The sequence below is a fragment of the Pristis pectinata genome, chromosome 31, assembly GCF_009764475.1.
Source record: "Pristis pectinata isolate sPriPec2 chromosome 31, sPriPec2.1.pri, whole genome shotgun sequence".
Classification (NCBI taxonomy): Eukaryota; Metazoa; Chordata; class Chondrichthyes; order Rhinopristiformes; family Pristidae; genus Pristis; species Pristis pectinata.
This window is the reverse complement of record NC_067435.1, coordinates 6,828,039-6,900,127: the sequence shown is the minus strand read 5'-3', so window position 1 is coordinate 6,900,127 and position 72,089 is coordinate 6,828,039. Positions and strand designations below refer to the sequence as shown.

Genomic DNA, 72,089 nt, shown 5'->3' with positions numbered 1-72,089 from the left:
TGTTGATATTTCTGGTGACTTTGTTCCACAGTGTCTCAAGGAATTACATGTTTTATTTTAACTTAGCGAACAAGCAGAAACAGGATCAAAATTTCATCTGACCAGGGCAATGTCCAGTGTCCACCATAACTTATACTTAACATGGCATATAGTTAGTACCATTAATTCTGTGGATAAACTCTTGCAGTCAATGCTCCTATGAATATTGTCAAAGTCTGGCAGTGCAGCAGTGCCCAGAGACTTGCAATCTGGCAATTCTTTTCCTGTCTTAACAGCCAGTGCTGGTTTAGTTATTCTACTACATTTAAAAGTGGGACAGCAGGAACGAGAGAGAGATTTGCAGAGGTAGAAGAGTACATGAGAGGCATGACAGAAACTGCAGATGCTGGAATCTGGAGCAACACACAAAATGTTGGAGGAACTCAGTGGGTCAGGCAGCATCTATGGAGGGAAATGGACAGTTGACATTTTGGGTCGAGACCCTTCATCAGCCAGTTCTGATGAAGGACTAGAGTACAGAAGCAAAAGAGTTACAAGGTATCTCCATGGAAGCAGACACGATATTGAGCTAAACACTGATAAAGAGGAACAGAGGCCTTCGTTGGGCTGGAGAGGTACTGAAGTGTTTTACTGGGGCAAAAGGGGCATAGGGAGACCTTCATAAGGGGCAGGACAGGTAGAGAGGAACCTTCACAGGGACAGAGTAGAGACCTTAACAGGGTCATATGAGGCACCAGAAACCTTCATGGGGAAGCATTTTAGTGAAACAGACAGACAGGTGCTTACTAAGATAGCGAGCAGTAATGACACCACTATGTAACTTCGCAAGATAGTAAATATTGTAACGTTGCTTATTGTGCATTTGGTCATCAGTCACAGTAGTATCACGTCAGCAGTTTCTGGCACACTGAAGCCAGCACGGTTTGACTGAAGGAAAGCAGAATGGAATTCGAATAATATCATCCTTGTCAGGGTTAACATGTAGCCTCTCCAGTCTACCCCAATTCCACCCTAGAATGCAAGGTGTGCTGAGCTCCTGACATGGTCATTGAGCACACCATTTACATTGTAGAGACACAGGCCTCATTTGCAAATGGATGTTTAATGAGCGTTAATATGCAGTCCCCTACACTTTGGCATTTTCTAGTCACTATCCCTTGTGGTAAACTCAGGGCTCAAAGAGGCCAATAATATGAAGTCCTGTTGCCCTGGGCATATGTGAGTGCCAATCATTAACTGCTTACTGCAATAAAATGTGCAAAATGTGAAGTTATCCACATTGGTGCACAAACAGAAAAGCAGAGTCGCTTTTAAGTGGTGAGAAATTGGGTGATGCCCAAAGATATCTAGTTATCCTTGCATACAAATCTCTGAAAGACAATACATAGGTGTAGCAAGCAATTACAAAGGCAAATGGTATGTTGGCCATTATTACAAGGGTATTTGAGTGCAGGAGTAAGTCCTTCTTATTGCATATATATGGAGCCTTGATGAGACTGCACCTGAAGTATTGTGCACAGTTCTGGTCTCCTTAGATAAAAAAGGAAATACTTGAAATAGAGGGAATACAACAAAGATTCACTGGACTGGTTCTAGAGATGGTGGGTTTGCTGTATGAGGAGAGATTGAGTAGTCTAGGCATGTATTCTTTAGAGTTTAGAAAAATGAGAGGAGATCACATTGAAGTTTTCCAAATCCTTACAAAGCTTGACAGGCTAGATGCAGGAAGGATGTTTCTCTAGCTGAGAAGTCTAAAATCAGGGGTCACAGTCTCAGAATAACAGGAAGGCAGTTTAGGGGAAAGATGAGAAGAAATTTCTTCATTGCAAGGGTGGTGAATCTTTGGAATTCTCAAAAGCAGTGGGTGCGGAGGCTCCGTCATTGAAATGATTCAGAGTGATCAAAAGCTTTCTGGATATTAAAGGAATCAACCGATATGGGGCTAAAGCAGGAAAATGGTACTGTGGTAGATCAGTCATGATTTTAATGAGTGTCAAAGCACTACTCCTGCTCCTATTTCTTATATTCTTACATAAGGTTTCACTCACTGAGTGACTTGTAATGCTTCATCCACTGGGTGGAGTGCATTGCAGGAGATCTACAGAACCTCCAGATGAACAGCTAATAACGGCTATTAATGCTGTTCCTCTGGGATATCTGCTGATATCCTGCCAAATTAACAGAAGGAGACAAGGAGCATGACACAGAATTTCATCCCTCTTGAAAGTTACTCTTGATGACAAGCTAGGCAATTTTTCCTTTTATGTGCAAGGTCAAGCAGTGTGCACTGGCAGACCACTCAATAATGTGAGATGTCACAAATGATTTTGTCCTTAGCCCACATCTAAAAACGTGCACATTTCAGCATGTATCATGAGATACAGATCAGGAATAAGAACCATGGTTTAAAATTCCCTTCCCTAGGCCAGGAATATAAAGCTAATTGTATCCAGAGTCGCCCAAGTTGAGGTCAGTAACTCAGCTCGGACTGGGAATTAAACCTGGGATCTAATCTGCCATACTGATAAAATCTATAATTGGTGACATCTCGATTAAAGAATGAATGAAGCCTCTGCTGAATTATTTTTTTCCATCCTGCTTAAAGAAACCGGCCTAGAGCTTCATCTGTGCAAGGCACAAAAAACAGAACAATTTTACTCACACTTGCAAGTGAGTTAATACCAGTTGCTAAAAAGATAAACATTTTGGTGCAAAAATTTCACATACCTTAATACTTTTTTTTGCCTCCAGTGATACCAATTGTATGCAATACCCAAAATTTGATTCTGTTGAGATTTTAAAAAATCATTGGTCTGAATCACGACTGGTGTTATTGATTTCTGGAAGAACCAGCTTTTAATAATACTTGTCATTGGGAGAATGTTGCACAACACTTCACTGGACAAATCTCAAGCAGACTGACCAAAACTGTATAACTCTTTGAACTCTAAATGCCAAAAGAAATTCTTTTCAAAGAGAAGTGAATCCATGTTCATCAAATGAGAAGTAAGTTAAAAAAACAGGAGAGACACATCTGACAAGAGATGGCATCAAAACTTACTTCACCTTCCTCACTGCCCTAACCTCAGAAACTAGACCTCAAGGAGTCCCATGACAAGATACCCAGCAATCATTCAGCTGTAATAGGTTTCTGAAGAACAGTGTATGCAGGAGGCAGCTTTCTTGTGCAAAGTGCACATGGTAGAAAATTGCCACAGAGGTATCTGGAAGGGCACAAGTACACTCAGCCAGAGATCGCATTCAGCAAAATTCAAACACTCCGCACTTTGCCAGTACAGTTTTATTTGCCTTCTGCAACACCGCAGTGACAAATGTGGCAAAACTCAGCAGAGGTTCTGAGGCAAGTTTCTGAAAAGGTATTCCTGACTTTGACTTTAAGAGTAGTGTAGACACCTATATTTATTTGCTGCATGAAAATTGTATGTGATCTTTGAGAACCATGAGTGGAAGTTCACACAAGTTCCAGGTTTTAGATCTGGCAACAAAGAAGGAACAATATTTATCCTTGTCAGGATGGTGTTTGATTTGGTGAGTAATAGGTGGTGGTTTCCCACGTACCTGCTGTCCTCTTACTTGTACCAAAGTAGCCTTGACAAGCAATTTCAGAGCATTTTATAAATGGCACAGACTGCAACCACAGTGCACGGATGAGGAAGGGAGTGGATGTTTAGTGAAGTGCATGGGGGTGCCAATCAAGCGGGCTGCATCAAATTTCTTGAGTATTGTGGTAATTGCACGCATCCATGCAACTAGAGAGTATTCCATTACGCCTACGATCCCAATGACCTCCTTACCACCTAATTAATGATGAAATGTTTGGGAAGCCAAGAGATTGATGATTTGCCACAGCATACCCAGCAGATCTGTAGCCACTGTATTTGTAGGATTGGTCCAGTTAAGTTTCTGGTTACAGTGACCCCAGGATTTTGATGGTAGAGTATTCAGTGGTAGTAATGCTGTTGAATATCACAATGAGGTTCTTGGACTCTAAAATTCACATTATGGTTTTGTTGGTAACTACAGTGAGAACCCAAGACAGAAGGCCCAAAGACTGATGCTGATCTACGTTGAGTGAGCTGACTTAAGCCAGTCAGAGAAGGGGATACTGCAACTCTCCATATCAGGCTGGAGGAGACAGAAAACAACATACTGATCCCTACTGATAATGATGGGTGTAAAGATGGAATTGGCTTTTGCTTCAGTGACTTGCTTTCCCCACATTCTTAAATAGTTCAGTGGGGACTGACTGATGTGAGAAAGCTTCAAAGAGTTTGGAGAAAGTACATCTGAGCCAAGGATTGGGGCCATGACTGTGTCCCTCTCCTTTCTAATTCATCCAAATCTCCAGGCTTTGTCCCTCCCTCCTTTTCCCAACTCATTTAGACCTTCAACCATGCCCTTGCCTCACCAGTCTACAACTCGAGCCACACCATTTCTCCCGATTGGTCTGAACCTCCACCAAAACCCTTCCTATTGTTTCAGAGCTAACATTATATAAAAAACATAGGAAGCTATTTGACCCATTGTGTCTGTGTTGGTCAAAAACAGAAATATTTAGATCAGTTCCACTTCCCAGTTCCAGTCTGTGGCTGATGGGTTATATCACTTCTAATGCTCTTCCAGTACAGAGGAGGAATTGAGCTTTTACCATCCCTTCCAATGATTAGTTCCACACCCAAACTCTCATTGGATAAAAGCAATTTTCCTCAGTTTCTATCTGCTAATTACCTTAAATCTCTGCCCTACAATTATTGACATTTCTGCTAGGCCTCATGCTGTGACGGCAGTGACTTGCTCCACTGAACACATGCTCCTGTGCATGAATCTCTCCCAATCTAACTCCAGAAACTCTACAGGTCTGCATTTCCCTACCATACTCTCACCTCACTTTGAATCTCAGATCACACAAAGTTCACTTTCCACTGCTGAATCCCATTCACAAACTCGGTTCCACACCAGCCAAGCCCACTGCACAGGTTTGTTTTTTAAGTACCCAAGCAGCAAACTAGTGCATAAGGAAATCCAATGAAATGTTGAGGTTCCATTTAATGGCCTCCCAACAATTGGGTCACACATAAAGAATTGACACTTGATACAGAAAGTTCTGCAGTCCCGTTGAGGCCACAGTCAATACTTGCTTTAGAAGGTGGAGATATAGCTGTTAAAATAAAATGATAAAGGATACTTTAAGAAATGGATTTTAAAATTTGCACCTTACACACCCAACCTACTGCTAGCCTACGTCAATCCCCTCGACCGTCAATGGGCTCCATTTGGGTTGCCCTGGACTCTCCTGGAAGGGAAGATTAAATTCTTGTACATCTGCTAGCAAACCTTTAAAGAGGGCATATTAGAGTCAGAGTGTACAGCACAGAAACTGGCCCTTCTGCCCAACTTGTCCATGCCGACCGTGACACCTACCTGCACTAATCCCATTTGACATCATTAGGCCCATATCCTCCATAACTTTCTTATCCAAGTACCTGTCCAAATGCCTTTTAAAAGCCAGAATTGTATCTGCCTCTACCACTTCCTCTGGCAATTCATTCCGCATCACCAACCACCCTGTGTGAAAAAACTTGTCCCTCAGATCTCCTTTATATTTCTCCTCTCTCACCTTAAACCTATGCCCTCTAGTTTTAGACTCCCTCACCCTAGGAAAAAGATTCTATTTACCTATCTATACCCTTCAATAAAGTCACCCCGAGCCTTCTACTTTCCAATAAGAATAAACCCAGCCTATCCAATCTCTCCTTATAAGCAAGCCCTCCATTCCAGGCAACATCCTGGTGAACCTCTTCTGCATCTTTCTAATGCTACCACATCCTTCCTGTGGCGTGGCAACAGAACTGTACACAATACTCCAGGTGTGGCCTGACCAATGTCTTGTACAGCTGCAGCATGACTTCCCAATTCTTATGTTCAATACCTCATCCTATGCAGGCAAACAAGCCAAATGCCTTTCTCACTACCCCATCAACCTGTGTCGCCATTATTAGGGAGCAATGAATTTGCACGCCCAGGTCCCTCTGTACATCAACACTCCCGAGGTCACTGCCATTTGCTGTATGTGTCCTGTTAGTACTCGACATCCCAAAGTGTATTACCTCACACTTGCCTGAATTAAATACCACCTGCTGTTATTATAGTTAATTTTATTATATTATTACAGTATTTTTTAAAGATGCAAAGATATCTATTTTACATATGTGAAGTGATGGGGAAGAGGGCAGGTATGGATCCCTATGTTCATGTGATGAAATTTCCAGGAATACTTTTAACCAGTGTTGGTAATACACATAAAAACACAAGGGAATAGGAGCAGGAGTAGGCCACTCGGCCCCTCAAGTCCACCCTGCCATTCAATATGATCATGGCTGATCTGCCCCAGGCCTCATCTTCTGTCTCAGTTCCCCATAGCCCTCAATTTTCCCAATCTTTCAAAAATGTATCTATCTCTTCCTTTCATTCCTGTAATAATTTAGCAAATCTCCAGGATAGAGGATTCCAGAGAATCACCACCTTCTGCAAGAAGAAATTCCTATGCACCTCAGTTTTAAATGACCACACCCTTTGTCTTCCAATGGAAGACACAGTCCTGTGAAGATCTTGAACATTAACCGCCATGTTCATTTTGACAGTGTTCGGTCAGATACTTAAAGCTGCCTGAGAACTTACGGAAGCTGCAAGACTGTTCAAGAATTACTCACATGATCATCATGTGGAAGAAAGTGCCATCCTCTGAGACAGGTCTGCAACTCCCCCTGGTGGTTTGATTAAAAAAGACAACTGGATTTAATCATTCAAATTTAACACACTTACCTTAAGTTTATTTTTCCTTTGCTTTCCTGAGGGGCAAAGGCCAAACGGCAGGATAATACCAAGGTTAGAAAAATTAGAGGAGATAAATTAGCATAATAATTTATTCCTTAGCATAGATTAATAATTAATTTCTATAGATGTACCGTGGAAAGCATTCTGACTGGTTGAATCACAGCCTGGTATGGAGGCTCCAATGAGCCAGCTCCATCATCAGCAGAACCCTCCCCACCATAAAGGACATCTTCAAGAGGCGGTGCCTCAAGGAGCCGGCATCCATCACTAAGGACCCTCACCATCCAGGACATGCCCTCTCCTCGTTACTACCATCGGGGAGGAGGCACAGAAGCCAGAAAGACTCACGCTCATTGATTTAGAAACAGCTTCTTCCCCTCAGCCATCAGATTTCTGAACAGTCCATGAACCCATGAACACTACCTCGTTATTCCTATTTTTTGCACTATTTATTTCTGTAATTTATGGTAATTTTATGTCTGCACTGTACTGCTGCTGCAAAACAACAAATTTCACGTCATATAAGTCAGTGATAATAAACCTGATTTTGATAATATGATTAGGAAGCAGTAAGTTGTCCTTTAATTCATTCATTAAAGAATAAATGTCCACATATTTTTCTAGTTATTGCTAATTCATTCTCACATGGATTACTTTTGGAATACAATTACTTGTATTCTAAAAGTTATTCATGTGAGAATGACCTCCAAGTGACATTACCTCACCAAATGAGAATAACCATTGCTAATAATTAGCAAATTATTCTTTTATGAGCATAAAGGGACTCATTTTAGAGATGAGGTAAAAACTCTGATTTATTGATTCACTACTCAATAAATCTATGTAGAAAAAAAACTCTTCCAAAGAACATTGGTTAATCTGTTTTACCTCAGTCCTTAATATTATGATGGAGCAGAGTCAACTTTCATTTATATTCACACCATTCATGGGACCCTATAGTACTTTTCAGATAATGACATACTTTGGAAATGTACTCACTAGGATGGGTAACACAGAAGCCATTTTGTGCACAGCAATGCTCACAGATGGCACAGTGATCACGACTAGGTACCTGCTTCTGTAAAGTTGGTTGAGTGATAAATATTAGCCAGGACCCAGAGATAAACTCTGCTGGTCTTCTTTGAGATAGGTCCTTTTATACCTACCCAAGAAAGCAGATGGAGCCTCAGTGTAACTTCTCATCCAAATATAAGCACCTTGAACAGTGCAGCACTCACTCACTTACAGCAATGGAATGTTAGTCTAGATGTTTGTGCACAAGCCTTTACAGCAGGAATTGAATTGTCAGCCTTTTGAGTTAGTGGTGGGAGTGCTATCCACAATCACAGCTGACAACACTAAAACATTAGTTGCCTGTGAGTTGCTACAGTTCATTCATGAGCAACACTACTGCTACATAGATCTTTGTTCCTCAGCACAGACTGATGGGCCAAATGGCTTTCTTATGTGCCAAAGTTCTATAATTCTCTGATGTGATTCAGCTGCTTCCTTTTCTCTGTATTTCTCCATTTTGCAAATCCCCACAGCCTTGCCTGTCTATCAGAAACAACCTTGTGCTTACCTCATTATAGGAGGCTGTGTATTTCTATCAGAAGACAAAATACTGCCAATGCTGGAAACATGGAACAAAAACTAAAATTCATGGAATTACTCATTGTGTACGGTTTTGGTCATCTTGTTATAGGAAAGAAGTTATTAAACTAGAAAGAGTGCCCAAAAGGCTTACCAGGATGTTACTTGGGCTTGGGATCCTGAGTTACAAGGAGAGGTTGCATAGACAAGGACTTTATTCCCTGGAACGCAGGAGATTGAGGGATGACCTGACAGAGGTATATAAGATCATGAGGGTCATTGATAGGGTGAAAGAACATAGACTTTATCCCAGGAAGAGGGAATAGGTTTAAGATCAGAGGTGAGAGATTTAAAAGGGACATCAAGGGCAGCTTCTTCACGCAAAGGGTGGTGCGTATTTGGAATGAGCTACCAGAAATAGTGGTCGATGCAGGCACATTAGCAACATTTAAAAGCCATCTAGATAAGTACATGGATAGGAGAGGTTCAGAGGGCTATGGGCCAAATGCAGGCAGATGGGATTAGCTCCTGGGCAACACAGTCAGCATGGATGAGTTGGGCCAAAAGGCCTGTTTCCATGCTGTATGACTCTATGACTCTACTCAGCAGCACAGGCAGTATCTGTGGAATATGAAACAGCATTAAATTTTCAAATCACTGCTCCCTTCTGAAGAAAGATCTTTGACTTGAAATGTTGACTCTGCTTCCCTCTCCACAGATGTTGCCTGACACACTGCACATTTGCAGCATTTTGTTTTCATAGTAACATACTTGCAGGCCATTCAGCCCCTCAAATCTGCTCCACCATTCAATCTGATCATAGTTGATCTGTGTTGCAATTCCATTTATCCAGCTTAGATTCATATCCCTTAATAATTTTATCTAACAAAAAAGATCCACAGACTTTCCAGATTTCTATTACCTTTTGTGTGAAAAAGCACTTCCTGGGGTTCCTTCTTCCAAGCTCCGCCAATGTGTGGCTCTGCATCTACCCTATGAAACTCTTCAATGATATCCAACACCTTTATCAGATCAACAAACAACCTGCTAGGGGAATTCAGTGGGTTGAGCAGCATCCGTGGAAGGGAAGGAATTGTCGATGTTGAGTCAAAACCGTGCGTCAGGACCCAGGTTTTGACCCAAGACGTCAACAATTCTCTTCCTCCCAGATGCTGCTCCACTCATGGAGTTCCTCCAGCAGATTGCTTGTTGCTCCAGATTCCAGCATCTGCAGTCTCTTGTGTCACCTCAATCAAATCGCTTCTAATCTCTCAAGATTATGCAGCCCACCCTCATAAATTATCACTCATAAACAGAACTGCTTCTACACAGCTCTTTTTCACCTAGCACAGAAATGGTCGGTTAGATCAATGGCTTTCTTTGTGCCTCATGATAATTCTAGTGATCCTGTGATCCACACTCTCCAAGACCAACATACCTTGAGGTGACACAAGAGACTGCAGATGCTGGAACCTGGAGTCTGATTCAGTCCTGGTGCTGGATTTTGACCTGAAATGTCGACAATTCCTTTCGTCCCACAGCTGCTGTTTGATCCAGAGTTCTTCCAGCAGATTATATCTTGAGGTGAGATGCCCAAAGTTGAATACCGACCTCCAAAAGCAATCTGAAACAAAAATCTTGACGTAACTGCCACACAACTCTTCTGTATCTCTCAGCCAACAATCTATTCACCCTTTTGATAGCTTTTTGTGCATGTACTTACTTTTATCTGTGGACTTCCAAATCCCTTTTCCCTCAACATAATTTAGAAAACTATCTTAGGTCCAAAGAAGGTAAGCTCATGTTTGCCCTTGTTAACATCTGCTGCAGTTTTCCACACTTGCTTGATCTGTCAAGATCCTGGCCCTAACTGCACTTCTTGAAGTCCCTGCTGATTTATTGTCATCTGTAGACATGGACCCACAACCCTGTATTCCACTACATACTGCTAATATGAGATCATCCTATTATTCCTCTCAACTCAGTCCCAACCCAGTCTGGTCCAATTCTGTACAGTCTAATTTGTTGCCTATAATCCTATATAGGGAGCCGTAGAAATGGAGACACAAGAGACTGGAGATGCTGGAATCCTAGAAATGCTTCTGCAAAGGCAAAGTACCATGGAAGTTGCAAACCTGAAATAAGCCGGAAAATCCTGCAAATAGAGGAATGATATACACATATCGTACCTTTCATGATCCTATTTCAAAGTTAATTACACCCAATTAAGAACTCTTGATCTACTATTTAAATGTATATTTTATGCAATAGCAATTTCCTACAAACAGCATTGTGGTCATGGCAAAAGCCTCTTTTATAGCAGTATTGATTGAGGAGTAAATATTGGCTAGAACAGCAGTGATCACTCTCCTACCCTACTTTAAAATAATGCCATGGAATCTTTTATATCCACCTGAGACAATTTATGGAACCTGGACTGACATCCAAGAGATGGCAATCCCAACAATCCAATATTCCCTCAGTGTTATGGAAGCTCAAGAGACTGCAGATTCTGGAATAAGGAGCAACAGTCACAACGCTGGAGGAATTCAGGGGGGTCAGGCAACATCTATGAAAGGAAATGGGCAGTTGACGTTTTGGGTCAATCCCCTTCATCTGGACTGAATGAAGGGTCCAGATGAAGTCCTGCTGAACGTCATCTGTTCTGATGCAGGGTCACCTTCAGTCCAGATGAAGCGTCTCGACCCAAAATGTCAACTATCCATTTCCCCTCCATAGATGCTGCCTGACCCTGTTCATCCTGACTTATATGAAGTGAAATTCATTGCTTTCCATCAGCACTACAGTGCAAAGACATAAGATTACTATAAATTACAAAAATAAATAAATAGTGTAAAAAAAAGGAATAACAAGGTAGTGTTCATGGGTTCATGGACTGTTCAAAAATCTGATGGCAGAGGGGAAGAAGTTGTTACTGAATCGTTGAGTGTGGGTCTTCAAGCTCCTGTACCTCCTCCCCAATTGTAGTAACTAGAAGGGGGCATGTCCCGAATGGCAAGGGTCCTTAGTGATGGATGCCGCCTTCTTGAAACACTGCCTCTTGAAAATGACTTCATCCATTGTTTTGTGTGATGCCTTCAGTGTTACACTGGAATGCCAACCTACATTTTCTTCTCAAATGATTTATTGGTTCTCAAACCTACAACCTTCTGAGTCAGAGGCTGAGGTACCCCCCCCCCCATCTGAGTCATAGCTGACGGTGAGTAAAAAAAAACTTGTGGAGAGACAAACAAAGTTTATGTTTTAGGTCAATTAGCTTTCAACAAACTAGAGAAAAGTTGCGGATAAGCATGTTTTGTAGTGGAAGGCAGGAGGGAGGAAAGAACAAAAGTTGGTGAGGGGTGGAAGATAGGAGAGCTCAAATGATGGTGCAGGGCAAAAAGAGTAGTAGAACATAAAACATAGAACAGTACAGCATAGGAACAGTCCCTTCAGCCCACAATGTTGTGCTGAACAAATTACATGAGTAATAAAATGGCCAACTAAACTAATCCCTTCTGCCTACACAATGTCCATATCCTACCATTTCCCTCACATTCATGTGCCTATCTAAGAGGTTCTTGAACGCCCCTATCGTATTTGCTTCCACCACCACCCCAGGGACTGCATTTCAGGCACCCACCACTCTCTGTGTAAAAAAACTTGCCCGCACATCTCCTTTGAACTTACTCCCTATCACCTTAAATGCATGCCCTCTGGTATTAGACATTTCAACCCCTGGGAAAAGATACTGGCTGTCTACTCTATCTATGCCTCCATGTATCAATGGAACTAAAACAAGAAAGGTCTGGAGCAGATGTGAATGGGAAAAGCAAATTCATTGTCGAAAATATCGAGTCTGGAAGTGTATTCAAAGAGTGAGATCCTTTTCCACAAGCTTACAACGTGTTTTCGTCGAACCGTTCAGGAGATCAAGGATGGAGAAGTCAGAGTGGGAGTGAGATGGAGAATTAAGGGGATGACTGACTGAAAGTTCAAGGTCCCACTTCTAAACTCAGCATAAGGTGATATTCAGAGTGGTTACCTAATCTTTGTTTCTTCTCCCAGGGTAGAGGAGCAACAATCATGAAACTGATGGTCGTAGGAACTCAGTGGTTCTAAGGGCCTGTTTCTGTGCTGTAAGATTTATCTTCCAAGTAGACAGATTACACTACCTTCTTGAGTTCAACAATGTCAGATAACAATTCTCCTGTTCCTGTTCACTCCTCCTCCAGATCGTCTTTTTGTTTAATTACTCCTCTCTTTTGTCTTGTGTCATCGCCTCTTTTGCTCTTTTCACCCCTGCCTTCCTCTGCATCTTAAAAATTATTTAATCAACTTTGATCTCATTGTGACGAAGATTCATTGAGGTGAAACATTACTTTTGTTTCCCTGTCTCCAGGCTGACATCAGGTTTTGGTGAGTATTGCCAGCTCAATTCTGCCTTCATATGCCTGAGCTTTCCACAGGCAGCAGCTATTTTATCACCAGATTTAGAAAAATAAAAACAGTGTATATTTTGAAAAAAAACACATTTAAAACTTACTTTTTGAAAAATGGACCTTAACTTGACACTGATTTTCTGCATCAATGCCAAATGGCATTAAAATGTTCAAATTTTTAATATATAAGTTATATTATTCAACCCTCATTTTTGGGAGATTTATAAAGGAACACAGTCAGAGATGGGGAAAAAAAACCCGGAGAAAAAAATAAATTTATATTTTAAAAGGTATTATTTATCACCTGTTTCACATCCCCTTCCCAGTGGTGCTGCCACGTTCTAGTACTATTCTACCTCTTTCGATTATATTCCATTACTGTCACTTTAGCATTTCTTTCTGCACGACTTCAGATTGCACTACAATCTTTGCACCATGCTGCTGCTTTTGCGCAGGTCGCTGTATTTATTGTTGTATTTATCATTACCGTGTACACTATTTACTCTGAGCTTCAGACGAACAAGGAATTTCATTGCACCCTGGTGTATATGACAATAAAAACTAATCTAATCTATCTAATAAATATAATTCAATAAAAAAAATTTGCTTTTCCTTTTTTTAATCAAAGCAGGCTATAAAATACGTTTTTTTAAAAATATTCCTGTAAAATTAAATGACTATTTTGAATGTTTATACATTTTTAAAATTATTAATGCTTTGCATAGTCAGGGGGATGCAAAAAGAATTCGACTCCGCCGGGACTCGAACCCGGAACCTTTGAATCACTTCAACCGCTAGAAGTCCAATGCGCTATCCATTGCGCCACGGAGCCACCTGTTGGATCCAGGCTGGAAATAGACTATTCATTCTCACATCAGACCAGTATAACAATTAGCTTTCACTACCTTTCGTTTGCCATCACCTTGCTGGGCCGACAGCTTGCCGCTTCGACCCCCCGGAGGCTCCGATTTGTACCTCCGCGTCCACTTCGCCGATCAGGCAACGTGTAGTTAGTTTTTGTTTTGTGTGGGTGCGTGAAGCTTGGCGAGTGATGGAACCGCCGCCCATACTGGCTGCTGCCGCTAGGAGCTGCCCGGGTCCCGCTTCGTCGAGAGGGGTGGGGGGGGGGGGGGGGTCGTCCGCGAGCCGTTGCCACTGGCAACGCGTCTGCTGGGGCCAACGGCCGCGGCCGTTCGAATGGAGGCGCGTGCGGCGACCGTTATATTCAAAATGGCGGCCGCAATGGCTCGCCCTGCAAGGTGAGCCCCGAGTGAGTTAAAACATTCACATGACCGCAGCATATCGAAAATACTGTTCATTTCCTTTGAAAACCCAGAGTTATGATGATAAGCATTGTTATGCAAGGTTGTTATTTCGGGAGTGAGCCTTCCGGAACATGTCTTCCGGAATGGGAAACTATTATTACGTTATTTCATATAATCTAAAGGAATAGGGTTTTAAAGAGGCTGCGTTCATGTTCCACGCTACCATTATGTACAAGCCTGTGGACCAACTGCTGGGGAATCAGATTAATACAAGATGTTAAGTTTTAGCAAGTGTAGAGACGATGGGCCAAATGGCCTCCTTCCATGTTGCACATGTCTCTGATTCCAAAGAATTAAATTGTGCAAGTTTTTTTCTCTCCAAGTGGTTTTTGTGTTGGAATGCATTGGCTGTACATATCTGACAATGCAGTTATATGAGGGATTATTACATTACCAATGGTAGCACGCATGTCTGAGTCAGAATGATGAGGGTCCAGTTCCCACTCTTCACTCTCAGTGCACAAGGTAACAAGGACGTCCTTTATTGTCAGAGGTGTTATAACACCATGGAAGTGGCCCTTTCAGCCCACCTTGTCATGCCAGCCATGAAGCTTATCTATGCTAATCCTATTTGCCTGCATCAGACCCAAATCCCTCCATGCATACCTATCTAAGTACTTGTCCAAATGCCTTTTAAATGTTGTAATTGTATCTGCTTCTGGCAGCTTGTCCCAGATATTCATCACCCCTCAAATCTGCTTAAAATTTCTCCCCTCTCACCTTAAACCTGTGCCCTTCAGTTCTAGACTCCCCTGCCCTGGGAAAAAGTTTCTATGACTAAAAGTTTCTAGTACCTGGTACTAGGCAATGAAACTGATCAGGTTTCAGATCTCTCGGTGGGAGAGCATTTTGGAGACAGTGACCATAACTCCTTGATCTTTACCATAGCCTTGGAGAGGGATAGGAGCAGACGATATGGGAAATTATTTAACTGGGGGAGGGGGCATCATGCAATTGGGCAGGAACTTGGGAGTGTAAATTGGGAACAGATGTTCTTGGGGAAGTGCACAACGGAAATGTGGAGGTTGTTCAGTGTGTAACTTGTGTGGTGTTCTGGATAGGTTTATCCCATTGAGGCAGGGTAAGGATGGTAGAGTGAAGGAACCATGGCTGACAAGAGATGTAGAATAACTTGTCAAGAGGAAGAAAGAAGCTTGCCTAAAGTTCAGAAAGCATGGATCGGACAGGGCTCTTGAGAGTTACAAGGTAGCCGGGAGGAAGCTTAAGAATGGACTTAGGAGAGCTAGAAGTGGGCATGAGAAGGCCTTGGCGAGTAGGATTAAGGAAAACCCCAAGGCGTTCTACATGTATGTGAAGAATAGGAGGATGACTAGAGTGAGGGTAGGACCGATCAGGGATAAAAGAGGAAACGTGCCTAGAGTCAGAAGAAGTAGGGGAAGACCTTAATATATACTTTGCTTCAGTATTCACAAGTGAGAGAGATGACGTTTGTGAGGATGGCGTACAACAGGCTGATACACTACAGCATGTCGACATGAGGAAAGGGGATGTGCTGGAACTTCTGAAAAACATTAGGATAGATAAGTCACCGGGGCTGGATGGGATATATCCAAGGTATTAAGGGAAGCGTGGGAAGAGATTGCTGTGCCTTTGGCTATGATCTTTGTGTCCTCACTGGCCACAGGAGTAGTACCTGATGATGGGAGGGTGGCAAGTGTTGTTCCTTTGTTCATAAAAGGAAATAGGGATAACCCTGGGAATTACAGACCAGTGAGTCTTACTTCAGTGTACATGGATTTTAGTAAGGTGTTTGATAAGGTTCCTTATGGAAGCCTCATTCAGAAAGTCAGGAGGCATGGGATCCAGGGAAACCTGGCTGTGTGGATTCAGAATTGGCTCGCCCATAGACAGAGCGTGGTTGCAGATGGAGCATATTCTGCCTGGAGGTCAGTGACCAGTGGTGTTCCACAGGGATCTGTTCTGGGACCCTTGCTCTTTGTGATTTTTATAAATGACTTGGATGAGGATGTGGAAGGGTGGGTTAGTAAGTCTGTAGATGACATGAAGGTTGGTGGCATTGTGGATAGTGTAGAAGGTTGCTGTAGGTTACAACAGGACATTGATTAGATGCAGAGCTGGGCTGAGAAGTGGCAGATGGAGTTCAACCCAGAAAAGTGTGAAGTGATACACTTTGGAAGATCAAATTTGAAGCCAGAATACAAGATTAATGGCAGGACTCTTAGCTGTGTGGAGGAACAGAGGGATCTTGGGATCCACATCCATAGATCCCTCAAGGTTGCCACGCAGTTTGATAGGGTTTTTAAGAAGGCATATGGCGTATTGGCTTTCATTATTCGGGGTATTGAGTTCAAGAGCCACAAGGTAATGTTGCAGCTCTATAGAACTCTGATTAGACCACATTTGGAGTATTGTGTTCATTTCTGGTCACCTCATTATAGGAAGGATGTGGAAGCTTTAGAGAGGGTGCAGAGGAGATTTATCAGGATGCTGCCTGGATTGGAGAGCATGTCTTATGAGGAAAGGTTGAGCGAGCTAGGGCTTTTCTCTTTGGGGCAAAGGAGGATGAGAGGTGACTTGATAGAGGTGTACAGGATGATAAGAGGCATAGATCGAGTGGACAGTCAGAGACTTTTTCCCAGGGAGGAAATGGCTAACACGAGGGGGCATAATTTTGTGACTGGAGGAAGGTACAAGGGGGATGTCAGAGGTAAGTTTTTTTTACACAGAGGGTGGTGGGTGAGTGGAATGCACTGCCAGCAGAGGTGGTGGAGGCAGATATGTTAAAGACATTTAAGAGACTCTTAGATAGCCACATGAATGATAGAAAAATAGAGGGCTATGTGGGAGGGAAGGGTGAGATAGATCTTAGAGCAGGATAAAATGTCAGCACAACATCGTGGGCCGAAGGGCCTGTACTGTGCTGTAGTGTTCTATGTTCTATCTCTCCTATCTATGCCCCTCATAATTTTATAAACCTCTATAAGGGCACCTCCTGGCCTCTTACGTTCCAGTGAGAATGAACCCAGCCTATCCAATTTCTCCTTATAACCACAGCCTTCTATTCCAGGCAACATCCTGCTGGATCTCTTCTTCACTCCCTCTATTGCTACCACATTCAATATCTTATTTATAAAATTACAAGCACAAACAAGTCCTCTCTCAGTTGGATGAAGCAAGGGAGTTATTCCTGGTGTCCTGCTCAATACTTATTCCTCAATCAATATCACTGTAACTGATTGTCTGGTCATGATCTTATTGCTGCTTGTGGAAGCTTGCTATATGTAAATTGACCTGTTTCTTTCATTATAATAATGCCTTCAGTTCAAAAGTATCTTTGTTGGTTTGCAATACTTTGCATTATCCTGGAGTCATGAAGGAAAGACTACAAATTCAAATCTTTCTTGCTTCAGCTAACACATGGTGTAGTGCCAAGGGCTGTGAACAGACACGAAGGAAGAACATAACAATAATAAAAACAAAATCATATGGCATACAGATAAATTGGGGAGGGAGTGTTCATGCTTGACAAAAGCCTACGAGGCTGTGAAGTCTTCTGGAGTCATCGCCCAATTCACGTAAGAATGCAGTCTCAACCTTTGTCTAAGGATGTCAATCTGATTTCCTGGTGGACTTTTTTTTAAATATAGTCCCACTACACTAAACATGCTACGTGCTCCACACTGTGGTGAAGCATAGATTTCAGAATGCAGGTGAAATGCTTCCAGCAGAGGGTGCACGTAACCAAAAGAACTTTCCAGAAGCTTCAGCATTGCAGTCACTCATTGGAAGCCAATGCTTAGAACAAAATCCCATTGCAAGGGGGCAGAGTTCCCAGGGAGGAAGGAAATGGATTTCAGTTGGCATAGTAACAATCACATTACCTGATTAATCTTGCCAGGAAAGCAGGTATAGACCTACATGATTTATGACTGGTGATCAAACTCCAGTTGTTAGTTGAAAGAGCTTAAACCTTTGCGAGTCATAAGCCATAGAATAGTTAACATGCGTAGGCCGTTTGGCCCATTGTACTTTCTTATATCCATATGCCACTTCTTAGAAAGGACTATCTAATGAACCCCACTGTCCCTAATCCTTCCCACAACCCTGCAAATTGTCCTTCTTCATGTATGCAAAAAATGGATCAAACTGAAGAAATTAGCACGATGGCCTAAGTCAAAGAGGCCCTGGAAGGGAGAAGCTAGTCTGCACTAACCATAGATCCCCCTCTTCCTTCCAGTTGCCCATGGGGAAATGAGTAAGTGTTAGCAGTGACCTGATTAATGCAAACAGGAACTGCAGCCTGACTGGTTATACCTCTTTGCAGTTTGGAATTTGCTAGAGGCAATGAAGTACATGGCTACTGACTATTTGAGGGTAGGAGGAAAGAGCAATATGGAAGGACTAATTGAATAGCTCTGTTAAAGAGCTGGCACAGGCACAACGGATCAGATGGATTCCTTCTCCACTGTTTCATTTTTATGATTCACTATATGCCCCTTACATTCAATTAATTTGCTAATATAAACTGCTCATAAAATGTCTCTCAAACCATTACAGTATTTTAAACTGTACGTGAGGATTCATTTAACTGATGTTGTAAATGGCCAATTGCCAACCTGTACCTCACCACTGTTTGTGGATGTATTGAGGAAGTGGTATATTGAAGTGAAAATCATACTTGGGACTTAACTTGCATCATCTGACACTCGATTTCAGTATTCTAATGGACACACTATTTCTAGCAGGAGTCGTGGTTGTTTTAAAACATACAATTGCCTCAGGTCAATAGATGATACCTCCAGAAAGGGATCAATTGTTGTGTGGAGTATCTTCATCTTAGGCAGTCTTTCAGGGTCAAGGATGATTTGCTTCTGCTCTAGTTTTGGATATTTTGAAGAGGCTAAGGTTTCTATGCAGGATCTGCAGATTCTACCACAAGTGGAGCAGAAGATGAGTGGGTAGTTTGGGATGTTGTTCGCTTCTGCTGTTTGCACACAGCTTCTGTGACCTCCCATCATTCAAACTGAGAGTTCTCAGTGCCATCCCAAATGTTCCTCCATTTTGAGCAAGGATTCCTGTTAGTCAGAGAGAAGATTACATTTTTTCAAGTGAATTTGAGAACACATTTGAGGCACTTTCTCTGCCTTCCTGGAAATGTCTGCCTGTGACATGGAGCTCCATGTAGAATAATTATGTTGGGATCTGGTGCCAGGCATACCAACAATCCACCTCATCCAATGGAGGTGGCTGCAAGTGACCAGAGCCTTGCTGCTGAGGGTATTGGCCTGGGAAAGTTCATCAACATTGCTTCACCTCTCCTGCCAAATGTTTTGTAGGATTTTGTGGACATAATATTGGCAGTAATTCTCCAAAACTTGAGGTGTCTACTGTAGGTTGTGATTGACTCCAAAGCAACAATGATCACTATGGATCCATAGACTAGGTGCTTCAGGTTTTGACTTTTGTTCATCCTTAGCCAAAGGCAGGCTGCCGCAATGGAGGAGGTAAATTTCGTTGTCAATATCTGCCTTCATTCAAAGATGTTTTCAAGTTGCCTTGAAAAAATGCAGGGGCATTTGGGATGACAATGAGAACCTTGAGCTTCGATGATGGTCCTGAGATAAGAAAAATAATTGATGGTTTCAAGTTCTGGAGAATTACTGCCAATATTATGTCCACATGATCCTTAAAAACATTTGGCAGGAGAGGTGAAACAATGTTGATGAACTTTTCCAGGCCAATACCCTCAGCAGCAAGGCTCTGGTCACTTGTGGTTATTGATTATCATAGGGAGCAGTGCTCTGTAGCAAAAGAAGGTTGATAGAGGACCTTTGTCTTCTGGATGTTTTATGTGAAGACCATTCTTTCATATACTTTAGTGAAGAAATCAATAACGTGGAGCTTGTTTTCTAAGGTTGGGGTTATATTGATTCTGAAGTAGAGGCAATAAAAATTGAAGAGTTTCCCAGTCCAACTTTAGACCAACTCCACTCCAGTTGGAAGCTTGTTGGAGGTGAGGTGCAGCATTTCAGACAGGAAGTTAATGTGTTGATGTGATGATCCAGGTTTGCTTGATCCTTGTCTACACTAGTATTGAGTATGTGATGGACCGGTTTGTTAGGATCACAGCTTGATTGTGTAGCAGATGTAGAATGGTAATGAATTTTAGGACGATTCTCCATCATCCATCTTTGGGACAGTGTCAGTTGCTTATATGATAAAGATAATGTACTATGTATTTTTGGAGCTGCCCTATGCATTTTTCATTGATCTTTCACATGCAGCAACATGTTCATAGTATCTCTTGATGGAAATCGCATTATGACTCTAGGAGGAACTTTTCAGCCACTGAGAGAAGGCAGTTGAGGATGATCCTTGTGAGGACTTTCACACGGCAGATACCGGGAGACCCCACTAAAATGACCATAATCAGACATTTAATTTCCTGAAGATGGTTATAATTATGACATCTCTAAGGTTCTCTTGCATGCTCTAGTATTCTCATATGAGGGAAATGAGATCATGAATTGGTGCCAGAAATACTTTTCCGTCATGTTTTAATATCTTGGATGGAATTTCTTCTGCTCCTGGGGCTTTGTACAGAACAAAGGTTCCCACATTTGGCATTCAGGGGTAAGGAATGACTTCCCCAGACTGCATTGTTTGCTTGGGAAAGGCAAAGGCAAAGTGAATTGAAAGTATCTAAAGTAATCAGTGAATTTGTAACACTTTAAATGACCGATAAAGTAACTGACAGAGGTATTTCATTCATTGCCCTTCATTCTGCTACTAGTATCAACTACAGATGATGCAAGATCAAGTACTTTTGGACTCAAGATTAAGTACCTCATCCTGGATTTGATAATATTCTTGGTTAATGAGCCTACAATCAAACCAAAATAGTGCCCTGGGTTACCCATTCAAGTTCCACTCTGTACTTTGAAGTTACATCTCTGTGGCTTACAGGAATTGCTCTAAAGATATTCTTAGTTCTATTTATTATAGCTATACCACCAATTGTAATTTTCTCAGAATCAATCAGGAAACAATGCTAATGTTCATTAATGTTAAATAAAGCATCTTATAATTCATATAATAGGCATGCATGGCTCTGTTAAGCCAAATGATGTTTTTGTATTGCTGAGACTTTGCAATAATGTGAAAATTAGGCCTCAGGCTTGGGAAACCATCCTCTAATTCAAGAAGCACTCATGCCAGATAGAGCTCCCCGTGTGCTGCTAACTTCAGTCAAATCAGAGATTGAACCTTCTATTTCTGTTCATTTGTTATAGTTCTGTTATTTTCTGTTTCTTGAGCCATTGTCTAGTGAAGTAAAGAGATTTGAAAAGGCTTTAATTGCCTGTTGACATTTTGTTTGAAACAACCAAGTACAAATGCAAGTTGTTACACCAAATGAAACAGTGAAATCTTTTTTCCTTTCTATTTTCAGTACCTCAACTTCCTTGATGATTCAATGCATTAGAGTGAAATATTGATAATACTTACTTTATGACTTTCTTATTTTGTACTCACATTTACTGGCCTCTGGCGTTCAATCTTGTTCAAATAACTTTTCATGGTCCAGGCTGCCACCTTTCCCTTAGTAATTAGTGAAGAAGTGAAAAAGTTAAACAATCCCTAATAAAGGCTTAATGTCCGGAATACAGTACATCCAGGAAGTCTTGCCAGCTACAATCAGACCCTTTAACTATATTAAGGCACATTTTAACCATGTCTGGTTTATTCTTACCTAGTTTAGACTTGCCTGTTTGATCATTTGGCTGTTTTCATGGAATTCCTTTGAGCCAGCTATGAATGGTATGTGGGGTAATGTATTGACACGTCTACTCTGAACAGATGCTAAAACCTAACTCAGTTATGTTGTTGGACAGCAAAGCAACTGATTTCAGCCCCAAACTATCATGAAAGTAACTCACTGAGAAATAGTATGTTTGCTAAAGCATGGTGCAGTCATCAGTATTGCTGCTTACAACAAAATAAAAATGAAATGAGAGTTATTTTACTAGATGGGAAAGTGCCTGCATATCCTCTCTATGATATTTAAAACCTTGGTGCCATCTTTCAGGGGATATGATAGTATCATAGTTAAGGTTCTAGGCTAGCATCCAGCAACAGAAGGTCTAGACATAAAAGTTCAAACCTCACCATTGAAGGTGGTGTATTTAAATTCAGTTAACTAAATTTGGAATTGCAAACATAGAATTACCAGATTATCATTAAAGCCCACTTGACTTACAAATGTTCTAGTGAAGAAGTATGTTGTTCTTACTTTGTTTGGCCTGTATTTGATCCACATCAATGTGGTTAACTATAAACTGTCCTCTAAAATGGGCTAGTAAAGCATTTGACTGAGGCGTAATTATAGTTGACGCAATAATTCTTAAAAATGAGATGTCATTTCAATGCCCATCTGAGGCATCAGTTGGTGAAAAAAATCCTATGGAATTAATTTTTCTTTGTTTTCCAAACCTGTATTTCCCCCTCAATCAATATAGAATATCTTAAAAAAACCATATGTATCATATTGCTGTCTGTGGGAGCTTGCTGTGCACAAATTGGCTATACCAAGTTTCCCTAATTACTTAATTGACTATTTTTCAAAAATACTTTGTTACCTATTACATTTTTTGGGGTGATATGACAGGTGCTGTATAAATGCAGATTGTTCTCTTTTTTGCAATTCCTTAAGACGTTGATAAGCTTTCCTCAAATAGTTTCTTTTATGTTACTAGATTGTTTTGAAAACCTAAGGTTATAAATTCAATGCTGATTTTTCAAAATACATTATTGCGTAACTGTTGCCTTTCCAAAGCCAAAACCCAGTTGTTCAGGCATCCATGATAGCATCACTGTTTCAACAGTAGAGATGGGGGGGGGGGGGGGGGGGGGGGGGGGGGGGCGTTAGGACTACATTGACACATACTCCACAGAGACATCTCTGGTGTACACTTTCCCACACTCCTGCCTAACTGGGAGATGTATGCTTGGCTTTGCTTCAAACACATTAACAGCAGAATGGAAATAAAATCGGTAACAAACAAAATCCTGCTATATTCTATTAATTACGTGGTGGATCACAACAATATTGATTATAGTAAGTTGAAGGAAGACTTGTATTACAGGGACAGGAGCATTATACCATCCAATGTACCCTTAATCTTCAAAGGAATGCAAGCACAGATTCCATAATTTCTCCTTAGCACTTAACCCTTGCAGCCCTGATAATATTCTGGGTTGCACTCTGTCCAAGGTTAACATATCCTTCATTTGGTTGGAAACTCAGCACAGTATACAGTATTCCAGTAAAGGCTAGATCTGTGCCAGCTCACTGGGGCACAATAAGCAGTCACATGTTGGGCAGGTGGAAAATATTGAAAAAAAAACTGCTTATGGGAGGGGAGGTTTTAGCAGTGTGGACTTCTGTGAATATTTCATCGGCTTCACTGGAGTCAGTTGTTTCCAATAAGCAGCTTGAGCTATCAATATATAAAACTCAAAAAACTGCAGATGCACGACATCTGAAATTAAAAAATTAGAAAATATTGGAAATACTCAGCAGGTCAGATGGGCATCTGTGGAAAGAGAAACAAAGTTAATGTTTCAGGTCAAAGACCTTTTGTGAGAACGAAGAGAGAGAGAATACAAGTTAACTTTAATTTGCAGAGAGGGTAAGGGAGGGATGGATAGGACAAAGGGATTATCTCTGATATGGTGAGGCCTGGGTATAAACTGTAGATGAAGTCATCTGGTTGATACCTAATGTGGGAAGTTAATGAGTGAGGACATGAAGAAAGAGACAAAAAAAATCTATGAAATGAAGGTTGTTAGAGAGAGAGAGAGAGAGAACAAAGGAAAGTAAAAGCTGTGAAAAGCAGAGATGTAGGAAATGCTCAGCAGGTCAGGCAGCACTAGTGAAGAGAGAAAAACTAAGCTAATGTTACAGATAGATGACCTACAGCAGAACTGGCCAATTCTGATACAGAGAAAGTGAGAAAATAAATTGTAGGATTTGATAATGAATCCAGAAGGCTGCAATGTACTCACACAGAAGATGAGGTATTGTTCCTCAAGTTTACATTGGGTCTTTACAACAGTGCAGGAGGCCACAGATAGATCAGAGTGGGAGTGGGGTAGAGAACAGAAGTGGCAGGGAACAGGAAGCTCAGAGTCACCCCTGTGAAATGAATGCAGGTGCTCTGCAAAGCAATCACCAAATCTGTTTTTGGTATAGAAGAAACCACATTGTGAGCACTGAATGCAGTACATTAAGCTTGGAAGAAGTTCAATTAGATCACTGCTTCATCTGGAAGGAATGTTTGAATGGTGGGAAGGAAAGAAATAAAAGAACAGATGTTGCACCTGCTGCAGTTGCATGGGAAAGTGCCATGAGAAGGGAAGTGGTTAGTGGTGACAGGGCAGCAAACCAGGGAGTTGCAAAGGGAACGGCCCCTTTGAAATGCTGAGAGTGGAGGGGGATTTGTCTCATAGTGGAAATGCATTGAAGGTGGAGGAAATTGCAATGGATGATCTGTTGAATGTAGCGACTGGTGGGATAGAAAGTGAAGACCATGGGAACTCTGTCCTTGCTCTGTTGAGAAGAGAGAGAGGCTGAGAGCAGAGGTGCAGGAAATAGATGAGATGTGGCCAAGGCCTATTTCAACTCTGGTTGAGGGGAAACCACACAATAAGATGAAGAAAGGTGTCTCAGAGATAACTGTGTGGAAATTCTCATTGTTGGAGTAGAAACAATAGAGATGGAGGAACTGGGAGAATGGATTGGAGACCTTACAGAAGGCAAGGCAGGAGGAAATATAGTCGAGATAAGTGTGAGAGTTAGTACATTTGTAATTGATGTTTGTCTCTAACCTATCCCTTGAGATGGAGATGGGGATTCAGAAAGGGGAGGGAAGATTCAGTGATGGTCTATGTTAAAATGAAAGCAGAGTGGAAACTTGCAGCAAAAGTCATTACATTTTTGACTTCTGTATGAATGCCCAGACAGTGCCAATGCAGTTGTTAATGCACCAGATAAACAGGTGAGAGAGGGATTATAAGTAGGATTGAAATTATGATGCATTGAAAGAAAGGCAATAGCTTGGACCCATGTGAGTTCCCATAGCTTTCATCTGGAAAAAGTGAGTGGAGTTGAAGGAGAAGTTGATCAATGTGAAGATGAGTTCAGCCAGGCAAATGAGTGTGTTGGTGGAGGGAAACTGGTTGGGTCTCTGTTTAAAGATGTAGAGGGCCCTCAGAATGCCCTGGTGTGCGTATGAAGTGTAGAGAGATTGCACATACATGGTAAAGATGAGCCGTTTGGGACCAGGGAAACTGTCGAAGTGTCAGAGGGCATCAGAGGTGTTGTGAATATAAGTGAGAAGGGACTGGACTATGGCCTAAAAGAAGAGTGGGTCAAGAACAGGCTCACAATCCTGGATGCAACCCTGGTTCCATAACCCTGTGCGGTCACCAAAATGTAGCAGCCAAGTACAAAAAATGATCAAACTGTTATGACCAGAAGACTAGAATATAAAGGGAAGGACATTTTCTGCCGCTGTACAGAGCCCTAGCTAGACTAGATCTGGATAATATGTACAATTTGCATGATTGAAACAATATATTGGTTTTAAAAGATGAATTCTCCATAATATTACCGGGTATCCAAAAGTTAGATTGTGGAGTACATAAACTGGACATATTTCCTGGAAGGTTAAGGTTTGATTTTTAAGATATTGAAGGAAATTGACAGAGAGAATATTTTCCATGGCTAAGACAAACTCAGAAAATTAATATGAAATGGTCCTTATCATAAAGTGGTAGAAGTATGGAAGTATTCCACTTAAAACAAAAGCTGACAATGCTAGCTCTATTAATTATTTTATCTGTGAGAATGATAGATTTCTGCTAGACAAGTATATAGAAGGATATGGAGTGAAGACAAGTCAGATACAAATTGGCTGTGATCTCATTGAATGATAAAACAGGTTTGAGAAACTAAATGGCCTTACCTTTTCCAATGTTGAAAATGATTAGATTGGTCACTTGGTTTTGACTGGAACATGGATGATAGATGGTGACATTTTGAACCTTAATGCAAACTCTCCACAGATTATAAACATCACTGCCTACCCATCAAGCTGTCCAGTACTGCTGCATGGTATGAGAGTCCAGTGGATGGAAACATGCACATACAATAGATCATCCTGTTAGCCTCATAGTCTTTTGACCATTGTATGGAAATTCTGAAATTCCTCAAATCTTTTAACACACATTAAGTAACCTTTGACTTTCGTAGTAGATTTCAAAATAATCTCTGTCATATGAAGACGTCTAGCACTTTAGAGAGTATCTGACACTCATCACATTGGCATCTTCTTGAGTTTATTCGAGAGTACTTCTATTGAAAAGGAAGTAAGAATGTGAGTACCTTTAAGGAGAGAGTTGACTAGAGCTGTCCCTATTTCTACTCTATTTTGGCACCTGTTCTTTCTGAACAGAAATTATTCAAATGAGGAGATGCTGGCACATTCAGATTTTATTAGTTATTCCTGATTGTCCTTGAGAGGATGGTGGTGAGATCCTCATCTTAAACATAGCAGTCCTTGTATTGTTGATATTCTCATGATGTTCTTTGACTTTGACCCAGTGAAAACGTGGTCTTTGTTATTGGAACAGGCTAGAATGGCAGAAGGGCTAAATTCTTAGTTATTATCCTATATGTTTATCCTATTTTTTTGTGAACCTGGACGGTGAATATTGTCTAGCTATTAAACCATTATGGGCTTCACCACAAATCCACTCTGCACTCATCTTGCAAGGTGACAGTCAGTTCCAGGAACACTCCTATTTTATTCCATTCCTATCCCAGGGACACTGGGTTGAGTTGAAAGCATATTCACCACTGCTACAAATTGCATCAGTTAAGCCAATCCAATGACATTTCTGGTTTATGTGAATTGGTATCACATCAGCATACTCAATAGGGAAGCATTGCTACGTTGTGCTTAAACCAGGATGAGCAGGTGCCAGGGTAAATTGAGGATGGCAGGAAAAGGTGACATTTGGATGACAACCATTTTTTTCTGCTTTCATCCAAGCTGCACAGCTCTTCCCTGTTGATGTTGATGGTATTAAAGGTTGCCTTCCCATAACTGCTGGATCTGCTGGATGTTAATTTGAGTGGTGTGGTGTGCTGGAGGACGAGTGATAATAAATCTTTGTCAACTGTATCAATATTATTAATCAACAGATGCTCTTACATCCTGACATGTTGCCAATAGTTTCTAAGAAAGAGTGAATAGACTCAGTGAATTGACATGACAACATTCTTCATCATGCCAAGAGTGGCAATAGCCCCTTATTAGGGTGCTGCATCTCAAAGGTATTTTTAAGGTCAATTTTAGAAAAAATATGGGTTGAGGACCTTAGCATCTCTTTGTATAACACATTACCAGTCTCTTGTTTTATTGAACAGTTATTGATATCCAACTTTGCCAGATCCTGGTGTTCAGTAAATCAAAGAGGGTCTAATCACAGCTGCTGAGACTTTCATGACATCAAAACAATCAATAATGGGGTACAAAAAGCAAACAAATAGAGATGCTGGAAATCTTAGCGAGAAAGTTAAAAGAGTAAAAGGGAGTGGTGAAAATACCTGGCAAGTCAGACAGCATCTGTAAAGAGAGAAAAGCTGAGTAAATGTTACAGATAGACAACCTTTTATCAGGACTACCCAGTCCTGATGCAAAGTGGAAATGGTGATTATCTGAAATTGTTGAATTCAGTGATGAACCCTGAGGGCTTTAATGTGCATGGTCAAAAGATCAGATATTGTTTTTCAAGCTTACATTTTATTGGAGGAGTGTATGAGGCCAAAGATAAAGCGATTAGTGGGGGAATGGGATGGAGAATTAAAGTGACAGAATTACCTTTGTGGATTAAACAAAGGTGTATTCCATAAAGTGGTCACCTAATCTGTGTTTGGGTTCTCCAGTGTAGAGGAGATCACACTGTGTGCACCAAATGCTGTACACTAAATTGGGAGTACAAGTGAGTCACCTGGAAGAATGTTTGGATCCCCAGATAGGAGAAGGGAAGAAATAAAAGGGCAGATTGCGAGGGAAAATGCCATGAGAAGAAAAGTGAGTCTTGGTATAGAGGGAAGAGTGAATTTGGAAGTTGCAAAATGGCCCCTTCATAATCCTGAAAGAGGAGGGAAGGGGAAGATGTGTCCAATGGTGGCGTTCAGTTGCATAAATGGTAGACAAGGTGCATTGAATGTGGAGGCTGGTGGGGTGGAAGGTGAGGGGGTGGGGGGTGGGGGGTGGAGAGCAGAATTGTGGGAAATGGAACAGACATGATTGAGAGCCCTGTCAATTATGAAGGGGAAGACACACTTAAGTAGAAAAGAAAACATTTTTATTTTTAATTGCTGTTTGGCTGTATAAGTAGAACTGTGTAATTCCTCAGTAATACTCTGGTGATGTGTGTTTAATACCTCTATGGCAACTTGGAAATAAAATAATGACCACACCTCTGTCAAATTATCGTATAAAACCCAAAATGGTTAATTGCAATGGAGACACAAGAGACTGCTGATGCTGGAATCTGGAACAACAAACAATCTTCTGGAGGAACTCGGGTTGAGCAGCATCTGTGGGAGGAAAAGAATTATTGATGTTTCAGGTCGAATTCCTGCATCAGGACTGGTGGAGGGCATGCAAGGTGTCCCCAGATGTAGGTGGGAAGGGACTGGATAAGGGGAGACAGGATAGAGTCGAGGAATGAGGAGATAAGTTCAGTGGAGCATTGCAGTTCTTTATGATGCAGCCTGCATCCTGTGATCTGGGCCAATAGATGACTCCAGTCTCACACCATTATGTAAGAATCATCTGGCGTGTCCCAACAAACCTCTCAGCTGTATCTAAGAGAAGAAGGCCCACTATTGTGAGTTCCTCCAACACAGAACTAAATACTTCAAGAAGGTGACTCACACTACCTACTCAAAGGTAAATAGGGATAGCCATTAAATGTTGGGTTTCTCAAGCAGAGTTCAGCCAGCCTTGTCAGCTATGACTATTACTGGGAATTAGAATTTAAAATGAATTCTAGCAATATAATCAACAGCTTGAAAGAAAGGCAGACCTTTGTTAAGATGATGTACTGGACAAGTGTAATAAAGCCTGTCATCTCTTTGTGAAGCAGGTAGTTCCAGCCTCAGTACATTGAACTCTGCATCATAATTACTTAATACCATCTAATACTTGCTTCAGAGATCATTAATTGAATAAAACCTTGCATTAGTGGGCTGAAGTAAACTGTAAAACTTTCATAGAATGAATGAGCCTTACAGCACATTCAGCTATGCATTAGTCCAACGCTTTTTGAAAAATGCTATTTAAATTGCTTCCAGCACTCTTTCAAACATTAAATAACCCTCATAAAAAAACATTATATAAAACAATTTCTCACACCCCATTTTTTGTTTGAGAATTGCCTTAAATCTGTGTTCTTTGATTAACAGCCCTTCTTACGATAGAAACAGCTTTTCTCTATCTATCAAACCCCTCAAATTTTGGATTATTCTATTAAATCTCCCCTTATTCTCCTCTTTGAGAACAATCCTGCTTCCCTAATCTCATCACTTTTTGTTCACAGATATCCTGAACTGGATGACTGCAGAGTGAGTTGCAGGAAGAAAATTCAAATCGGTTATCATCAGAAATTCTGCATTCCCTCTGCATGAGTAACATAGAATTACATTGATCATACATCAGAGAAACACTATTTAGTCAATATTCATGTATAGGCCCTTTATAAACCTTCTCCCACCCTTTTTTATCTCAACTTATCCCTCTATCCTTCCATCCTCACGTCTTTATCTAGATTCAAATGCATCGGTGGTATTTGCCTCAATTATTCTTCACAATAATTAGTTGCATATTCTCACCCTTCTCTCTGGCTGGAAGACTTTTTTTTTTGCTGCATTCTCTATTGCAAGTATTATTGATAATCTTAATCTTATGGCCCCTAGTTCTGCTCTTCCCCTTATGGAATTTTCTCTATTTCTGCCCTATCAAACCCTACCGTAATTGCTATCAAATCTTTATAACCTGCTCTTTCCTATAAGCCCAGCCTGTTCAATCTTTCCTGAAAGGTATGACCTCTTATAGTTCTGAAACCAGTCTTGGGGAAGGGAGTCTAAAGCTAGAAAGCATAGGGTTAAGGTGTGAGGAAAAGATTTAGACGGGATCTGAGGAGCGTGGGTATATGGAACGAGCTGCCAGAGATGGTAGTCGAGGCAGGTACAATTACAACATTTAAAAGACATTTGGAGAGGTACCTGGATAGGAACGGCTTAGAGGGATATTGGCCAAACACAGGCAAATGGGATTAGCACAGATATGTTGGCAGGGACATTGGGCCAAAGAGCCTGTTTCCATGCTATGTAACTCCGAATTCTTTGGTTCCAATGGCCTTGTCAGTCCAATAAGCACTATTTTTTAAACATCTGTAATTTTTTTTTACAATGAACAATGCATATTGTTTTAATACTCCTCTGATTTTATTTCTCTGGGGGTTGCTCTGAACATGGATATTTATTTTTTTTAATTGCCGGGCAAACCCTGCGGTTGGTAATCTGCAAGAGGGAAGGGCACTGTTTGCACAATCTCTCCACTTACTGGACTGAATGATATGCATTAGAGTTACGTAGATTTGCTGTCAAAGTGTCCTCGACTCTAAACTAAAGGGTGGAGTACAGCAATGGGATATGCCACATTTTGTAGGGGTACTGTGACTCTCAAAAGCTCAGTAAAGTGGTAACACTAAACAGAATCAGACTTGTCACTTTATTTGTTAAGCAGTTGTATTAGAAAATGATTGACGTTGCTGCATCACTGAGGTAGTACTCCTGCCAACCTGTATGAGCTTACCTATCAGCAATCTTCGGACCCCTTGTACCTTTCCGGCTAATAGTTTTCCCTGGAGGTGCGGCTCCCCTGGGCTATGTTGAGGTGTTCTTCCACTTCTGAATAAAACCACTAACCTATATGGCTGTACCTTATGGTTAACAGACCAAAATAGGAGCAAAGAACGTAAAAGGTAGGCAAAAGCTACTAATCGGTGGTTCCTTGTGGCACAGAAACTGAGACTTTGAGTGAAAAATGTGTGGAATGTGATTGATGAAGTGGTTGAAGTTTTATTCTGTATTAACAAGGAGAGTTGTGCCAGACTTGTACAAACCAGTACCAGCGTGTTCAGGCTACTGGAGCCATGAGAGAAGTAATTTTATTTCCTTCAAAATGGAAAGAAGTTTTTAGAAGGAACATTAACCTATATAATTAACTTGAATGGTTTTATGTAAGAAGAATAGAGAGAAATTGTTCTCATTGATGGATGGACTGAGGACATAGATTTAAAGGGATGGACAAAGGATATGAAGGATCTGTGGATGAAAGGGAATGTGAGGAATTTTTTTTTAAACTGTGGTTATGATCTATAACTCGCTACCTATAAGAGTGGTTGAAACACAGCTTTCGAAAGAGATAGGGGAAAAAACCTGAGGGGAAATAATTTGCAGGTCTGTGTGAAAGAACAGGGACTGAGACTGACTGGATGCCTTGATAAAGAACCAGCATAGTCTCAATGGATCAAATGGCCTTCTGTGCCATAATAATTCTAACTTCTGAATGTGTTCTTTATTAATTCCTTGCACTGTCAGCAAAATTTCTGATGGAGGAATTGTTATAAATCACATTTGAACCCCGTCTTTTAGAAGCACTACTTTGCCATTTTCACAAGAACAAGAAAATAGGTGTAGGTCACCAGATCCCTCAAGCCTGCTCCACCATTCAATATGATTATGACTGATATGTACTGGCCTCAACTCCTTTTCTGTGCCAGTTCCCCATATCCCACAATTCCTCAATCTTTCAAAAAATATATCCAATGATCAAGTCTCCACCTCCCCCAGGGTGCAGGGAATTCTGGAGATTTATTACCCTCTGATAGAAAAAATTTATACACACCTCAGTTTTAAATGACCAGCCCTTATTTTGTACCAACGTCCCCTAGCTCATGACTCTGCCACTAGTTTTCAGCCATGATCCTCATGGAGCAGACTATCAAGATCCTGTTGGTTTTCACTGACCCAGCATCAATAAGAAAGATGTCTTTATACAGCATCATTCACCCCTCAGGACATTGTAGTCAATAAAGTAAATGCTGTAGCCTTGGAAGTGCAGTCATTGTTCACAGTAGCCAATTTTTTGTCAAGCAAGATCCCACAAATACCAATGTAATAACATGCAGGTAATCTGCTTTTAATGATATTGGATAAACATAGGCCAAGATGTTAAAGATTCATAGAAAATCAGGAAGAAGGTTGCTTGGCCCATTTCATCTATTCCAATTAAAAAGATCTGCATTTCCTAATTCCAAGTTCCAGCACCTGATCCAAGGCCCTGCAAATCATTGGCTCCTCAAGGACATGCCCACACATGTTTTAAATGTAATGAGGATTTATGCCTATATCTGTCTTTTAGGGTGCAAATTCAAGACCCCTACACCCTCTGGATAAATAGATGTTCGCTCATTCCTCCACTCATTCTTCAATCATTTACTTTAAATGTTTTCCTCCTAATTTTTGGCCCCTTAACCAGGAAGTGTAATCTTTCCTGTTTATTCCATCTATACATCTTAAGTCTCCTATTGCCTTCCTCTATTTCAAAGAGCATGTCTCCAGCCTATCCTTATAGCTAAACTTTTCCAATCCTGGTAACATTCCTATAAATCTCTTCAGCACTGTTTTCAGTGCAATCACATGTCACAGATTACGTCCTGCTCCTCCTATAAATTATGGTGTGGGGATCTTTCACACCCATCTGAGAGAACAAACATTTCTTTGCCTTCACATCTCATCTGATAGATGACACATGTGCAGCACTCCCTTGTTACAGTACTGGTATGCTATCCTAGGATGTACCTTGAACCAATAACCTAATGAGGAGAGAGGCAAGATTGCTAGCTATCCTTGAGTATGCCATTCATCAGGTAAGGTTACTGTTGGGGATAGTAATTTTTATTCTGTGTGAGAGGTTGAATTTAGTTAACACAGTAACAAATGAGTCATGTAGTTAAACGACACTGAATGAAAACGCCCTCATTCGACATTTCTATTTGTTCTGAATTTCCAATTTAGACTGAATGGTTACATTTGTGTCCCCCAGGTCAGGGCTACATTTTGTCTTCATTAATTTTAAACAAAAAAAAGCAGAGAAATTATAAACAAGGAAATTGGAACCCCCTCATTACCAGATCTTAGTAGGTTGGGGCTGCACAATTTTGCACACTGATTATTTTTCCCCTGAGGCATCTGAGAGTAATTTATCTTTGGCCACCGTGATCAAATGGTTACAAGATTATCATCTGCTGATTGTATTCAGCTCCTGGGAGAACTGAATATCAGGGGCAGGCTGGTATTCTCAAATAGATTTAGCACAAGGAACAGAAGACGTTTCTCCTCAATGAGCCTCCATTAAGTTGTTGAGGCCTATTGCATTTCACTGTAGCCTTCTACGGAGGTTTTAAAATATACAGTATTTCATGTCCCTATTGCTTAGGAGAGCTCTTTGAGGGTGATACAGAATAAACATTCCAAAAATCATAACCTCTATGAGTAAAGAAAGGCTTGAGTTCTAAGGCATTTTTTTTTTACTAAGTCAGGGCACCACAGAGTTTTGTAGTCAAAGTAGTATTGGTGGTCAATACTGCCATCTAAGAAATAGAGCAATCAATTTGCACACATCAAGCTTCTATAAATTGTGATAAAACCATCATCAATTATCTATTTTGGTGTTGTTGAATGAGGAGTAAGTATTTGCCAGCACACCAGGATCAACTGCTCTTTTTCAAATGCTGCCATAAGATACTGTAATTAACTGTAAGAAAAGAAGCAGGGTTCAATTTAATGCCTCATCCAAGAAGTGGCACCAAAAATGGAGAACTTCCCCTATTACTAGTGTTGGGTGTTGCCCTCGATTTTGTGCTGAAGTCTCTGAAGTGAGATTTGGACACAAAATCATCCAACTTGGAGCCCTGAGACTGCTAACACAACCATCAACACATCAGAGATAATGGACAGTCTGATTTGGAGATCTGACTGTTTGGTACAAGAAATAACTTGGCACTGAACTTACTAATCCTATTTTTTTCAGTTGGATACTGATAACTTATAATGGCCTCTGTGAAAGATCCATTAACGAAGGAGCTGGAGGAGGAACTAAAACTGAACACCGATGATCTCCGTAGCCATGCCTGGTTCCATGGTCCTATCCCACGACAGGTTGGAAATCTCTGTCCATTTCATCCTATATCTGTGAACCATGAGGTTAAAACTTGTGCTTAATATACCACCTGAAAACCATCATTTTCATAACTCACAATATACAGTTAAATTTCCTTGAAGTTAGTTGCAAATGCTGTTTTTTTTTATATACAGTATTGTGCAATTGAAAAAATTTTTGTTAAAAATGCTAATAACTGCTTCCCGGATATTTTGTGCCACTCCAAAAATTTCATGGCATCAGTCACCTTTGGACTGTCGGAAGTTCTACATCAGTGACACAAAGAATGATGTCATTCCCTGTGCATCACTCCTATAGGAACATTGAAGGGGAAATTGGGTCACATTGTACTGGGGCCACCCATTGTTGAGTATTGCCAGGACAAGTAGGTTTTAATACTACAGTGCAGCCATCTGCCAATTACTTATCCTTCAGGCTCACAGCCACATTGCGCCAATCCTTACTTTGATCTCCCAACACGAGTCCCAGCTCCACCCCCCAATCTCAACTTCAACCATTCTGTTGGTCTGCAATTTCCCAGCCCACTGAATCTACCAGGTCATATTTCCCTTTCTGTATTGAATCTGCTGAACTCTGATTTATCCAATTGTTTCTGCCAATCCCAGAAGCCCATGCCCAATGATTTTGAGTACCTTATTCTACCCTTCCCCCTCCATCCCTGCTACCCATTGATTCTATTTGACCTTGAACACACCCTCTCCCCACATTGATTCTTCTTATTGACCTCCACTTTCCCTTTGATTCTGACACTACTGGATTCCTTCCCCTCCCTGCCCCATTGATTCTTCATTTCCCAGATTTCCCTTAAGCTCCTCCTTGATTCCTTTGGTCTTGAATCTCTTCTTTCCCCATGACCATCCCCTGCTAATCACAATATCAATAATGCTGTTCCCTCAACAATCCCCCTTCTTCTTTCAAACTGCAGGATATCAAAGCCACACCACCGCCCTCTCTAAATACTGGCCATGGTACGGGATCTCTTGGACTGTATTCACTAACCATCGCCACTGCCTCCCCAGCCACAAACCCAGCCTTTGAAAGGGGGTTGAAGGCATATTTTGCAAAAACATGCAACACCCACAATAAGTGAAAGTTTCAGCAATGACAAAAACACCGATATGCTACATCCGTCTAGCACTCCAATAAGGGTGCACTAAAATTCTAACCAGTTATCTCTGCAAGGAGGTTTTGGGTTTTTTTTTCCCCATTAATTTGGCTCGGAGATCAAATGATAGCTAGAGCAAAGAACCTTAGGTCCTAGATAAAGAATGGATTACATATAGAAGAACCTGCATGGATTCTAATAAACTGCTCCAATCTAAACCAAATGGTGGATCCAATACACCACAAACTTGACATACCTATTTCCCACACTGACTAACCAGGGACCCTTTAGTTTCACCTTATGAGCTGCTTGGGTTGCACCTCCATCTATTAAGGCAACAACATACACCACTTCTAATACAAGAGAAAATGCCCCAGAGCCTTAAAAAAAAGTGAAAAATTCACAGTGGGGAGAAACTTTTAATGGAAAGAGTGAGAAACTGAGAGAAGTGCTTTTCAAAGCACTTAAATATAGAGAAGGAAATGGTAAGACCAGTATTTCAACAGGAAATACCAGAGGGTTAAGGTTCCAATGATTGATTAGATATCAGTGGCCAACTGGGAATTATGCTCTTGTTATCAACAGACTGCAGTCAGGAACTACTATGCCATCAAAATGGCAGGTGCCTGGAAAATCAAAGAACCGAAGAGCAGCAGTGCAGGGTTAATTGATGGTCATGAAATAGTGCCAACTGCTTCACATCTTATTATCCTGGAGCGCTTCAAGGAATCCTTTTCCTTGGCCTCTGTGGAACTCTTCTAAGAATATATTTCATTAAGTCATGTAGCAGCAGGATCAGATGTTGATCATGGACTTCAGTTGATCAGTTGACCTCGGGTGTTTGAAGTAGGAAAATGCTCTAATCCCAAGCCTGAAACCTTTCATCCTAGAAAAATCTGAAAGGTCAAAAAAAATTTAACATTAGTTGAAGAATACCAGATGAAGGCTGATTCTCCTCTTTGTTAATTTAGGAAGCAGAGGCACTAATCAAGAGAGATGGAGATTTCCTCATCCGAGAGTCTCGTTCCAGTCCAGGAGACTATGTACTGAGCTGCACCTGGAAACACGAGCCTCTCCATTTCAAGATCATCCGTGTGGTCCTACGACGTAAGGAGACCTACACCCGAGTACTGTACCAGTTTGAACAGGAGAGCTTTGATAACCTCCCAGCACTGGTGCGATTCTACGTGGGGAACCGCAGGCCAATTTCAGAGAAAAGTGGAGCAATAATCTTTCATCCATTAAACCGCACTGTACCCTTGAGGTGCATAGAGGAAAAATATCGAGAAGCATTGGGTGAAAGATCACAACATGGACAACAGGCAGCCAAAGGCACTGACCAAAATAAAAGATTCAGCTTAAATCTATCCGAAGGAGTATCTTTGGATCAGCTTGCAGTGGATGGCAATCTTTTGAGGTAATTAATTATTTGGTTCGATTAACGAGTTAAGCTCCCTGATGGCCTAATGCCAAGCCAGTCATCTTCCATACTCCATAAACATGAGCTCATTGAAACTCTGCTGATATATCTCATGTGCCATTCACTCATTCCCTGAGCTCACTGACCTACATTAATTTCAAGTTTGTCTGTACCTGAATTTAGAAATCTTATCATTGTCTTCAAATCCCTCCATGGTCTGGCTTCCTTCAAATATCCAATTTTAATCATTCCACCAATGGCTGTCATGTTTTTAGCTGCCTAGGCCCTAAATTTCTCGGGCCAGCTATCTTCCTCTTCCTCTTTTGGTCACATTACCCGATTGCTCTTTATAAGGCTCTGTATCAAGTTTTGTTGATAACAGTCCTGTAAAGTGCCTTGGGACATTTTTAATGTGCTAATCCTAGCAGAAGCAGGGATATCCCTTGAGATCCCATAAGATATTAGGAGCAAAATTAGGCCATTCGGCTAATCAAGTCTGTTCTGCTATTCAATCATGGCTGATATTTTTCTCAACCCCATTCTCTTGCCTTCTCCCCACAACACAACCCCCTTTCCAAACAAAAACCTATCAATCTCTACCTTAAATACACTCAATGACTTGGTCTCCACAGCTCTGCGTCAACTAATTCCATGGCTGAAGAAATTCCTCCTCATCTCAGTATTAAAGGGTATGCCCTTGGATTCTAGACATTCCTGCTAATGAGAACATTCTCTCTAATCCACTCTATCCAGGCCTTTCAGTATCTGGTAGGTTTCATTGAGATTCCCCCCTCATCCTTCTGAACTCCATCGAGTACAGGCCCAGAGACATCAAATGCTCCTCGTATTGTCAAGCCTTTCATTCCTGGGATCATTGTGAACCTCCTCTGGACCCTCTCCAGGGCCAGCACATCTTTCCTTAGATACAAGACTCAATTGCTCACAATATTCCAAATGCACTCTGACCAACACCTTATAAAGCTTCAGCAATACATACCTACTTTTATGTTCTAGTCCTCTCAAAATGAATGCTAACATTGCATTTACCTTCTTAACTACTGACTCAACCTGCAAGCTAACCTTAAGGAATCCTGAACTAGAACTCCCAAGTCCCTTTGCACCTTTGATTTCTGAATCCTCTCTCTCCATTTAGAAAACAGTCTACATCTTTATTCGTTATCTCTTGAAAAGGAAGGGAATAAATCAGCCAGAGATCTCTAGCAGGCTAATGAGCCTGCTGGAAAGTCAGACGTTGGGAGGAGGCAATATTAGGTTTAGCTGTAAAGCAGTCCAAGCTTGGAAGGCTCCTTTCAATGAGCCAGCACAGACTATCAATGCACTATTCAATTAGTCCCACTCTCACAAGCTTCCCTGCAATTTTTCACCCTTAACATGCATGAAAGTTGCCACTGAATCTGCATCCACCACCTTTTCAGGCAACGCATGTCAGATCACAACTCATTGCAGAAAAATTGTTTGCCTCACTTCCCCTGTGGGTTTTTTTCCACAATTATTTCAAACATGTCTCCTCTGGCAACCCACCCCTCTGCCACTGGAAACAATTTCTTCTAGTTTACTCTATCAAAACCATTCATGGTTTTAAAAGCCTCTATCAAATCTTATCTTCTCTGTAGGAGGTACAACATGATTAGTATTGAGTAAGCTGATGATTATTTCCTCCCTTGTTGTCTCTCCTCACACTATTTGCACACTTGAAATAGCAGCAAAGCCCCTTCTTGGCCAAGAAGTTTTTAATTGGAGCCCCACTAAACATTAATACAGAGGTTTCCAATGCAGTACTGAGGGACTGCTGCATTGCCTACTTTGTCACCCATTGCCAGGTTGGTCTGCTGGTATGCTGAAACGGAGAAATAAATCAGCTCTGTGAGAATCCACAGCTGTCATGATTATCACATTACAGCACTCGAAATGTATTATAGAAAGTTTTAAGGTCATGAAAGCACTATAGAAATGGATGTTCTTCTAAAATGCCAGTTGTATTCTACCGTGCGAATTGTTTGATAAGGTAGAAGGGTTAACTAACAAAGCCACCTTATATTTACTGGCATGTTTTTACTGTAGGAATAAGGACAAGAGTGGCAGCCATCCAAATATTCTAGATTGGAATGACAAAAAACCATTGCAATCTGCCCAGTCTGACAGCTACCTTTCTGGAGGTGGGTCCATTTTAAATCTCATCTCTTGCATTGTATATATTCTTATCCTGACAGGATTCTCCCTATTGCACCCCAATGACAGCATTATTTCAACTTTGATATAATATTTCCAGACCGTAATATCTTCTGCAGCTGCACCCTATAGTCTTTGATCTGGGGACCGAATGCTGTTGGGGATAAAAGTGGTAATTGCTTATGCTGGGTTTGTGTTCCCTTAAGTATACATCAAGGGATGATTTAATTGATGTATCTAAGATAATGAAAGGATTTGTTGAAACTATTTCCTCTTGTGGGAGGGTCTAGAACAAGGGATCATAACTTAAATTTAGAACTAAAGCATTCATGGCTGATGTAAGGAAATACTTCTTCGCAAAAGGAATTGTTCTCCAAAAATCTGTTGAGTTTGGAGTCAGTTGAAATTATCAAACCTGGGATTGATACACTTTTATTAGTTAACGGTACTAATGATAACAAAGTCAAGGCAGGTAATTTGCTATGGTACAGATTAGTTACGACTTTATTGATTAGCAGAATGGACTTGAGGGGCTGAATGATCTATATCCTGTTCCATTTCCTAATAAGTTTAACATGATGAATAAAGACCCTTGCATACATTTTGATTTCACCCTTTTAAAAAAAAACAAACCTGTAATACATCCATGATTTATAGCTTTCATCTGAATATCCTAAGAAGATTTGTCTAACATCCCAATAATAGGAAGCACCTCTGGCAATTCAACAGTCCTCCGTATTTCTTAGAATCTAATGTGTTGATGTCTTGTGAAGTTCCACTTAAAAACTTGCTAACCAAGAAAGAGCTTCACAAGTCTATCAAGTATATAGATGGTATGGGGAGAGACTATAAAGGGAGAAAAAAAATTCACCATCTTACTCAATGCAAATTGTGCAGAGCTTCCTCCAGATAAGACAAGATTTGATGGAGACTTTTAAAATCATGAATGGTTTCAATACAATAAGTAAAGCAGAGGGATGAATAACCAGAGGATACATGTTTAAAATGATTGGGAAAGAATGTCAAGAGATGAGGTCAACATGAATACATCTGAAACATACTGCCTGAATTGGTGGAAGCAGATTCAATAGTTACTTGCACAAGGAAATGGGATAAATATTTAAAGGAAAAAATAATTACTATGATATGAGGCAAGATTGTGAGAGTGCATCTAATTGGATAGTTCATTCAAAGATCCAGCCCAGATTCAATGGGTGAATAGCTGCCTTCTAAAATGCATCATTCTTTGACAACCCTGTGGCCTGTCCTTGTGGTTAGGGTAAAACATATGTGGTTATAAATGGGTGAAACAGGCAAAGGTTATCACTGTACTTGTTGTGGGGTTTGCATCAGTTTAACAAGCTGCCGAGTGCTGATCTCAGTCACATTATTTTTCCATTTACAAAATGTGGCAGTGCCCAAGTGTGTTCCCCATCAGTAATTACCCTTGAAGTTTATTACACATGAAAGCATAAGAACATAAGTAGAAACAAAAGGATATTAAATGGCTCCTGTAGAATTTGCTCTCCTTTTCAATAAGATCTGTGCTGATCCTGTGCCTTGTCCATTTTCCTTCCTGTTTCAGTATCTGGCATTATATCTACACTGTCTCCTGCACTCACCATTTTCATAAGCAGAGCAATAACTTGCCACCAATTCCAAGAGCTTCAGTTTTGGCCAACTTACTTTGAACAACTTCATTAAATGGGTTCTAGAAGTTCCTATAAATAGCATCCATTTAGATTCCACTGTTCACTTCTTTAGTGACCTCTTCAAAAAGGTTCAGGTCCATCAGGCATGACCTCCCCTTTACAGATTCATGCTGGCTCCTTCTGACCAACTGAAAGATTTCAAAATGTTCTGTCACTCTAATTTAATTTTAGATTCTAGTAATTTCCCACTGTTTTGTGTTTCTCCCTTTCTAAAACTATATCATATTATAACTACTATTCGATAGACATTCAAGCACTATTAGTCTATTAACTAAATCTGGCACAATATTCAGCACCAAATCTAATATTGCCAGCCCCAGCACCCCATATATTAGAACACAAGCAAAATGCTGTTTGAACATCCTAAAATTTTCTTTCCGATATGAGCTAATATGCTTTTCCCAATCTATATGAAAGTTAAAATTCCTAATTAAAACCACTATGCATTTACAACATGTTCATCCACTTCAAAACTCCCACTAAGGTGTCCATACGAGTCTTAACTGATACCTTGCTTAGCACTCAGGATGCATTCCCATGAACAAGAATGCTAATGGAATCAGTGCTAAATGAGGTGGTGTTTATATATTACACTGACAGATATAGATGTAATCTCCAGTATGTATCGACCTTTTCATTGCACCTGTGCATACGTGTACTTGTGCATGTGGCAATAAACTCGACTTTGACTTTGATACTGAAAATACTGCTGTGCTGAGAACCTAGTGCAAACATTGCCCTCTTTGTTGCTAATGCACTGCTGTGTCAGGAACCTGGGTGCTAGGAACTTGGTGTGAACAAATCTAATCCTGCTAATTACCACCCAATCCATCTATCCTCAATTAGCAGCAAAGTGATGGATGCTGTCATCAACAATGCCATCAGGCAGCACTTACTAATAGCCAATTCACTGAGGCAGAGTTTGGATTTTGCCAGGACAACTTGGCTCCAGATCTCATCACAGCCTTGGACAAAACATGGACCAAAGAGCTGAATTCCATAGGTTAAGTGAGATTGGCTGCCCTCAATATCACGGTAGCATCAAGATGCCCTGTATAACTAAATCAACAGGCAAAAGGAAAACAATCCATTCATTGGTCATACCTCACACAGCTTTGTATTTGTTGGAGTTCATTCATCCAACCCCAGGATATCACTGCAGGAGCTCCTCAGGGCAGAGACCCGGACACAACCATCTTCAACTATTTCACCCCCCCACCCCAATCCAACACAAAGTCAGAAGCAGGGATATTTGCTGATGACTGCATAATGTTCAATTCCATTTACAAATCCTTGACAAATGAAGCAGCCTATGCCTGTATGCAGCAAGACTAGACAACATAGAGCTTGGGCTGATAAGTAACATTCATACCACAAAGATGCCAGGCATTGAACATCTCCAACAATTTAGCCCTCACATTCAATGGCATTACTATCACCGAGTCCCTCACCATCAATATCCTGTGCGTCACCATTGACCAGAAACTCAACTGGACCAGCTACACAAGTACCTTAGCTACAAGAGCAGATCAGAGACCTGGGTATACTGTGGTGAGAGATGCACCTCTTGAGACCATCCACCACCCCCTCCCCTCCCCCCCCCCCCCCCCAAGGCCATTTTAGCCATCTACAAGTCACAAACCAGGAATGTGATGCAATTCTCTCCCCTTGCCTGGCTGAGTGCAGCACCAAAAACTCTCAAGAACACAACACCATTACAGTATAAAGCAGCCCACTTGATTGGCACCCTAGACACCATCTTAAACATTCAATCCCTCACCGTCAGCACACAGTGGGTGCAGTGTGTACCATCTACAAGATGCACTGCAGTTACCCACCCAGGCTACTCAGGCAGCACCTCCTCAACCTCTACCACCAAGAAGGATAAGGCAGAAAGTACATGTGAACACCACCATTTGCAAGTTCCTTTCTAAGACATACACCATTCTGTCTTGAAATTATATCGGTGGTCTTTCGTTATCACCCAAATCCTAGAATCCCTACTCATAGCACTGTGGGGAGTTACCTTCACCAGTAGAACTACAGCAGTTCAAGAAGGTGGCTCACCACTACCTGCTCAAGTGCAATTAGGAATGGCCATTATTATTATTATTATTATTATTATTAGGAACTTGCCAGTGATGCCCAGTTGCTGCTTGCTTTTGTGACCATTGCAAATTACCATGAAGAAATCTCTGGGCTGGAGAAAACTGTGCAGCCAAACAAAGCAAGTGGGAGACAGCAGCTTCCATCAAAGGAGATGAGAGGTCGTAGGATCCAGCAGTCTGGAGCAGCTACTGCTGGTTCCCAGCGGTGGCCTGCATTCACTGTGATGGCCCAGATGCAGCCCTGAGCACCACGGTTCAGTGCTAAGTGACTATTGTTTGCCCCAGCCTGCCCATTACCACTCTCCACATCTAGACTTGGGTGATTTTTTTTCTGCTGCAGGATTGCCAATAGAGGGCAGGAATTCACACTAGGTTCCCTGCACAGCAGTGAATCACAACAGGGAAGGCAGAAATTTGTGTTAGTTTTCCAGTACCTAGGTTTCTAACAGCCAAGTTCATGGCACAACAGCAGTGCAGACAGAGGTTTTCACCGGATTTCTGGTGCAACATCCAAAGCCTGAATGGCTGTCTTTTTTTATACTACAGAAGGGTATGTACCTGTGAGTGCTCAGACTGGAGGAACAAGAGCACTTTAACATATAAGCACCATGCAAAGTAATGCTAACTGGGTACCAATGTACGTCTTTTTCCTATTTCTTAATTCTACCCATTCTGTCTCATCTACCTGCTTACCTCAATATATCCTCTCTCAATGACATGAGTTCATCTTTAATCATCGTTTCTTCCTTTATTATTTTTTTCTATCTCTCCTGTAGACATTTTAACCTTGTATATTTAGTCCTCAATCCTGACTACCTGGATACATTGACTAATTTATAATCAGCTCGAAAGGCAGGGTCTGTTTAGGGGAGTCAGCTTACTTTTGTGCATGGGAAATCCTGCCTCACAAATCTCATTTTTTTTTAAAAAGGAGGTCATGAAGAAAATTGATGAAGGAAAGGCAGTAGACATGGTATACATGGACTTTAGCAAGGCTTTTGACAAGGCCCTACATGGTAGGCTGGTTCAGAAACCTAGGGAACATAGGGGGCCCATAGTGTTGTGACAAACTGGATCCAAGATTGGCTTGGTGATACAAGGCAGAGGGTAGTGGAGGAGGTTGTTTATCTGACTGAAAATCTGTAATCAGTAGTATACCACAGTGAATGCTGCTGAGACCTTTGTTGTCTGTCATATATATGTAAATGACTTGGGTGAGAATGTCTGTGGTCTGATAAGTAAGTTTGCTGTTGATACAAAGATTGGTAGAGTTGTAAATAGTGAGCAAGGATGGTTACCCAAGAATACAGAGGGACATAGATCAGCTGGAAAGTTGGGCAGAGCGGTGGCAGGTGGAATTTAATCCAGACAAGTATGGGGTAATGCAATTTGGGTCATCTAATACTAGCTGGACATGTTACAGTAAACAGCAGGAACCTTAGAAGTGTTGATGTACAGAGGAACTTTGGGGTGCAAGTTCATAGCTCCCTGAAAATGGCAATACAGGTGGATGGGGTATTGAAGCATTTAGCTTGCTTGCCTTCATAGGTAGTGGTATTATTGTTTATTTTGTCATGCAAGTTATTATAATTTACATTAATTTAAGTTTATGTAATTTATGTTTGCCATTTATAATGTACTGTGCTACAAAAAACTAATTTTCATGCCATTTATACCCTGAGAATGTATGCCCATAACAATAAACTTGAACTTGTATTGAGTCTAAGAGTTGGGACATCATGTTCAGCTGTATAGGACATTGGTTAGGCCACACGTGTGAAGTTCTGGTAACCACACAAAACAAAAACATGGGCTAGCACTAGAAGGAGTGCAGAAGAGATTCACTTGGACGTTGCCCAGAATGGAAGGTTTTAGTTAGAAGGAGAGACTTGATAGGCTGGGATTATTCTCACTAGAGCACAGGAGGCTGTGGGGTGACCTTATAGAGGTTTATAAGTTATGAGTGGTATAGATAGGGTTGATAGTTACAATCTTTTTCCAAGGGTATGGAGTCTAAAACTAGCAGACATAGGTTTAAGGTAATATTTAAAGGAGATCTGATGGGCAAGTTTTTCCACACAGAGAGTGGTGAGTAGTGAGTATATGGAGCAAGCTGTCGGAGGTGGTGGTAGAGGAGAGGGATATGGGCCAAAAGCATCAAAATGGGAATAGCGCAGATAGGCATCTTGGTCAATATGGTTGTCGGGCCGAAGGGCTATTTCCATGCTGTACAACTACCACTCTAATGTCACATCCTCCGTTAAATTATACTTACAGTTCATTCAAATTGCTGCTTATACTTTGTGTAAGAAATGCCTATTTGAGCTGCATACACTAACCTATTCTACTCTAACTTTTACTCACTATTTTTCCTTCTCATTTAATTTGATTACATTTTTAATTTTCCATTCACCTGTAAGTGGCTAAAACATGATTTCTAACCCTAGTATTTTCTTTTTTTTTGTTTTAGAACTGTTGTTAATGCTACTGTTCTCCAGGATCATATCCTCCATTTACTAGGTTGAAGTTCTTGAGTCCACTCTATTTATAGAGAGACAAAGGACTGCAGATGCTGGAATCTAGATGAAAAACACTATGATGCTGGAGGAACTCAGCAGGGTCCTGACTCAAAACACTGACTGCCTGCTTTTCTCCGCTGAAGGATGCTGCCTGGCTTGCTGAGTTCCTTCAGCGTTATAGTGTTTTTCATTCACTCTATTTATCCTTTCCAATAGGGTGCTGATCTCAGCTAGATTAGGACAGACCCCATCACAACGGTACAGTTCTTTCCTGCCCCATAATGGCACGAGTAAGTGGAATGCCTCTTTCCCACACCATACCTTTATCCATATGTTCACCTCCCTAATCTTTTTATCCCTATGCTTATCACTTGGGTGACAATTTAGCGCATCTGTTTTTGGTACTCTCCATAAAGGATCGCACTGATTTTATCCTATGTTATTGGTCCTGAGAGAGTTGGCAACATATTAGAGCACATTGATCAAAGTGGCAAAGTGGCTTATGAGGAGAGAATGGCAGGGTTTTAAGGTGGATATTCCAGAGCTCTGGGCTTTGATAAATATAGGCACAACAGCAGTTGTGGAAGAATTAAATTCAGGAAAGAGCAAGAGGCTGGAAATTAAGTGGCACAGGTATCTTGGAAGGGCAGTTGGACTTTGGTATTTTTTTTCTATTGGCCAACTTAGAAAAAACAGGGGCCTAGTATCTACCCACTTGACAGGAAAGACCACAAAAAAAAGGGAGAGTACACTGAGATTAACATCATTTACCATTTATATTAACAGTTGGATTGATGTGTTTCTGTGCCACAGGACCCAGGGACATCATTCAAGCAAATGGAACACAGAAAGTAATTCGTTCATCATCTGTAATGTATAGAGCAGGGAGTGACCCATTAATAAACCCCAAAGTGGGCCTAAGACGCCTTGGTTCCCAGTCTAGTATTGGGACAAGAGGTTCTGAAGGACAGTTACACTCGAAGGCACCTCCAAAACCACTCAGAGTTCCGTCTATCATGCTTCCAGACCCTCCACCAGATCCACCCTTAGATGGAAGTGTCTACTGTGAGCTAGTGCCACACGTTCTAAAGACCAGTCAGAACCCCTCACCACCAAAGACTCACGTGGAGAGGTTACGAGCTGCAGAACGATCGAAGATCAGAACCCGTACGACGGACACCAATTTTTGCCTCCTGGATTTAGATATGAACTCAATTTCCGTGAAGACCTGCCAGGAAGAAGCTGTGGAGGATGATGATTGGTCATTCACTCAGCCACAGTTGGAGACTACGAGCTCATTTAAACCTGACACCTTTGCTTCAATCCTACTTCCGTGTGACAACAGATCTCTAGATCCGTCTGTCCTTAAGCGGCTCAAAGAAATATTTTATGAAAATGATGCAAAGACTATAGCACAGCATATTTTGAAAGAGGACTGTCAGGTACATAGGTATTAATTAGTGATTAACCTGATTATATCCATGACCTTCCCTGTTATAACATTACCGTTTCATCTTTTCAGTCATTTGAGTGGTAAGCTGTAAACATGGCTATGTATTTTTCCTCCAGTAAAGAGAGCATTGAGGAGTGACACAGGAGACCATTTGGCCCATTGGGTTCATGCAGACTCCGAGCAGACCAATCCCATTGGTCCCATTCCACCTTGTTCCCATTGCAACTGTCTCATATGACTTCCCCCATCAAATCCCCTAACTTTACTTTTGCCATTCACCTATACAAAGGGATCATTTACTGTAGCATATTAGCCTGACAGCTCTTTAAAATTTCAATGCTGTTTGAAAAGGCCATAAATATAAATAAATACATAATGAAATGAGTTTTGGTCTACCTGTGGGTGTAAGAAGCTGTAAATATAAATAAATCCAATCATGAAGTCAGGAGTACCTGTCTAATCAGAAAATGGTTAGAATTGTTACATGGAGACATTCAGTCTTACAGAAATACAGCATGGAAACAGACCCCTAAGTCTATACCCATTTTTATACTAATCCTACCCTAATCAATTTATTCTTCTTAGCTCCTCTCCCACCCCAGATTCGACCACCCACTTACATGCTAGAGGCAATTTACAGTGGCCAATTAACCTACCTGCAAGAAACCCAGGGAGACATGCAAACTCCACACAGACAGCATGGGAGGCTAGGACTGAACCCAGGCCACTGAAGCTGTGAAGCAGCAGCTCTACTACTAACTGCCCTAAAATTACAAAAGAAGGCCACTCAGCCTTTTGAGTTTATTCTAACTCTCTGTATAGCAATCTAACCAATCCCATTCCCTTGCTCTTTCCCCATGGCCTTCAAAGTATTTTTCCTCTGCCTATCCAATCCCCTTTTTAAAGCCCTGAGTTACTTTGTTTCACCACTACACAGGCAATGAGTTCCAGGTGATAACTATTTGCTACATAAAAAAACCATTTCTCCTTTAATCCTTTCTCAAAACTTCAAATTAGCTCCTGGTTCTTGAACCATCATCTAATGGAAACAGCTTCTCTCTATTTACCCAATTCTAAACCAGTACCTCAATTGAATAAAAACAAAAGTAGTCAGAGCAGGAATAAGCCACCTGGCCATCTAGTCTTCTCCACCATTCATCAAGATTATGGTTGATATTCTACTCAGTACCATATTCCAGCACTGTCCCTGAATACCCAAAAATCTATAGATTTGTTTTCAATGAGCACAGTGACTGATCCTCCACAGCCTTCTGTGGTAGAGAATTCTAAAAGGTGAAGAATTTTCTTACCTCAGTCCTAAATGGCCTGCCCTTTATTTGTGAAACTGTGCCATTGGTACTGGACTCCTCAGCTAGGTGAGACATCTTCCCTGCGTATTGTCTGTCCAAATGGATTGAAGAATTCTGAGAGTCATGATGGGATCTCCTCTTATTCTTCTGTATTCCAGTGAATACAATCCCAATCTACTCTCTCTCTCTTCACATTGCAAACCCTCTAAATCTGGAACAAGTCTGGTGAATCTTCGATGTACTCACTCTATGTTCTTTCTTGGGTAAAGAGACCAAAACTACTCCAGGTATGGTCTCACCAAGGCGCAATACATTTGCAATGAGATTTTCTTCCTCTTGTATTCAAATCCCTTTGTAATAAATTTGCCTTCTTAATGGCTTGTTGAATCTGCATGTTGACCTTCTGCAACTTACACACCCAGGTGTCTTTGAACATCAACGCTTTCCAGTCTCTCACCAAATACTCCACATTTCTGTAATATCATCCAAAGTAGTTATAACTACATGTTCCACACTATAGTCCAATACTATGTTCTTGCACACCCACTCAGCTGATCTGCATCTCCTCTTTACATCCTTATCAGTGCTTCCAATATCCTACCTAGTTTAGTATTATCAGCAAACTGATATGGATTCTTAAAAGCTAGGACCTAAGCAACAATCCCTGCAATACCTCACTAGTTATAGCCTGCCAACCTGAGATCAATCCATTTATTGCCACTCTGCTTTCTGTCCGATAACAAATTCTCTATCCACGTCAGTATCTTACGCCCAATTCCACATGCTCTAACCTTGCTGATCAACTTTCCGTGTGATATCTTATTAAACAAGGCAGGTGAGAATTGATTGAGTTATAATGGAATGCTCCCTTCCTATCACTCTCAGAGTTGAACCGCCTATTTTTGCTGCCAGGACTTGCAGGTGAATAATTGTACATGCTATACACATGTACATTCAGTGTCAGTGAAGGCCTTGACTTCATATACTCTATGAGGAAAATCTCAGTGTCCACAAATTTGTGCCATTGGAATCATGACTTTTATATAAATGGAGCATTTCTTTGAGAGGTTACTTAGAGAATAAGCCGGCCATTCCACCAGAAGCAGAAGACCCCATTGAAAACAAAGCAAAACCCGGGGTAGGAGGAGCAAATTGTTTTAATCTGATGCAAAGATTTACATGCTTTGATCTTGTAGGTTGCTCGCATCGTCAGTGTGTCCCCAGAACAGAAGAGAATGATGGGAGTGAGCTCAGGACTAGATCTGATTACATTACCCCATGGGCATCAGCTGAGGATGGACCTCCTAGACAGGTAATATCAAAGCAACACCAACAATGTCTTTGGCATTGAGATGCGAAAGACCTCAGCCAATGATCCAATTAGAACCAGCCGCATCCTTTGTTTAATGTTTTGGAAAGTTCACCTATTTTTGTTCATTTTGGGGGAGAGGAAACTCAGAAGATAAAGACGAGGATGATGTCATCAGAAGTGATGCAAATTCCAATGTCAATTGCTTGTGGTGTCTCAAGTTGTACTGCCGCATACCCTTCAGATGATGTTACTAAGCCACCCAGAAGGTGGAAACACTTGTCAAGGTGAAAATTTGACAAAATCTGGGTTAGACCACACTTGCAGTACTGTGAATGATTATGTTCTTTGCAGCATACTACAAAGATTTTTATGACAGCAGGACTGAGATGTTATAGTGTTCAGAAAGAGTAAACAATTGGGATTTTTTTCTAGAAAACAGTGGATTGAGGAGCACCTAATAGAAGTCTTTAAGGTTATGAAGAAGCAGCATTGACTTCCTGGAAAGAGTTTTCCACTTGTGGGGGAAGATAGAACTAGGGCTATAAAAATGTATACGGGGAATATAAAAGGAATTTAGGAGAAATCTCTCTTAACCAGAGTATGATGGGAATATGGAACACAGAGACAAATGAAGTAGTTGGTGAACAGTGTAGGTTAGGGGAAAACTGAAGACAGACAGAATAAAAATCACAGGGTGAGACAAGGGGTGTGGAAGAAGATTTGTGTTGAGCATAACTACCACCTATTGGGCTAAATATCTTGTGTTGTAAATACTGTGCAAGAAGTTATAAAGGAAATTTTAATCACAAAGCCAAAGAAAGAAATATTAAGAAAGGTAATCTGAAGCTTGAACAGAGATAAAAAAGCAAGATATACAGAAAGGTAACCGAACAAACTATTCATTAAGATTATTATTAGCACCTACACCAGACACAGTGGCTATTGGCTATTGATTACTTTCATATGGATCCCTTGAATTTTAGTCTGGATGTTTGACAGAAATTCTAATTGTCCTGTATATGTGTTGTGGATTCCAATCCAATTGAAGGAGGAACTGAGACTGTATGATAAAACCAAACAGAAACTAAATGCAGCAGGTCAGACAGCATCTGCGGAGAATATTGCACATTGATGACTTTTTGTCAGTAGATTGTTTGCCACAAGAGAATTTGAAATATTCTTATTGACCTTTTTTTCTTTCAGACATCACTTAATAGCTTTGGGAATCGCAGTGGACATCTTGGGTTGTACAGGAAGTGTTGGACAAAGATCTGCAGTACTTCATAAAATTATCCAACTTGCAGTTGAGCTAAAAGATTCCATGGGGGACCTTTTTGCACTGTCAGCAGTGATGAAAGCATTGGAGCTGCCTCAGGTACTTGGATTGGTACCTGTGTTTTTACTCTTCCTCCTTTCCCACCTCTTGTTTTAGTTTTTTTTCCACTTTAGCTCCCCCAAGGACTTGAGAATCACACCAGGGTGTAATCTGTATATTTCATATGTTCAGCAGAGATAAAAATGAATGATCTTAGTTTTATATTTCACAGAAAGAGGCCATACTCTCCACTGTGCCAGATCCAGTTCATTGAAAGCACAATCTAATTAGCTTCTCTGTCCTACTTTTTCCCCATAACCCTGAAAATGTTTCCTTCTTATGTTTATCTATGTCCTATTTGAATGTCACTACTGAATCTGCTTCCACTACCTTTTTAAGCAATGCATCCCAATCATAACAATTAAATGCATAAAAATATTCTTTTCTATCCCTGATTCTTCTGCCATTTTCAGTTCTTGACTCTCCGTCAGGTGTTGATTGTTTCATTATTTGTGAGTTGAGGTGATTTAATGATAGGAGATTCCATCAATAGTATTCGTAGCAGCTCCAAGCGCAGATTTGGCTAGATCAGTTGACAAAGAAGCTAGAAAGCAGATGAAGACAGGCTTCTACAGGCAGCAAGTTGTTATCATCCACAATTCACTGACTGAAAGGACAGTTAAAGCTGTTTCATTAGTAACTTTTGAAGAGGAGTTGGATAAATACAGGAAAGAAATTTGCTGGGTTACAGGGAAACAGCAATGGAGTAAATCTAGACATAGGCATTGAACACTACAGCACAGTACAGGCCTTTCAGCCCACAATGTTGTGCCAACATTTTATCCTGCTCTAAGATCTATCCAAAACCTTCCCTCCCACATAGCCCTCCATTTCTCTATCATTCATGTGTCTATCTAAGAGTGTCCTAAATGTCCCTAATGTATCTGCCCCCATGACCACTGCTGGCAGTGCACTTCACGCACCCAGTACTCTTAAAAAAACTTAACCGTGACATCCCCTTGTACCTTCCTCCAATCACCTTAAAATTACGCCCCTCATGTTAACCATTGTCACCCTGCGGAAAAAAAGTCTCTGACTGTCCACTCAATCTATGCCTCTTATCATCTTGTACACCTCTATTAAGTCACCTCTCATCCTCCTCCTTTCCAAAGAGAAAAACCCCAGCTCACTCAACCTATCCTCATAAGACATGCTCTCCAATCCAGGCAGCATCCTGGTAAATCTCCTCTGCACCCTCTCTAAAGCTTCCACATCCTTCCTATAATGAGGCAACCAGAACTGAACACAATACTCCAAGTGTCTTGCGGCTCTTGAACTCAATACCCCGACTAATGAAGGCCAACACACCATACGCCTTCTTAACAACCGCATCAACCAGCATGGCAACCTTGAGGGATATATGGACATAGACCCCAAGATCCCTCTGTTCCTCAACACTGCTAAGAGTCCTGCCATTAACCTTGTATTCTGCCTTCAAATTCAATCTCCCGAAGTGTATCACTTCACACTTTTCCAGGTTGAACACTATCTGCCACTTCTCAGCCCAGGTCTGCATTCAATCAATATCTGTTGTAATCTACAGCAACTTTCTACACTATCCACAACACCACCAACCTTTGTATCATCAGCAAACTTACTAACCCACCCTTCCACATCCAAGTCATTTATAAAACTCACAAAGAGCAGGGGTCCCAGAACAGATCCCTGCGGGACACCACTGGTCACCAACCTCCAGGCAGATTACGCTCCATCTACCACCACCCTCTTTCTTCTATTAGCGAGCCAATTCTGAATACACATAGTCAAGTTTCCCTGGATCCCATATCTCCTGACTTGCTGAATGAGCCTTCCATGAGGAACCTTACCAAAACACCACATCCACTGCTCTACCTTCATCAGTATGTTTTGTCACATCCTCAAATAATTCAGTCAGGCTCTTGAGGCACAACCTGCCCCTCACAAAGCGATGCTGACCATCCCTAATCAGCCTATGGTTCTCCAAATGCCCATAAATCCTGTCTCTAAGAATCTTCTCCAGTGATTTGCCCACCACTGAAGTAAGTCTCACTGGTCTGTAATTCCCAGGGTTATCCCTACTCCCTTTCTTAAACAAAGGAACAACATTTGTCACCCTCCAATCATCTGGCACTACTCCTGTGGCCAGTGAGGACGCAAGGATCATCGCCAAAGGCGCAGACATCTCTTCCCTCGCTTTCTGTAATAACCATGGACTTATCCCGTCTGGCCCCGGTGACTTATCTATCCTAATGTTTTTCAAAAGTTCCAGCACATCCTCTTTCCTCATGTCGAAATGCCCTAGTGTATCAGCCTGTTGTACGCCATCCTCACAAATGTCAAGGTCTTTCTCTCTGGTGAATATTGAAGCAAAGTATTCATTTAGGACCTCCCCTACCTCTTCCAACTCCAGGCACGTTTCCTCTTTTATCCCTGATCGGTCCTACCCTCACTCTAGTCATCCTCCTATTCTTCACACATGTAGAATGCCTTGGGGTTTTCCTTGATCCTACTCGCCAAGGACTTCTCATGCCCCCTTCTGGCTGTCCCAAGTTCATTTTTAAGCTCCCTCCTGGCTCCCTTGTAACCCTCCAGAGCCCTGTCTGATCCATGGTTCCCTCACTCTGCCTCAATGGGACAAACCTGTCCAGAAGCCCATGCAAGTACTTCCTAAACAACCTCCACATTTCTGCTGCGCATTTCCCCAAGAACATCTGTTCCCAATTTACGCTCCCAAGTTCCTGCCTCATCACATAATTCCCTCTCCCCCAGTTAAATACTTTCCCACATAGTCTGCTCCTATCCATCTCCAAGGCTATGGTAAAGGTCAAGGAGTTATGGTCACTGTCTCCAAAATGCTCTCCCACTGAGAGATCTGAAACCTGATCAGACTCATTGCCAAGTACCAGGTCCAGAATGGCCTCTTCTCTAGTCAGCCTGTCCACAAACTGTCAGGAATCCTTCCTGGACACACTGAACAAACTCCGCCCAATCTATCGCCTTTACACTAAGGAGGTGCCAATCAATATTAGGCAAGTTGAAATCACCCATGTCAACAACCCTGCTATTTTTGCACCTCTCCAAAATCTGCCTCGATCTGCTCCTCAGCATCTCTGCTGCTATTGGGGGGGGTCTGTAGAATACTCCTAATAGAGTGATCACTCCCTCCCTGTTTCTGACTTCCACCCACACTGACTCAGTAGACGATTCCTCCAGGACATCCTCCCTTTCTACAGCTGTGACACTGTCCCTGATCAGCAAAGTCACTCCCCCACCGCTTTTATCTCCGTCCCAGTCCCTTTTAAAACATCTAAGCCCCAGAATATCCAGCAGCCATTCCTGCCCTTAAGACAGCCAAGTCTCTGTAATGGCCACCACGTCATAGTTCCACATACTTACCTATGCTCTAAGTTCATCACCCTTGTTCCTGATACTTCTCGCATTAAAGTAGACACACTTCAGCCCATCTAACTGGCTGCAATTTTGCCCTTTCAAATGCCTATCCTTCTTCACAGTCTTTCTCCACTCTGCATCTACTTGTACACTAAATGCACCGACCTCTGACCTATCACTCTGGTTCCCATCCCCCTACCAAACTAGTTTAAACCCTCCCTGACAGTTCTAGCAAACCTGCCCGCAAGAATATTGGTCCCCCTCAAGTTCAGGTGTAACCCGTCTCTTTTGTACAGGTCGTACCTTCCCCAGAAGAGATCCCAATGATCCACAAATCTGAAACCCTGCCCCCTGCACCAATTCTTTAGCCACGCATTCATCTGCCAAATCATCCTATTCCTACTCGCACTGGTGCGTGGCACAGGCAGCAATCCAGAGATTACTACCCTTGAGGTCCTGCTTTTCAGCTTCCTACTCAGCTCCCTAAATTCCCTCTTCAGGACCTCATCTCTTTTCCTACCTATGTCATTGGTACCAATACGTACCACGGCCTCTGGCTGTTCACCCTTCCCCTTCAGAATGCTGTGGACCTGATCCAAGATGTCCCTGACCCTGGCACCAGGGAGGCAATATACCATCTGGGAGTCTCTTTCACATCCACAGAATCTCCTGTCTGCCTCCCTTACTATGGAATAGCCTATCACTACTGTCCTCCCCTTCTCCACCCTTCCCTTCTGCACCACACGACCAGGCTCAGTGCCAGAGACCTGGTCACTGCAGCTTTCCCCTGGTAGATCATCGCCCCCAACAGTATCCAAAGCAGTATACCTGTTATTGAGGGGAACGGCCACAGAGGTACTCTGCACTAGCAGCCTATTCTCCATCCTTCTCTTGACAGTCACCTGCCTCCTGCAGCTTAGGAGTGACTGCCTCCCTGTAGCTCTTATCTATGTACTCCACGTTATTCCATAGGAGCCGAAGGTCATCCAGCTGCAGCTCCAGTTTCCTAACATGGTCTGTAAGGAGCTGCAGCTGGATGCACCGCATGCAAATTTAGTTATCAGGGAGACTAGATGTCTTCCAGAACTCCCACATCTCACAAGCTGAACACACCACTGACCCTGGAGCCATTCTCACTACTCTGGCCTGGCACTAAAGGAAACACCAAAGCAAAGAAAGAAAGGAACTTACCAGAGACTTACCTTCACCTCTCCTCACTGAAGCCTCTTGAGCCAAAGCCTCAAAACCCCATTCTAACATTGGTCCACTCACACAATGGCCGCTCCACTTATACCTGCCTTCCCTTTATTTCCTGCCGTTAATAAGCCAATCAACTGGTAACAATTTGCAAATGTGCCTCGTTTAGACTCTTGCAAGGTGAAACTCACAAGCACAAGCAAAGAGACTCACCTCTTTTCAAAGTTCCTGCTCCAAATCTCGCTCCAACTCCTGACTCTGCAAGGTGAAACTCAGTCTAATTTCACAGCTCTTTCAAAGAGACAGCACAACCATAATAAGACCCAATTCCCTCTGCCATGCTTAACTCCCATATTATTCTGTATGCCTGGCAAATTCCTGGTGGACTTTAATTCCTGCTCTCTATATGATGTAACTCTACAAGAGTAACAGAATAAGCCTGTCAGCTATTGCAATGGGAAGTTAACAGTGACCTGCATTTTCACATCATCAAAGAGTGATTGTCACTTTTCAGAAACAATTTAAACAACTTGATTTTTTTTCCCTATTGAATTTTTATTTTTGATGTCTGCTGTCTTTTCTCTTACCATTATTTTTGAAGGTGCTTCCTTGTGATTGGGTACAATGTCATACTCTAGGATGGCTCAGGAGGCACTTGACTATGAAGGGCAATCTGTCCATATCTGATACTCTCATACATTTTCTGTACAGAAATTGGCGATTGTGATCAGCACAAATTCCTCCTAGGTTTTCCCAAGCCTACTACAGGTCATTTGGAGGTCCCATATTTCTTAATTGGCTGACATCAATTATCTTATTGTAGACCAGATATCAAACCGTTCAAGTCTGTTGATGGCCATTCAGCCCCCGAGACTGTTCCCAGTAGCTGCATATCTCTTAGTAACCTTATTAAACAATAATCTATCAATCTTGGTCTTCAAAGCTATAGTTGGGCCATCATATACTGTCTTTTGGAGGAGCTAGTACCAGTTTCTTCCATTCTGTGTGAAGAAATGTTTTGTGATTTCACTCCTGTACAGTCTAGCTACAATTTTAAGATTATGTTTTGGATTTCTCCACCAGAATAAATTGTCTTATCTCTATATCTACCTTTTGAAATCTTTAAACATTTTAAACAAGGTCACAACACCCTTAATGGCTTTGTGAAAAATTGTGTGCTCAGTTTACGGGTTGGTTGAGGGATGGTTTAAGTTGTATAATATTTGCTTGTATTCATTTGAGTTTAGAAGATCGAGTGGTGATCTAATTACCTTGATCAGATTACCCTTTAGTCTACTAAACTCAGAGAAATACCAGATAATATTGTATAAATTTATACAACCCATCCTAATCACATAACATTCCAAACCCATTTCATCCTATTGATCAAGCACTGTACCCCCTCTTAAGCCATTATATCCTTTGAGATGCCGTACCCAAAACTGAACACAGTTTTCCTGATGGTATTTGATCTTCCCTTTGAATTCCAGCCATCCCCGTTCCCAAAGCATGAGCATTCACCAAACCATTGGGTGGGGGTCATTATGATTTTACCACATTCAGAACATAGTGGACCAGTAATCCAGAGACCTGGACTAACAATCCAGAGACCCAAATTCAAATCTCACCATGGCAGCTATGGAATTTAAATTTCAGTTAAAGAATTGGATTTATTTTAATTGGCATTAGTAATGATGATCACAAAACCACAGGATTTTTGTAAAGACCCTTCAGGGGAGAAGGTCTGCCATCCTTACTCAGTCTGGTTAAAATATGGCTGACTCTGCAATGGCCTAGCACACCAAAGTTCAACAGCATTTATTGATGGACAATAAGTGGTAGCTTTGTTGGTGACACCCAGATCCTGAAAAAATGAATTAAAAGCATTTAAATGTTAAAAGTGGTGAACATTAATGTGTCAGGTTGGAGGATGGGAGAGACTAAACAGAAAGTAGAAACTAGTCAAAATAAAATCTCTACATACAACTACAGAACTTAGCAACTTCTCCCAACAATTTCTCCACAAAGTGCAGTAAGTTGTGGATAGTTACATAATTAAGAGTTTCCCATGTAAAATCACCATTTACAGCACTGCTGTATCTACGGATGACTGATAGGGGAAATTATTCCATGCTCTCGTCCATGGTGGCCCTGGCAACTGCAAGAGAAACTGGAAAGTAAACTTCCACACTGTTGATCCGGAATTGTTCAACTCCAGGAATAAAGGAGGAGTAATGAGGAGCTCAAAAAATTCCATTGTTGATGCATCTTTTTCTCTTCCCCTTCCAGATTGTGCGCCTAGAGCACACGTGGAGGACTCTGCGCAGAAATTACACAGATAGTGCCATCAGGTTCGAGAAGGAACTCAAACCATTCACCAAATCTTTGAATGAGGGAAAAGGTAGGTATTCCTTTTCCAGAAAAAGTCAATCAGTGATACGGGCCTTTGACCAGATGAGGGCAGAATTAAGGTAGCATTTCAAAACCAAAAATCCACCCAAAAAATAACAATAGGCCTTGTATTTTTAAAGTTAGCTTCAAATGTACTCCAGGGCCTCAGTGTTCATACACTTTGTAATTAGACAGTTCTGCTGCACTTGGAAGGACTGGTATCTTTAGTAGTTAATTAGGTCTCATAACGAACTAACCAAAGCCTATGAGTTTGGATAATTGGCATAATTTAGATGGAATTATGTGCATTCCTACTGCAAACTCATCACTTGATGCTCTCGGTACTCTCAAAGTTTGAGAATCATTTATGAAGAAAAAGAAGAGGAAGTCTGTTACTGGAATGGTGCTACAGAGACGTAGAGGTCTGGGATTCAGTTTGTAATCTACCATGACAGCTGGGAAATTTAAATTCTGTTGATTATTTTTTAAAAATTTTTCTATAAACACCATCTTGTTCACTCGTTGTTCTTCATCAGTATAGCCTGCATGCAACACCAGAACCACAGGGATTGGGCAACTCCTAACTCTCTGAAAAGTCCAAGCAAGCCACTCAGTTGTACAAAGCAGCCCCATAAATCCCCTAGATAACAGTGTTCCAATTCTACTCTTATTCATTGCCATAGTTGGCAAGTGCTGGCACTATTGGCAGGTGTGCACTTCAGGTGTCTAGATTCAGGGTTTAGGATTAAGCTCCCTAAACCTATCCACATCTCTGTTCTCTGTGACACTCCTTAAAGCCTATCTCATTGACTGACTTTTGGCCATTTGACCTAATATCTCTTTTATGTAGCTCAGAAATAATTTGTGTTTGATAACATTCCCATGAAATAACTTGGGGCATTTTTGCTATATTAATGATGCTGTGTTCATGGATGTGATGTTGATATTGTGAAAAGTGTCATAAAGTTCAAGTTCTTCTTCAACACAGCTGAGTTTCCTCTGCAAAATACCACCATTCCACACATATTGCCCATCATCAGGCTAATGGAGACACAATCTGTGTCTGACTTTATGGAAACTTGGGATAACATCGACTCGGATTGTGGATTGGTATTAAAGACACTGGAAGCAGCTCGTGTTGTGACAGTGAACACTGCAATGTACAGAGCCAATGCCGAAGCCAAACTGAAAGGTAGGCTCCCTGCCGCACAGTGTATTACCCAACAAGTGTTAAATCCACTGTTTCCTTTCAGTACCAGGATTGATCCCAGGTCTGTGACACTTTGAGTCCTGGCTGTAACTCTTGGCTCTGCCAGAAAGTTGTGGGTCCAAGCCCATCAAGATCCTAAACGATACTCCCTACTGGAATACTGAAGGAGTGCTGTACTCTGAGGTACAATCTTTCAGATTAAACATTAAAGCAAGGCCCCGCTCTGCTCTTTCAGCTGAATGTAAAACATACCATAGCAATGTTTTGGAGAAGAGCTATTTATTCTGCATCCAGCCACTGGTAAGGTAAATTATCTGGCCACCATCACAATTAGCTGACAACTTAATCCCAATCCACTTCATTGACCACAAAGTGCTGCAGAATGTACTGAAATTAAGCAAGGTGCACTACAGCTGCAAACTTTTTAGCATCTTGATAATGGAGGCAAAATAGGGCAGGATAGTGGCACAGCTAGTAACCCAGTGACCACAGGTTTCCTCCAGGTGCTCTGGTTTCCTCCCAAATCCCAAAGATGTGTAGATTGATAAATTAATTAGCCACTGTAAATCACCCCTAGTATGTAGGTGAGTGGTAGATTAACATAGGACAAAATAGCACAGGAACAGGCCCTTCAGCCCATGATGTCTGTGCTGACTATGATGCCACTCCAAACTAATCCATCTGCTTGCACATGGTCCATGTCCCTCCATTCCCTGCCTGTTCATGTGTCTGTCTAAATGCCTCTTAAACATTGCTATCATATTTGCTTCCACCACTTCCCCTGGCAGTGCATTCCAGGTGCCTGCCCCTCACTGTGTAAATAAACTTCCTTTGTAAATCTCCTTTAAGCTTTCTTCCTCTCATACTAAAGCTATACCCTCTAATATTTGACATATCCGCCCTGGAAAAAAGACTTTATCCTATCTATAATTTTATATACTTCTATCAGCTCACCTTTCAGCCTCCAACACTCCAGAGAAAACAACCTAAATTTGTTCAAGCTCTCCTCGTCTTAATACTCTCTAATCCAGGCAACATCCTTGTGAACCTCTTCTGCACCCTCTCCAAAACCTTCACATCCTTCATGTCATGTGGCTACCAGAACTGCACACAATGCTCCAAATGTGGCCTAACCAAAGTTTTATACAGTTGAAACATGACATCCTAACTTTTATACTCAATGCCCCGACCAATGGAGGAAAGGGTGCTGTACACCTTTTTTACCAAGCTATCTACGTGTATTGCCACTTCCAGCAAGCTATTGATTTGCACCCCCAAGGTCCCTCTGTACATCAATGCTCCTAAGGGTCCTGCCACTTACTGTATACTTTCTTCTTAGATTTGACCTCCCAAAGTGCAACACCTCACACTTGTCCAGGTTAAACTACACCTGCCATTTCTCTGCCCACATTTCCAACTGGTCTATATCCTGCTGAATCCTTTGACAACCTTCTTTACTATCCAAAACTCCACTAACTTTTGTGTCATCTACAAATTTACTAATCAGCTCACGTACATGTTTGTCCAAATCATTTATGTACATTACAAACAACAGAGGACCCAGCACTAATCCTTGAGAACACAACTGGTCACAGACCTTCAGTTGGAATAACAGCCTCCATAACTACCCTCTATAGCCAAGCCAATTTTGAATCCAATCTGCCAAGTCTCCAACTATCCCATGTGCCTTAGTCTTCTGGATCGGCCTATGGTGAGGGACCTTGTCAAAAGCTTTACTAAAGTCCATACAGACAACATCCACTGCTCTACCATTTCCATCACCTCCTGAAAAAAGTTTGTAAAACATGACCTCCCCCACACAAGCCATGCTCAGTATCCCTAAGTCTATGCTTTTCCAGATGCAAGTAGATCCCTAAGAATCTTCTCCAATAACTAACAGAAATGTGGGGAGCATAAAATGGGATTGGTATAAAGGGATTTAATGGTTGGGATGTACTCTGTGGATAGGTCCTGTTTCTGTGCTGCATGACTATGACCCTATAATTTAGGTTTTGCAAGACTTACCAATGGTCAATAAGTCTGCATTTATCAAGATTAATCAAGATCGTTTCTCAGGATCTGTTTTGCCTATCTTACCATTTGATCAAATATTATTGGTATTGGTATTGGTTCATTATTGTCACTTGTACTGAGGTACAGTGAAAAACTTGTCTTACAAACCGATCCTACAGGTCAATTCATTACACAGTGCAGTTACATCAAGTTAGTACAGAGTGCATTGATGTAGTACAGGTAAAAAAACCCAATAACAGTACAGAGTAAAGTGTCACAGCTACAGAGAAAGTGCAGTGCAATAAGGTGCAAGGTCACAACAAGGTAGATCGTGAGGTCATGAGGTCATAGGTCATAGACCATCTCATTGTATAAGGGAACTGTTCAATAGTCTTATCACTGTGGGGTAGAAGCTGTCCTTAAATCTGGTGGTATGTGCCCTCAGGCTCCTGTATCTTCTACCCGATGGAAGAGTAGAGAAGAGAGAATATCCCGGGTGGGTGGGGTCTTTGATTATGCTGGCTGCTACACCAAGACAACGAGAGGTAAAGACAGAGTCCAAGGAGGGGAGACTGGTGTCCGTAATGTGCTGGGCTGTGTCCACAACTCTCTGCAGCTTCTTGCGGTCTTGGGCAGAGCAGTTGCCATACCAAGCCGTGATACCTCCTGATAGGATGTAATCCAGTAATCTAAGACCATTCTCCATGCTATCAACAACACCAATTTTCATATCATCTACAAACTGACTAATTATGCCTTGTACATTCATATTCAAATTGTTTATATGTAGTGTTATTGGCTTACAATTGCAAAGTAACCCCGTACCACTACTCTCGGCCTCCTTTTACTAAGCCAATTTTGAATTTAATATGCCAACTTGTCGTGGATCCCATGGACTCTAGCCTTTTGGTCTATTTTCTCATGTTAGACCTTGCCAAAGGCCTTACTGAAGTAATATGATACTTAACTCTGGGATTAAGCATTGAAATCTGTTTCACAGCAACACAAACAACTTCTAAGTATATCTCACTTTTAATATCGTAAAATGTCCCAAAGGGATATCACAAGAGGGTTAACAAACAAAATTCAATGGTGGCCCATGTAAGAAGATATTAGCACAGATGACCAAAAGCTTGTTTAAAGAAGTGAGTTTCAAGGATCATTCTAAAGTAAGTATTTGAGGAAGAGAAGTTTAGGGAGGGAATTAATGATAGAGCTTGGTGCCTTGGGAGGTGAATGCAGTCACCAATAGTCGAGCAACTAAGTTAAGGGATGATCCAGAGGCCAGAACTTGAGGAGCATGTGAGATCGTCGAACGTTGTAAGGTTGAAAGAGATGACAGAGGTTAAAGTTGCTTTGGTTGTATGCATTTTATATATTTGGAAAAATACTTAAAACTACAAAGGAATAGCATGTACTGTATGAGTCACCCTTCATTGTAACAATACTCACTGTGACACAAGCTCCGATATATATAGGGCTATACAAGCTTGATGGGAGCTAAACATCACGATGCGCCCTCTGTCTCTCACATCCGATGAATCTCTGTGGACTGCCCATCTACCATCAGCATTCAAAACCACAAGGATACAACAGAGGAAGTGAGAGTGTCACATTGGGTCAAGAGGCTGCTTTCCTTTAAGGCTGTGATTGGGGGTGATTTGTTTCAGGTTTCAGAGGGACCTGCAAATGCTCACCTTCCTCACTGTGTATAAACTGAGGCATGGAAACAAATCTGTTCAAACGTGCAGATGCACAACATGCATTATCCCTCCTACAACTGTCACTTTCTGTCAATCTCTTTTTCACTTTAACATCTCATTCTTTCTCTTTCAATATCTCATCCTCTTTCTTATTCTGTCTCACATGTAGTCTCCTTCTCATCTAGAAACCCAGGAGTGTCAAAAACAAAATAATCCAGTAGTGAACAGCTCTGTGCAGTTCAAATTCAATCTTTTGCCCCATTTAAAAACTGCAATTTTTGTTAGTTTTCTCACCTCCATTCCCTGTCATAAGAACTTAGGAACCAAAACATAGGCATGATTAAAACATGGGCATGATTATACTTCTGCCACGGCCCATGCTTAGCTCAAAAATATGGAGAAGGGGAAAACTATGGGAACAGAGACCCCTGTTCCCACCCAGCTCTCCCACCAATCCTGGTCCTGATGTCCCCGACTGGACAACCTTCCTTTAGCCAGACGCATCCAACGCAGCACTATTTGGAAACAATGCATCACAATACTTTGAAAGAATGTCCTAATTTGAGCTCTCCCAGGTATTACATTGAGGCTAGGTCAGAAAATTTGACAAGACGCTAGTTCTGTTACTGACTTGAGGATGAAAACAGAAACATGACCCATTTGCCGAGGCCTGTTTCTGTTGTCCTTGCTCAGCATGGGACTGAGTAAGGTTCTAAAGGATAGTCTCAGTGTAGTTCCTGCCTTGTGTTCAACTGCTTCAGCTGGGCTGGATTGTGCTAGAGGCACTAAGGTTAGGCTCAGTGCTCCTAGGGTTAAAAGTGACAGTAAAACAATTAAGCCAGGATTCTTACTTCTGATCACAACCAAGTGAATCCTACTGCAAGGTGCATCTGTGTGCAAAAATATCAAACAGGTATAGTATTGCATTTGTTAATTCAAAAGCCACTTAACCTTCAATGTTCAAATCTCCAAAAAGAGATTGAGCAACTTTATAAAATGTAACTATGTTCAGGAAAGAAAGGCTGTAAATTAAAAAGAGGAAAGTCTATCGGACTCTTAAATAGAGTCACAAAAAATGCCTTTATAAAGTGATTGCATACCAAGAAGTTTCTCTGGGAACATTAGAAACTTAAATTTGACACCAAACCAGTGAGGATATGTGACCAAAAGCCTGGTTGAAGAGGGAGATTTTATATGGGAAGCATTAAGAAAGAGATGGGGAGTTTAATGTGAGAAATGTTTAGGTCTTTGCAGCTGAAGGCACAGCAGCCAATGTTGGAACAAGGTAAATTGAAACATTAGCGTGAAGTCAGAAATAGATGAGCACAAAAATACAAAGTTGTTGGGTCAGAGAAGCATATCTCTCGATTCAAATTCAGTAATAGAATTGATTAAACTCTAGTTCCCCTCATAACAAAAGCATTTCAGTTATTGGTATTACTGTTTTTTTTTCTAGATTTTCAAGCTAAAGAAGAATTGTTGGAGGCCTTCAAGACAGAATTTGCCCTGAGATTGTTCTGGGGTGCCAATGCAACTGCAATTGCTCGCAAAGAGAGATATGAGAAATTTGATAAAATTCTAAGTGCCTTGTCACGGAAACTGGAGCCTCTGGGCCCTTCGGAGCTTTAGACAAACAGGGCAGACACTTGAGGCCAATTAGAAAATGTAAAATAGGTGAAGATCTAATGGTCATGAACTCGTGATCTAACAAAGTGCATATAGTAAGTCAATGATCAATGTTACATGCACCATGTGGGAAATGTCTTGTTCTTCAGTGCATGGATCTCCTTCAATGTGGAAATTGTTGCTTTCTGACTATGGAAACGTTGCTTCTCTAACCTCAACAGCAAGTTCCAAATCCACAGCCTCTGGCACTAAGGAAAACAAGACCAGCAGTTGCATGGGATCACCTGAACCCCCCAAGTCACACACCGGATGTATATTTGTAAATACAATCTGAATATATATATATATATATATCTGAAGTTCCTTCATTGTCACTGAGTCAAAATCCAGCAAATCCCTATTTTAGTAACACTCTGGGAGCACCTTATGTACATGGATTGTAGCAGTTCAAGAAGTTGGCTCATTATCACCTTGTAAACAGCAATTAGAGATGGACAATAAATGCTGGCTTTGCCAGCAGCAACCACATCAGAAGAATTACTTGTGTCTTAAATCCACTCTGATTCTATGCCTGTGGAGAGATAGTTGGTGTTATAATGTCATTCGGTACCTATGGGGGATAAATTCTGTCAATTTTACCAAAACATGGTGTAAATTTTATGGTGATGGAATCAAAGGAATCTCAGCATAGGAGTTCCTTTATACTGGTGGCAGTTAGCTATTTTAAATAACAAACCATCCTGGAATGGAATAAAGTGAATAGTCTCCTGTTGACAGTAAAACATTTCACCCACTTGTTTCCTGTGTGAAGCATCAGATCATGCCATAGTGTGTAGTCAAGCTGAGCTACCGCTCTATTTTGCAAAGGCACTTAAGTGATAATGATGCCTCGCTGAAAAGGTTGCTTCATTTTCTCCCTACTCTGACTCTTACCCCAAGATTATCTACATTTAAAATGTCACACTGTGGATCTTCCTAAATACTTCAAAAATAAGCATAAAATTGATACATCATTCAGAGGCTGCCAATTTCAGAGGTTTTAGAAGCCAGCAGATGGCCATCATACCACCATCCAATCAGGCTCTACCTTCATCTGATATCAGCCTCTCACTAAATGCATTCGCAGTTGCAATGTGCATTAGAGACACAAGAGGCTGCAGATGCTGGAATCTGGAGCAAAAAACTACTGCTGGAGGAACTTAGCCAGTCAGGCAGCATCTGTAGAGAGAAATGGAGAGTCAGTGTTTCAGTTGGGACCCTTCATCTGACTGCTGTGCATTAGATTGGTCTTAATCGTTATAACAAATGCACTGCGAGTTTAAGCTAGTGCGTCAGTCAGTTGGCAGGAGGAAGCTGGCATGAACTTGAAAAATGAAACTTTGAGCTTTTAGGTTTCTGGCCTGATTTGATGTCTATTTTCAGTCTGCTTCTCACTTCCCAAGACCATTACATAATTGTAAAGCAGAGTGGAACGTTTCATCTTTTTAACTTCTCTGTTGCTTTAAATCTCAAAGTCAAAATTCTCAATAAAATCAAAACAGGTATTGAAGAATTTCACTCTTAAAAATAAACTGCAGTTAAAAAGGGATATGTTAGACACCTTTTCCATCTTAGCAGTTGAAATTGTTTAACCAGTATTTGTAAAAAGGTTTATTAAAGAGACCACAGCACTTGCAATGGACACCAAGACTATCAATAAAGTACATGAACAGACTGAGGCTCCCCCAAGGAGGATAGTGGGTGGCTAGATGGAGTGATTGGTGAAAATCTGAAAAAATTGCAGATTCTGGAAGTTTGAGACAAAAACAGAAAATGCTGGAAACATTCAGTATATCAGCGAAGAGAAACAGAGTTCACTTTTGAGGTCGAAGTCCCATCATCTTCAGGTTAGATGGTGTTCAGGCAGACATGCAAAGTTGATTTGGTAGGTAAACAGTTTCTTCATTAAGTATCATGATGATCGAGGCATTATATCGAGACAGTTCTTCCCTCCTGCCCCTTGTACCCGAGCTATTTAAGAAGTAACCGGGAAGATTGCAGGTTAGATCTTAAAACTATGCAGGGTTAATTGAATTGGCAGTGTGGATTCCTGTAATGGGTTGTCTGAACTACGCCGTGAATCCTGCATTTGGTTTACTTTAGCAGAAGGATGATTCCATTATACAGAAGTCAAGTAAACACAAGGCCTTAATATTTCAGTTATTGAGTCCTATAGATTTTCTGTTTGAAATAAGATATCTTTATTAGTCATGTACATTGGAACACACAGTGAAATGCATCTTTTGCGTAAAGTGTTCTGGGGGCAGCCCGCAAGTGTCGCCACGCTTCCGGTACCAACATAGCACGCCCACAACTTTTTACTGAAATTACTCAGAATCTTTTATTCCCCTCCAGTTGCAAGTACTAATTCACCGGCAGAGCCTGGCTATCTGAGTCCAACAGGACCAAGTGTAGGGTCAGGTTCAATCAAAAAAACTGTTAGGTTGGGGCATGCTGTGACAGCACAAATCTGTACTCAATCCAGATCATTTTGACGGTGTCATCTGTGCTAACTGGACGCAGCCAGGAATGCATGAAGAACTTGACCCAGAATGGTACCACTGTCAGCGAATGGACAGGGAACATTGCTGAGGATCAGGAAGCACTTCCCAGCTTCAAGTGTAGATGTCTGCAAACCACCTCTGGGTTGAGTTAGATTGGGTAAGGAAGAAATATAAGGGCTCGGGTTTGTGCTCAGATTGGCTGTGTTCATGTCAGCTTTTAATTTTATACTTGAGCAAACCTCTAGGTGTTATCAAGTCACATCCAGTCCTCACCCAGTGCCTAAATGTTGCTAAGTCTGAGACCCTCCAGGCCGTAAGCTCCAACTACAACCACAACTTCCACATAGAATCTTTAACGACTCAGGCAAATCAATAGTACTGTAAGCAGCACCTTATGGGGGGGACTCAGCAGAACTCTCAAGCACTGGGAATACTGGTTGTTAAACACGTTAAGCTTCAGTTTTGCCCCTCCCCACAAAAGTTACTGGGTCTTACATTCCCTCATGACAAATCCTATTCTTGTTGGAATAGAGGTGACACTGGGAAAGAAATTTGTCTCAATTCAACATTGCTAAGCACATGAAAATATTGGTCACTAAACATTTGATTTCATTAAAGACCATGCATTTTCCATGTGTGAACACAATGGCTACCAGGTAGAAACTGCACAGCAATAGTGTAGTCATCAGTGACAATAACTGTACTGTAGTGATGCTCTCTAAGTTTAAAACTTTAAATATACTTAAGATATAATAATTATTCATGTATAACTGTTTAAAAAGTTAATATTCTAGTCATACCAACAGTGGCCTACCTACTTAGTGAACCATAGGAAGATTCCTCCCCTCCTGATTCCCCCACAATCATGGGTCTCACTGGATGAATGGGCTGCCCATAGGTATCTTATAAACAGGCAGCACAGCAGGCGCCAGAGGTTCTTTCTGCCTGCAAAAGATGAAAATCAGAAAGGAATGTGAGAAAACAAGAGAGACTCTGGAGCCCCAGTAATTTTCATAAATTACTAGACACTCCAGATTAACTCCAGAGAATTTTCAGGTTTTCCCAGCACAATTTGCTCCCTTCTTTGCACTGTCTTTTCACTGACTAAACAGACTGTGTCTGCAGCAAGAGGTTTTATCAATAAAAAAAATCATTTCCAATTTACATAAACTAAAAAATATCTACACTATTATATCACAAAGGACATTCGTTCAAAGCCATTATCTGCATTTTTTCTAATCATCCCCATTATGTTGTCATTTGTTCCTTCAAATGACTTCCATCTCAACCACAAATTCTTTGAAATTTACCTGAGTCATTCGATTATCAGGCAGATTGAGGATTTTAACTAGTTACCAAAAGGCAGCCTCTCCAAATCCTGTAGAGAAAAACTGGCCATGAGATGTACAAAAACGACCAAGCATCATTACTTCAAAGGTATCAAGAAACAATCATAGGGCCTGCAAACTCAGAGTTCATTGACAAAGCACAGAAAGAAGGCATTCAGTCTACACTGCCTGTGCCAGTTCTTTGAAAGATTAGCCAGACTTAATTCACCCCCACCCACTGTTGTCAGGAAGTCCATCTTCCAGTTCTTATGAAACTCTCATCCTAAATTATTTATGGAATTCGTTTCCAGCTCCTTTTCAGGAGGAGCCATCCTGCTCTGACAACACTGAGTGAAAAATAAACTCTTCACCTCCCCTCTGGGCCTATTGCCAATGTTTTTAAATGCACTCAGACATTACTAATTCAAGAGAGGTTAAATAAAATGTGGAAAGAGCCCGGGGAATTTGTACAAAATCCACAACAATACAAAAAATATTTCAGTTAATGAGAGGTTCAGGTTGAGCTGTGTCTGGATAGGTCCTTTGAGGGATAACTTGTTGTAAGATACTTATAGAATTCAGGAAATGTCAGGTGTGTTAAATTAATTCCCAATTTCCAATCCAGTTAAATCATCTTGAGAATCCATAACATATGTGGATAGGAATAAGACATCTGTTGTAAAGATACTCAAAGAATTCTTGACTGCAAGTCTCTAGATAGAACACATATTAGAATTCTGAGGAAAGTGTGCCAGGAAATGGTTAATGCTTCATGCTTTAGTTTACAGTTGACTTCATAAAAAACAGAAGCTGAAGACTGGATGATTTTCCATTTATCTCATAAGGTGGTCAACTACATATTATGGAATGTTTCTGATATTCAAGTAATGAGCACAGGCTCCAGAACAATAATAGCCAGGTTTCAGAAATATGTTGACTCAAAATCTTGGGGCTTTATTGTGGATTTTTGCTATGTTGTGGTAGCCCTGTCAGTTCTGAATTGGGTCATTGGTACTTTCCCCTTAAGAGACTTGGCTGACAATACTAGTGTGATGTTCAGGGAGTGCTGCAATGTCATTGATGCCATGTTTTATATGAGAGGTTGGATAAAGAGATTCCAGAACTCTTTTTTTTAAATGAGGCACACAGAGGCACTTCCTGGTGTCTTGAAATCAGTAACATCTCTGAAAGCAAATTCTCCAGCCACCATCAGAGTGCTGTTGGTGGAAACTCATTCTACATCAATTGGCTGCCATATTTTTCACATTATAATAGCTTCAATCCTTCAAAGATTCATCATTGGCTGTAAAACTCTCTGGGATTTCCAGATGAATCCAAGTACATTTCTCTTTAACTATATTTGCCTATAAGAGTCTGATTTTAACCCTGCTTACCCGGTAGGAAGATGGTGGGTAGCTGGGCAGAATGTGGTAAGGTGTTTTCCCGCTATATTTTAAGATGATATTAATCTGACCCTAATTGGCTCCAGGTTATGCAGAGATGAGGGTACCAATGAAATCTAGAGGCAGGCTGCATCAGGTCCAGGAGAACCTCTAATATTTTATGGATTTCCTGCCCAAGTCTCTCCCCATGCCATTACCTCATTTTTTTGCTGCACATTACACTACTGACTCACCACTTTCCTTAGTGTAGGGACTGTCCCTTCATTCCACACCCCATGCCAGTTAGCTGCTTTGTCATTTCCCAGACAGATCAAGTGGGAGTCCTTTCTACATAGCACTGAGGTCCCATTACTAAAATGATATGTATTTCATGCTGGCACCACTGTGAACACTTTTAGCTTTCTCCAGAAAGCACAAACATGTTCAAACTCAGCTAAAATTGGAGTTATTTTTTAGTTGGGCTTACAGAAGGCATCAGTTCCATATACAACATGTGGCATTTAAATATTAAAGCTAGTAACTGTGATGGCAAATTACCTGGCTAAGTTGAAAACTGCCTCACTAATAATGAGAAGGAAGTAACAACAAACAAATGGAAGAGGGTAGTATCTATTAAAAGGATGTATATAGAGACAATTCTATTTTCAGTCAGAGCAGAGATGACAGGGTAATTCCCATAATCAATGAGACTGATAATTGCACTGTTGTTAGTGATGGAGATCAATTTTATACACACAATTTGTATGCAATTTTCCTCCACTCACTGTACTTCTCACAAGAAATCAACCTGTTTTTCTTTGGAAGGTTGCTGTAGTTTCAGTCATGCTTATTTACCTTTGCTCTTTGAAAAGATTTTATTAGACTGTTTGCTGTGAACCCAGTTAAATGGCCCACTCTATCCCCTAACTCATTCGTCAAAAGATGCTCTACATTAAATGACAATGTTATTCCTAGTTAGAGTGAAAGGTATAATTCCCCCATCAATCAAGTCTGGTAACCACTCTGCTGTAAGTGACTGGGATTAATTTTTATCTAGCTATCTTCCACTCACTGAATTTTTCTGAGATATTACCCTGCTTTTATTGGAAGAAGTTCCAATAACAGCCAAGCTAAATGAGTAGCATCTTTAAAATGAATGCAGAAACATCAAATGATGGAATAGGCAATGGCAGAACTCAACATCCCAGACAACCCCTTAATCAACAACATTATATAAGAAAGAAAATCGTCATAACACTGACATGTATGGGAACCTACTGAGCAAAATTGGCTGCTGTATGTCCCACATTACAAAGAGTGCACTTCAGAAGTTCTTCATTGGTTGTAAAATTTCTCGAAAATGTACGTCTTTCTTATTTCGAAAAGAATGTCAGTAAACTAACATACATCTGTAGACAAAACGCAAACCATGGGCTAATTAAAACTGATTGTCCATCAACAAGTGTGAATATGTTAAAACAAGTTGTGATGTGTGCTCACTACAGCATGTATTTTGTTCCATTCCATAATAAAAGAGTTTAAAAAACACATTTTGATGGCACCTTTCATAGAGCACTACAGCACAGAAACAGGCCATTTGGCCCACCTAGTCCACGCCGGCCTGGTTTTCTGCCTAGTCCCATCTACCTGCACCCGGACCATAGCCCTCCATACCACTCTCATTCATGTACCTATCCAAACTTCTCTTAAATGTTGCAATTGAACCTGCATCCATCACTTCCACTGGCATCGCCAGCGACCCGGGTTCAAATCCAGCCACTGTCTGTAAGGAGTTTGTACATTCTCTCCGTGTCTGCATGGGTTTCCTCTGGGTGCTCCAGTTTCCTCCCACATTCCAAGGAAATGCAGTTAAGAAGTTGTGGGCATGCTACGTTGGCACCGGAAGTGTGGCGACACTTGCGGGCTGCCCCCCAAATCACTACACAAAAAGATGTATTTCACTGTGTTTCAATGTACATGTGACTAATAAAGATATCTTATCTAGCTCAGTCCACACTCGCACCACCCTCTGAGTGAAGTAGTTCCCCCTCAGATTCCCCTTAAATATTTCACCTTTCACCCTCAACTTATGACCTCTAGTTCTAGTCTCACCCAACCTGAGGGGAAAAAGCCTGCATGCATTCACTCTATCTATACCCCTTATAATTTTGTATACTTCTATGAGATCTCCCCTCATTCTCCTGTGCTCCAGGGAATTAAGTCCTAACCTATTCAACCTATC

General features: G+C 41.2%; 1 protein-coding gene and 1 non-coding gene across 3 annotated transcripts; one reads left to right on the top strand and one right to left on the bottom strand.

Moving 5' to 3' along the window:
• Positions 1-13,637: 13,637 nt before the first annotated feature.
• On the bottom strand, positions 13,638-13,722 carry trnar-ucu (transfer RNA arginine (anticodon UCU)). The gene is given in 2 exon segments: positions 13,638-13,673; positions 13,686-13,722. It is a non-coding gene; the product is annotated as a tRNA-Arg (tRNA).
• A 17,497-nt stretch (positions 13,723-31,219) lies between these two features.
• On the top strand, positions 31,220-66,030 carry LOC127585056 (breast cancer anti-estrogen resistance protein 3 homolog). 2 transcript variants are annotated; one of them, XM_052042199.1, is made up of 10 exons: positions 31,220-31,318; positions 34,432-34,559; positions 36,658-37,103; positions 39,189-39,283; positions 46,449-47,077; positions 49,595-49,710; positions 50,914-51,085; positions 57,941-58,052; positions 59,031-59,234; positions 64,425-66,030. In XM_052042199.1, exons 2-10 carry the CDS (start codon positions 34,452-34,454, stop codon positions 64,595-64,597), a joined length of 2,055 nt encoding a protein of 684 aa, XP_051898159.1. In that variant the 5' UTR covers positions 31,220-31,318; positions 34,432-34,451; the 3' UTR covers positions 64,598-66,030. The 2 variants fall into 2 exon arrangements, with proteins under 2 accessions (XP_051898159.1, XP_051898160.1); XM_052042200.1 differs by lacking the exon at positions 59,031-59,234.
• Positions 66,031-72,089: the final 6,059 nt, after the last annotated feature.

What these genes read in the sequence shown, in the direction of transcription:
- LOC127585056 (XM_052042199.1), top strand. Translation starts at nt 34,452, where the DNA reads ATGGCCTCTGTGAAAGATCCATTAACGAAGGAGCTGGAGGAGGAACTA. An exon ending in TTTTGAAAGAGGACTGTCAG is followed by an intron (nt 47,078 to 49,594) that starts GTACATAGGTAT and finishes TTGATCTTGTAG; the next exon opens with GTTGCTCGCATCGTCAGTGT. An exon ending in TGCCGAAGCCAAACTGAAAG is followed by an intron (nt 59,235 to 64,424) that starts GTAGGCTCCCTG and finishes TTTTTTTTCTAG; the next exon opens with ATTTTCAAGCTAAAGAAGAA.